Below are 72089 nucleotides of genomic sequence, written 5' to 3'. Positions count from 1 at the left end.
CCAAGAAGTAGCTCTTGCTTTCAAAAAGGTTGCTGACCCCTGCTCTATCACAAATAAATAAGAGTTGCAGAAATGATTGTAAAGTGAAGCCAGCCATGACGTCATGGACAGTGAAGCCAGCCATGACGTCATGGACAGTGAAGCCAGCCATGACGTCATATTCTTTACAAGTGTACCTACACTTTTGACCAGGACTAAACTACACAAGCAACAGCAAGGAGGGAATCATTTTAATTCCCAATCAACAGCGCAGCTACACATTTTCCATCAAGCAAACGAACGGGTGTTTTTATTTAAAAAGTCCAAACAGGTAAGAAGTTGACATAAAGAGCAGCACAGCGTCACAAAAGGAAGACACTTATTACTCGTAATATGTGACAAGATGGGAGAATATTTACAGTTTGCAGATCCCGCAGTTGGCTCGGCCCTTTATCGCTGCACAAACAAATGCGTCATGACGCTCGGGAACCAAAACAATCGTCACTTTATTGGTATTTTTGTTTTATATTTGAGCGTCTCCTGTTGTCGCCCTCGCCATTTTTTATACCGGAAGTGACGCCTAAAAAATGCGCCGTTTTCGCTTACCCGTTTTTTTTAAATGTATTTATTAATTTTTTAATTTTGTAAACCTTTATTTATAAACGTCAACATTTACAAACAATTAAGAAATAATAATCAAAGTAAGTATAAAAACAGTACAAAATAACGCCAGGGTTTTTTAAATTCAAAATAACTAACATTGATTGATTGATTGATTGATTGATTGATTGATTGATTGATTGATTGATTAATTGACACTTTTGTTAGTAGATTGCACAGTACAATACATATTCCCTACAATCGACCACTAAATGGTAACACCCCAATAAGTTTTTCAACTTGTTTAAGTCGGGGTCCACCTTCATCAATTCATGGTAGTAGGGTGTGTGTGTGTTGTGTGTGTTGTGTGTGTGTGTGTGTGTGTGTGTGTGTGTGTGTGTGTGTGTGTGTGTGTGTGTGTGTGTGTGTGTGTGTGGTGTGTGTGTGTGTATATATATATATATATATATAAATATGTATACATATATGTGTATATATATATGTATATATATATATATATATATGTATATATATATGTATACATATATATATATATATATATATATATATATGTATACATATCAATCAATCAATCAATGTTTGCTTATATAGCCCTAAATCACTAGTGTCTCAAAGGGCTGCACAAACCACATACATGTGTATGTATATATATATACTGTATATATATATATATATATATATATATATATATATATATATGTATATATATATATATATATTGCATTTTATTTGAGTTACTTTATAGTTTACAACACCTTGGCGCTGTTTTTGTAATTATTTTGATTATTATTATTTCTCAATTAATTGTAAATGTTGCAATTTAGGTTTATAAAATAGAAAATAGAAAAAATTCGAATTGGCATAATGGGGTTAAAATGATCAATCAAATCTTGGAGAATGATTAAAAGTAAAAAAGGAAAAAAAAAGCCCTCAAAAATTACTATTTTGGTTAAAAACATTTAAAGTGATTTAGGTAGCCCTTTATGTCTTTTTTTTTCTCCATGTTTTTTAGTATTATTACTCTCTGTATTTGCTTTTGTTTTCTTTCCTTGATGTTGAAAGTGCCCTGACTTTTGTGTGAATTATAAATGTATGTTTGTTGTACAATAAGAAAGTAGTTTTATTTATTTATATATTTTTTGTCATGAAAAGTGAGTTTTTTTGGTGGTTGGTGCACTAATTGTAAGTGAATCTTGTGTTTTTTATGTTGATTTAATAAAAAAAAAGAATTCAATAAAAATTATACTGCGGGCCGGTACCAATGGAGCCTCGGATGTTAGGTCAGTGGTCAGTGGTCAACAACCACCGACCACTGACCACTGACCACTACAGAGCAACTATTCATTGTTAGATGACCAGATCACATCAAATATTTGATTGATAAAAATTGCAAAAAAAGAATTGGAATCTTAAAAAAAACAAACACAGCACAGTCTATATTGTACTATATCTTAATTACTACTGCAAAAAGAGCATAAAGAACAATAAACAATGTTTGGGTACAGTAAACACCACAATAAAATCACAAATCGTAAAATGTATACATTTATGAAACTGTACGGCTATTTTTTAAAGCAAGTAATAATCTGCTGCCACGAATGAAGATATCTTCAGTTTGTGTGTGACTTGGTGAAATCCATCAAACAAAGCAATGATATCATTTAATTTAAAAAGAAATGCACAAAAATGTATTTATGGTGTATATATTTGCATATACATACATATATACTGTATGTTTATATGTACATACAGTATATATACACACATGTATATGTATGTATACTGTATGTTTATATGTACATACAGTATATATACACACATGTATATGTATGTATACTGTATGTTTATATGTACATACAGTATATATACACACATGTATATGTATGTATACTGTATGTTTATATGTACATACAGTATATATACACACATGTATATATACTGTATGTTTATATGTACATACAGTATATATACACACATGTATATGTATATATACTGTATGTTTATATGTACATACAGTATATATACACACATGTATATGTATGTATATGGGGGACGGCGTGGCGCAGTGGAAGAGTGGTCGTGCGCAACCCGAGGGTCCCTGGTTCAATCCCCACCTGGTACAAACCTCGTCACGTCCATTGTGTCCTTGAGCAAGACACTTCACCCTTGCTCTTGATGGGTGCTGGTTATCTGTGTGTGTGAATGTGTAAATGTGGAAGTAGTGTCAAAGCACTTTGAGTACCTTGAAGGTTGAAAAGCGCTATACAAGTACAACCCATTTATCATTTATTTATATATATGTATATATACATAGGCTTCACGGTGGCAGAGGGGTTAGTGCGTCTGCCTCACAATACGAAGTTCCTGCAGTCCTGGGTTCAAATCCAGGCTCGGATCTTCCTGTGTGGAGTTTGCATGTTCTCCCCGTGAATGCGTGGGTTCCCTCCGGGTACTCCGGCTTCTTCCCACTTCCAAAGACATGCACCTGTGGATAGGCCCCTCCCACCTCCAAAGACATGCACCTGGGGATAGGCCCCTCCCACCTCCAAAGACATGCACCTGGGGATAGGTTGATTGGCAACACTAAATTGGCCCTAGTGTGTGAATGTTGTCTGTCTGTGTTGGCCCTGCGATGAGGTGGCGACTTGTCCAGGGTGTACCCCGCCTTCCGCCCGATTGTAGCTGAGATAGGCACCAGCGCCCCCCGCGACCCCAAAAGGGAATAAGCGGTAGAAAATGGATGGATGGATATATATACATATAAATATACATATACACAGTATGTATATGCATATATACATACATATATATGTATGTATATATATATACATGTATACATACAAATGTATTTATATATATACATATATACCTGTATGTATATATATATATATATATATATATATATATATATATATATATATATATATAGTATATATATATATACGTACACATCTATGTATATACATATATATGTATATATGTATGTATGTATATACATATATATGTAAATATATATGTATAAACATATATATGTATATATAAATGTATATATACATATACGTATATGTATACATACACCTATATATAAATATACATTATATATACACATATGCACACATATATATACACACACACACACACACACATATATATATATATATATACATACACCCATGTATACATATATACACACATACGTATACATATATACACATTTACATATTTATACAAACATATATAAACATACTATTATATACATACTATATATATATATATATACATAATTGTATATATGTATGTATGTATGTATGTATACAGTATATATGTATGTATATATACATATACAAATACACATGTATGTATAGTTGTACATATATTTATACATACATACACTTATATATATATATATATATATATATATATATATATATATATATATATATATATATATATATATATAAATAAATATATATGTATATACAAACACACACATATATATATATGTGTATGTGTGTGTGTACATACATATACATATATGTACAGTGCAGGGAAGTCAGGGCTGCCCTGCTTAGGCTGCTGCCCCCGCGACCCGACCTCAGAAAAGTGGAAGAGATGGATGGATGGATGTATATCAAAGAAATATAAGCTACGTCTTCTTCCTGCTTTTTGCAGTATGAATATATTGCAGTTTGTATTGTTATTGTGTGAGAGTCACAGTCAAGATGTTTTTGCACAAGTGTAAAAAGAAGTGAAGCACCGTTGCGAAGAAGAAGGCTGTTGTAAGAAGAAGTGAAGTCAGTGAGTCTTGGAGGTTGTGTGGCAAAGAAAAGGCGAGAAAGTGGGCGTGGTCACTCGCAGCAAGGACAGCAGCAGCAGCAGAAGAGTTTCCTGCAGGGGTTGGCCTTCTTGTACCTGACGGCCTTCCTGACCTGATGCGAGGCCTGGCTCACGTAGTCCGAGGCGCGGGCCACGTTGGCCTCCACGTTGTCCAGCTGGCAGCCCTGCTCCTCCACCAGCAGCGCCATCTGCAGGAAAAGCTCGCGGACGCCCCGGATGCGTCCCTCCAGCTCCAGCAGCTCCCGGCGCCGGCTCTCGATCTCGCTGAGGGCGGAGCGGGCGCCGCGGCCCTCGCACAGCAGGTTGTCGGAGAAGAGGCTCCACTTCCCCGTCTCCAGCATCTCCTCGATCTGCTGGCGGCTCACCTCCTTGCCCACGATCTCCGCCTGCCTCTGGATGCGCGTCTGGCAGTTCTCCCGCAGCTCCATCTCGGCGCGGTTGTAGTCGGACATGGCGCCCTGGAAGGCGGAGGTCAGGGAGGCGTGCTGGCAGCGTGCCATGCGGGCCAGGGTGGAGGAGGGGCCGTGTTCCCGGGACAGATCTTCGCCGGCGGCCTTCAGCCTCTCCAGGCGGGCGTAGACGGCCTCGCCCCGGGACTTGATGGCGCGGCCCACAGCGTTGGAGTCGCGCTTGATGCTGCTGAACCTCCTCACCGACGTCAGGAACCTGCTGCCCTGTTTCCCCAGACGCTTCACGTCCATCTTGAGCAGCAGCATCTCCTTCCTCGCCGCCTGAGCCTCCCTGTGGATGGCCGCCATGGCCTCCTCGCCCTGGTAGTCTTCCAGCGTGTCCTTCGGGCTGTCCCTGAGGACCAGGTCCACGTCTGGAGGCTTGGAGGCCAGGCTGAGGAGCTCGCTCAGTCGGTCCTTCATCTCGGCTGCAAGACGCAAGGAAAGTGCTCCTGCTTGTTATGATTTGTCGTCATGTTTTTATTGAACTTTCTACTCATTTTCTGTAATCATTCATTTCATATTTAATCCTGTAATCCAACAGCTCAAGTATGTGTCACATTTCACAATTTAAAAAAAAACAACTTATTTCCAATTCATTAATTTATAATATTTGACATCCTCACTCCCCCGCGACCCAAAAATGGGACAAGTGATAGAAAATGGATGGATGGATGGACATTTTCACTCATTTATAACTGAATAATTATTCCTAAACATCTCAACTATACACGTGTCACATTTCACAACATATTTAAAAAAAAAAGTTATTTTAAATTAATTGTATTTATGTATTTTTTGTGGATTTATTTCACAACAGCTTTATATTTTTATTGAACTGTGTACTCATTTTCTGTAAAACTTAATTTCATATTTAATCCAATATTAATAAATAGGTCCTCAGTATCTTAAATAAAAATGTTTCACATATTACTTTTATTTATTCATTTTTAATTAATTAAAATGATCTTTTTACAGATTGATTTAAGGGCCAATTTATAATATTTGACCATTTTAAATTAAAAAAAAATTATAATTTAATCATTCATTAAATTTTTTATAAATAATTCCTGAATGTGTCACATTTTTATTTTTGGCCCAATTTATAATATTTGACCATTTTGTTATTCAAAAAATGTGATTCTTTTAATCATTCATCAAATTTTATAAATAATTCCACATTTTATGACGTATAATTAATTAATTAAAACAATTTTTTTAAGGATTTATTTCAGACACAATATATAATATTTGACATTTTCACTAATTTATAATTGAATAATTATTCCTCATCAGCTTAACTGTACACGTGTCACATTTAACAACATTTAAAAAACATTTTAATCAATTGTATTTAAGCATTTTTTGTGGATTTATTTCACAACAGCTTTATATTTGTATTGAACTTTGCACTCATTTCTGTAATAATTCATTTAATAATGAATCCATTATAAATAAATAGGTCCTCGATTGCTTGAATATTAATGTTTCACATTTCACAATGTAATACATTAAATTATTTATTTGTAATGAACTAAAGCATATTTTTGGCCCAATTTAGAATATTTGACCATTTTCTTATTTAAAAAAATGTAACACGTTAAATCATTCATCAAATTATAAAAATAATTCCACATTTTATGACGTATTTCTAATTCATTGTATTAAGATTATTTATTCAAGGATTTATTTCAGACCCGATATATAATATTTGACATTTTCACTCATTTATAATTGAATAAATATTCCTAAACATCTCAACTATACACGTGTCACATCCCACAACATTAAAAAAAAAAAAAAAGTAATTTTAAATTAATTGTATTCAAGCATTTTTTGTGGATTTATTTCATAACAGCTTTATATTTTTATTGAACTGTGTACTCATTTTCTGTAATAATTAATTTCATATTTAATCCAATATTAATAAATAGGTCCTTAGTATCTTAAATATAAATGTTTCACATTTCACAGTGTATTACTTTTGTTTATTCATTTTTAATTAATTAAAATTATCTATTCATGGATTGATTTTAGGGCCAATATTTGACCATTTTACATTTTTTTTTTAAATTTAATTTGATTTAATCATTCATCAAATTTTATAAATAATTCCTGAATGTGTCACATTTTCAATTTATATCTGACCATTTTGTGATTTAAAAAAATGTCATTCTTTTAATCATTCATCAAATTTTAAAAATAATTCCACACTTTATGACGTATAATTAATTAATTAAGACTATTTATTGAAGGATTTATTTCAGACCCAATATATAATTTTCGACATTTTCACTCACGTATAATTTAATAATTATTCATAATCATCTTAACAATACATGTGTCATATTTCACAACATTTAATTAATTTTATTTAAGATTTTTTCGTGGATTTCTTTCACAACAGCTTTATATTTTTATTGAACTTTGCACTCATTTCTGTAATAATTCATTTAATATTTAATCCAATATAAATAAATAGGTCCTCGATAGCTTGAATATTGTTTCACATTTTACAAGGTAATACTTTCAATTATTTATTTATAATTAATTAAAGCATATTTTTGGCCCAATTTCTAATATTTGACCATTTTATTATTTAAACAAATGTAATTATTTTAATCATTCATCAAATTGTATAAATAATTCCACATTTTATGACGTATTTTTAATTCATTGTATTAAGACTATTTATTCAAGGATTTATTTCAGACCCAATATATAATATTTGACATTTTCACTCATTCATAATTGAATAAATATTCATAAACAGCTCAACTATAAACGTGTCACATTTCACAACATTATTTTTTAAAACGTATTTCATTAAAGTGACAATGGATGAAAATATTGCACGTACGGTAAAAACAACGTGGTTTTATGATTTATGACAAGTCATATTTTCCACGTACGGTAAAAATGTCATATTTTCCAGCAGCTGACAAATGAGTAGGAGGTAAAAAGAAAAAAAGAAAAAAAGGAAACAGACTTAAGTTGACTTCCTCACTTATTGCACCACACTTCCTGGACACTTCATTAGGCACACCTATTATAGATTACGGATTATAACGACGTTATTAACACAAAATGTGTCACAAACAGCACAAACTCTCTTCTTACCTTCTCAGGCTGGAAATATGGCGGATGAAAGACAGCACACGAGCTGCTTCCTCTTTTCTGCTTCTCTCTTCTTAGTGAGCGTGTGAGTGGTGTGTGTGTGTGTGTGTGTGTGTGTGTGTGTATGTGTGAGTGTGTGTGTGTGTGTGATGAGCAACAGGTTGCAACAGAAGAAGATGCTGTGTGAAAAAGTGCAGAAAAAGAAGTAGTTGCGGAAGAGAGGAAAAAAGTATTCTATTTTTAGTAAGCGCTTGTCTTCTGAGCAACTTTTCTTTTGAAAGTATGTACACAAGTATGTAGTCTGCACACAAGAATGTACACCAACTGATAGACCATGCAAATAAATGTACACACCAAAACACAAACAATGTTTCAATCTAACCAGGAAGAGAGAGAAGTAAGGTTGGTGCAGTACTCATGTTGTCCAGCAGAGGTCAGCAGTACAACACACACACACATCAGTGACGTGCGGTGAGGTTCATGGCTGGTGAGGCACTGCCTTCATCACAGTCAGATTTATAAACATATGAACACTATAGAGTATCTTATTCACCATTTGACTGCCAGCAGTTAACAGCTTATGTTTAAAAACTCATAGCAGCATTCTTCCCTGCTTATTGGCACTCAGCATCAAGGCTTGGAATTGGGGGTTAAATCACCAAAAATGTCACTATGACAGGTGTGACACACTGTTGTCACTATGACAGGTGTGACACCGTGTTGTCACTATGACAGGTGTGACACCGTGTTGTCACTATGACAGGTGTGACACAGTGTTGTCACTATGACAGGTGTGACACAGTGTTGTCACTATGACAGGTGTGACACAGTGTTGTCACTATGACAGGTGTGACACCGTGTTGTCACTATGACAGGTGTGACACCGTGTTGTCACTATGACAGGTGTGACACCGTGTTGTCACTATGACAGGTGTGACACAGTGTTGTCACTATGACAGGTGTGACACAGTGTTGTCACTATGACAGGTGTGACACAGTGTTGTCACTATGACAGGTGTGACACAGTGTTGTCACTATGACAGCTGTGACACAGTGTTGTCACTATGACAGGTGTGACACAGTGTTGTCACTATGACAGGTGTGACACAGTGTTGTCACTATGACAGGTGTGACACAGTGTTGTCACTATGACAGGTGTGGCACAGTGTTGTCACTATGACAGGTGTGGCACAGTGTTGTCACTATGACAGGTGTGACACAGTGTTGTCACTATGACAGGTGTGGCACAGTGTTGTCACTATGACAGGTGTGGCACAGTGTTGTCACTATGACAGGTGTGACACAGTGTTGTCACTATGACAGGTGTGACACAGTGTTGTCACTATGACAGGTGTGACACAGTGTTGTCACTATGACAGGTGTGACAGTGTTGTCACTATGACAGGTGTGACACAGTGTTGTCACTATGACAGGTGTGACACAGTGTTGTCACTATGACAGGTGTAACACAGTGTTGTCACTATGACAGGTGTGACACAGTGTTGTCACTATGACATCGTTATGTAACCGTGCTCCAGCAACAGTGTTCATTCATTGTCTTTACTGTAGCATAAAAACTGCAGATGTCCTTAAAACGCCACAACACTCAGTCACCATATTTAAGAACCCAAAATAAAGACTGGACATAAATATAAATTCAATGGGATCAGAAACATTGGAGGAAACGGGATTAAAACCCGATGCTAACCGCCCATAGAAAATACATGGGTACGGCTAGTAGCTACTATTAGCAAACAAATTGACTTACCAACTCGGCTTAATATCTCAACATCGACACACTCTTTCCTCGCAACTCGGCCCTGATGGTCACTGAGATATACATATATATATATATATATATATATATATATATATATATATATGTATAAACAAAACATTCAGTGGGAAGGGGGGTGCGAGACATTAGCATAATAGCATATATCCTGACATATACAGACAGATAAACCAATATTTACTTCACACGTTCATCTCTTATTGCAATTCTCTCTTCACTCTCATTTTAGTGAAGCTAGCATGTTTGTCTCTTGTTTGTGAAGTTAGCACATTTGAAAACTTTTGAGCAATCTTTTAGTTAACGCATATTTCAACCATCATTTTTAATCTACTTTGTATCCTTTTTATGATGTTGTTGTTTTCATCTAATTGTTGATTTACGTCAGCTATGTTTTTTTGTACAGCACTTTGTCATTTTGTTAAAGGGGAACATTATCACAATTTCAAAAGGGTTAAAAACAATAAAAATCAGTTCCCAGTGGCTTGTTGTATTTTTTGAAGTTTTTTTCCAAATTTTACCGGTCTCGGAATATCCCTGAATAAAGCTTTAAAGTGCCTTATTTTGGCTCTCTGCCAAGACACTGGCCATTTCCCTGTGACGTCACACAGTGCTGCCAATGTAAACAAACAATGGGAATACCACAGCAAGATATAGCGACATTAGCTCGGATTCAAACTCGGATTTCAGCGACTTAAGCGATTCAACAGATTACGCATGTATTGAAACAGATGGTTGGAGTATGAAAGTATTGAAGAAGAAACTGAAGCTATTGAGCGAATAGCTATTGACGCTATTCATAGCCATAGCATGGCCGAATAGCTGCGTTAGCATCGCCGGTAAAATGTGCGGACCAAACGATCAGGACTTTCGCATCTTTTGACACTGGAGCAACTTAAATCCATCGATTGGTAAGTGTTTGTTTTGCATTAAATGTGGGTGGAAGGAAACGTAATATAGTTGCAAATGCATCTGCAGGTTATCCATACATCTCTGTGCCATGTCTGCTTTAGCACCGCCGGTAAATAGCATGTTAGCATCGATTAGCAGTCACGCCGCGACCAAATATTTCTGATTAGCACATAAGTCAACATCAACAAAACTCACCTTTGTGATTTTGTTGACTTTATCATTGCAAATGCATCTGCAGGTTATCCATACATCTCTGTAATGTCTGTCATCGCCGGTAAATAGCATGTTAGCATCAATTAGCGTAACATGTTAGCATCGATTAGCATAGCATGTTAGCATCGATTAGCTGGGAGTCAACATCAACAAAACTCACCTTTGTGATTTTGTTGACTATCGTTGCAAATGCATCTGCAGGTTATCCATACATCTCTGTGCCATGTCTGCTTTAGCACCGCCGGTAAATAGCATGTTAGCATCGATTAGCGTAGCATGTTAGCATTGATTAGCTGGCAGTCAACATCAACAAAACTCACCTTTGTGATTTCGTTGACTATCGTTACAAATGCATCTGCAGGTTATCCATACATCTCTGTGCCATGTCTGTCTTAGCACCGCCGCTCAAATGTGGAGACACTCTGGTACATTCAATGGGGGTCTGGCGGCAGACACTTTGGCATCTTGGGGCCAGTGGTGCAACTTGAATCCCTCCCTGTTAGTGTTGTTACACCCTCCGACAACACACCCACCAGGCATGATGTCCCCAAGGTTCCAAAAAATAGTCAAAAAAACAAGAAATTAACAGAGCTGAGACCCGGTGTTTGTAATGTGTTGAAAATGAAAATGGTGGGTGTGTTACCTCGGCGACGTCACATTCTGACGTCATTGCCCCCAGCGCAATTAACAGAAAGGCGTTTAATTCGCCAAAATTCACCCATTTAGAGTTGGGAAATCGGTTCAAAAAATAGATGGTCTTTTTTCTGCAGCATCAAGGTATATATTGATGCTTACATAGGTCTGCTGATAATGTTCCCCTTTAAGTAAAAAGCGCTTTATAAATAAAACGGACTTACTTACTTACTTAATGACCTTCTGTTGAACTATTCTCCACACAACCTTCATCTCCAAGTACATGTTCCTGTCTTAGAGGAGGCACGTTATTCTGCTCAATTCATGTCAATAAACTAAGAACAACAATGCTTCATTTTATCTGCAGAGGCTACTTAAAAACAGAGCTGATAAAATCACTTTGGGAAATGTTATCTGGAGTTTTAAGGCAGCACTTGTCATGTTGACTTACTTGAGGTAGCATGTTTACACGAGGTAGCATGTGAGCACACATCAGCAGGTTCCACTTAGCGCCACACATCAGCCACTTTTACAAGTCCGCGCCAAATCCTATTACGGCAATTTCAGTCATGGGTTCCCCGCCGTCTGCACTTTCCCAAGGAGCGCTCGCTCTGGCGGGCGCGTCCTCGCCGATTGAAGTCCACCCGGCTTCGGGGAGGGCAGAGCAACCGCCCGCGGGTACGCTGGAAAAACGCCCGATTTAGACGCTCGTTACCTTTTCACTTTGCAAGGTTGCACTTTGTGCCAAAACACCTGAACATTGAACAGACTTTTATTAAATAGCAACTAAGTACAGAGTTGATAGCTATTGCTCATTTTAACTCTTGTTCTTAGCCGGGCTTTTAAATAAATAACTGTGGAGGGGGGCGTGGCCTGCTGCTGAACAGGGTGTGCCAGGACCGGCCCTCAAAGACAACGACAGGTGCGTGGATGGCCCAGGTGGGCCTTGTTATCTAATCACCTGTTGCCTCTTATTAGCAGCAGCCGGGTTGAGACACATTGTTACAGCTGGAGAGGAAAAAGACAGGTTGCTGGGAAGCAAAACCCCTGCACAAATTTATGCAAATAAAACCGCATTGTAACCCTGATCTGGGCTCTCGTGGCAGTATTTGGGGGTCTGAGGAACCCACTGGAGGACAACTGCCACAACATCATTCTAGAAAAATCAGACAATCATTCAATACTCCTCCTCTGATACCTGCCACTGCTGTCCCCCCCCCCACCCCCCTCCCCCAATGAGAAAGCCAGCCCGGTGTGTCTGACACCTGGACATGTGAGACGACAGCTGGAGAGAGTCAATCCAGCCAAGTCAGCAGGCCCTGACCGAGTCAAGCCCTGGATCCTGAAGACCTGTGCTGCTCAGCTGACTGTCATGCTTCATTTCATCTTCAACCTGAGTCTGAAGCTAGAACGGATACCAGTGCTATGGAAACATCCTGCATAGTACCGGTGCCCAAGAAGCCCATCCCATCGGGCTTGAAGGACTTCACACCTGTTGCCCTGACGTCCCAGGTCATGAAAGTCCTCCAAAGACTTCTACTGCATCAGCTGAGACCCCTGGGGGCTCCTTACCTGCATATCAACCCCATGTAGGAGTGATGATTCTGTTATCTACCTGCTGCATCGTGCTCACTCTCACCTGGGCACTGGGAGGATCATCTTCTTGGATTGTTTCAACCTGTCTCCTTTCCTGTTCACCCTGTACACCTCAGACTTCCAGTACAGTTCCAAGTTCTACCACCTGCAGAAATACTCTGATGACTCTGCTGTGGTCGGGTCTGTCAGAGAGGGACAGGAATTGGAGGACGGGACACTGATCGCTGACTTTGTGGAGTGGTCTCAGGCCAACCATCTGGTCCTCAACGTGGAAGAGTATGACCCCAGTGGAGCCCATCAAGATCCAGGGGGGCCAGGAGGTGGGGCAATATAAGTACCTGGGACTTCATTTGAACAGCAGACTGGACTGGAAGGACAACTGCAATGCTGTTTACAAGAAGGGAATGAGCAGACTCTTTTTCCTGAGGAAGCTTAGGTCTTTGAATGTGTGTTGGACATCTTTTATCAGTCTGTTGTGGTCAGTGCCCTGCACCTCGCTGTGGTTTGTTGGGGCAGCAGCACCAGCACAAGGGACTCAAACCGGATTGATAAACTGATCCGGAAAGCCGGCCAAACTATTGGCTCGCAGTTGGAGGCGTTTGTATCAGTGAGGGACAGGAGGACACTGGACTAACTGCTGGCCATCATGGACAATCCTGCCCACCCACCCCTGCAGACAATTGAGGGACAGCAGAGTTCATACTCCAACAGCAGAGTTCATACTCCAACAGCAGAGTTCACACTCCAACAGCAGAGTTCATACTCCAACAGCAGAGTTCATACTCCAACAGCAGAGTTCACACTCCAACAGCAGAGTTCACACTCCAACAGCAGAGTTCATCCTCCAACAGCAGAGTTCATACTCCAACAGCAGAGTTCATACTCCAACAGCAGAGTTCATCCTCCAACAGCAGAGTTCATACTCCAACAGCAGAGTTCATACTCCAACAGCAGAGTTCATACTCCAACAGCAGAGTTCATCCTCCAACAGCAGAGTTCATACTCCAACAGCAGAGTTCATACTCCAACAGCAGAGTTCATACTCCAACAGCAGAGTTCATACTCCAACAGCAGAGTTCATACTCCAACAGCAGAGTTCATCCTCCAACAGCAGAGTTCATACTCCAACAGCAGAGTTCATACTCCAACAGCAGAGTTCACACTCCAACAGCAGAGTTCACACTCCAACAGCAGAGTTCATCCTCCAACAGCAGAGTTCACACTCCAACAGCAGAGTTCATCCTCCAACAGCAGAGTTCATACTCCAACAGCAGAGTTCATTTTAAAACAGCAGAGTTCATACTCCAACAGCAGAGTTCATCCTCCAACAGCAGAGTTCATACTCCAACAGCAGAGTTCATACTCCAACAGCAGAGTTCACACTCCAACAGCAGAGTTCACACTCCAACAGCAGAGTTCATCCTCCAACAGCAGAGTTCACACTCCAACAGCAGAGTTCATCCTCCAACAGCAGAGTTCATACTCCAACAGCAGAGTTCATCCTCCAACAGCAGAGTTCACACTCCAACAGCAGAGTTCATCCTCCAACAGCAGAGTTCATACTCCAACAGCAGAGTTCATACTCCAACAGCAGAGTTCATCCTCCAACAGCAGAGTTCATACTCCAACAGCAGAGTTCATCCTCCAACAGCAGAGTTCACACTCCAACAGCAGAGTTCATACTCCAACAGCAGAGTTCATTTTAAAACAGCAGAGTTCATACTCCAACAGCAGAGTTCATACTCCAACAGCAGAGTTCATACTCCAACAGCAGAGTTCATACTCCAACAGCAGAGTTCATACTCCAACAGGCTCCTTCAGCTTCCTTCCCACACTCGTCCGGAGTCGGGACCCAGGTTGGACCGCTCATCCGGAGTTGGGACAAAGGATGGACCGCTTGTCCGGACCCAGGATGGACCACTCATCCAGAGTTGGGACAAAGGATGGACTGCTCATCTGGAGTCGGGTCCCAGGATGGACCGCTCGTCCGGAGTCGGGACCCAGGATGGACCGCTCGTCCGGAGTTGGGACCCAGGATGGACCGCTCGTCCGGAGTCGGGACCCAGGATGGACCACTCGTCTGGAGTCGGGACCCAGGATGGACCGCTCGTCCGGACCCAGGATGGACCACTCATCTGGAGTTGGGACAAAGGATGGACTGCTCGTCCGGACCCAGGATGGACCACTCATCTGGAGTTGGGACAAAGGATGGACTGCTCGTCCGGAGTCGGGTCCCAGGATGGACCGCTCGTCCGGAGTCGGGACCCAGGATGGACCGCTCGTCCGGAGTCGGGACCCAGGATGGACCGCTCGTCCGGAGTCGAGACCCAGGATGGACCGCTCGTCCGGAGTCGAGACCCAGGATGGACCGCTCGTCCGGAGTCGGGACCCAGGATGGACCGCTCGTCCGGAGTCGAGACCCAGGATGGACCGCTCGTCCGGAGTCGGGACCCAGGATGGACCGCTCGTCCGGAGTCGGGACCCAGGATGGACCGCTCGTCCGGAGTTGGGACCCAGGATGGACCGCTCGTCCGGAGTCGGGACCCAGGATGGACCACTCGTCTGGAGTCGGGACCCAGGATGGACCGCTCGTCCGGACCCAGGATGGACCACTCATCTGGAGTTGGGACAAAGGATGGACTGCTCGTCCGGAGTCGGGTCCCAGGATGGACCGCTCGTCCGGAGTTGGGACCCAGGATGGACCGCTCGTCCGGACCCAGGATGGACCGCTCGTCCGGACCCAGGATGGACCACTCATCTGGAGTTGGGACAAAGGATGGACTGCTCGTCCGGAGTCGGGTCCCAGGATGGACCGCTCGTCCGGAGTTGGGACCCAGGATGGACCGCTCGTCCGGACCCAGGATGGACCACTCATCTGGAGTTGGGACAAAGGATGGACCGCTCGTCCGGACCCAGGATGGACCACTCATCTGGAGTTGGGACAAAGGATGGACCGCTCGTCCGGAGTCGGGTCCCAGGATGGACCGCTCGTCCGGAGTCGGGTCCCAAGATGGACCGCTCATCCGGAGTTGGGACAAAGGATGGACCGCTCGTCCGGACCCAGGATGGACCGCTCGTCCGGAGTCGGGTCCCAGGATGGACCGCTCGTCCGGAGTCGGGTCCCAGGATGGACCGCTCGTCCGGAGTCGGGTCCCAAGATGGACCGCTCATCCGGAGTTGGGACCCAGGATGGACCGCTCGTCCGGACCCAGTTCATACTCCAACAGCAGAGTTCATCCTCCAACAGCAGAGTTCATCCTCCAACAGCAGAGTTCACACTCCAACAGCAGAGTTCATACTCCAACAGCAGAGTTCATTTTAAAACAGCAGAGTTCATACTCCAACAGCAGAGTTCATACTCCAACAGCAGAGTTCATACTCCAACAGCAGAGTTCATACTCCAACAGGCTCCTTCAGCTTCCTTCCCACACTCGTCCGGAGTCGGGACCCAGGTTGGACCGCTCATCCGGAGTTGGGACAAAGGATGGACCGCTTGTCCGGACCCAGGATGGACCACTCATCCAGAGTTGGGACAAAGGATGGACTGCTCATCTGGAGTCGGGTCCCAGGATGGACCGCTCGTCCGGAGTCGAGACCCAGGATGGACCGCTCGTCCGGAGTCGAGACCCAGGATGGACCGCTCGTCCGGAGTCGGGACCCAGGATGGACCGCTCGTCCGGAGTCGAGACCCAGGATGGACCGCTCGTCCGGAGTCGAGACCCAGGATGGACCGCTCGTCCGGAGTCGGGACCCAGGATGGACCGCTCGTCCGGAGTCGAGACCCAGGATGGACCGCTCGTCCGGAGTCGGGACCCAGGATGGACCGCTCGTCCGGAGTCGGGACCCAGGATGGACCGCTCGTCCGGAGTTGGGACCCAGGATGGACCGCTCGTCCGGAGTCGGGACCCAGGATGGACCACTCGTCTGGAGTCGGGACCCAGGATGGACCGCTCGTCCGGACCCAGGATGGACCACTCATCTGGAGTTGGGACAAAGGATGGACTGCTCGTCCGGACCCAGGATGGACCACTCATCTGGAGTTGGGACAAAGGATGGACTGCTCGTCCGGAGTCGGGTCCCAGGATGGACCGCTCGTCCGGAGTCGGGACCCAGGATGGACCGCTCGTCCGGAGTCGGGACCCAGGATGGACCGCTCGTCCGGAGTCGAGACCCAGGATGGACCGCTCGTCCGGAGTCGAGACCCAGGATGGACCGCTCGTCCGGAGTCGGGACCCAGGATGGACCGCTCGTCCGGAGTCGAGACCCAGGATGGACCGCTCGTCCGGAGTCGGGACCCAGGATGGACCGCTCGTCCGGAGTCGGGACCCAGGATGGACCGCTCGTCCGGAGTCGGGACCCAGGATGGACCGCTCGTCCGGAGTTGGGACCCAGGATGGACCGCTCGTCCGGAGTCGGGACCCAGGATGGACCACTCGTCTGGAGTCGGGACCCAGGATGGACCGCTCGTCCGGACCCAGGATGGACCACTCATCTGGAGTTGGGACAAAGGATGGACTGCTCGTCCGGAGTCGGGTCCCAGGATGGACCGCTCGTCCGGAGTTGGGACCCAGGATGGACCGCTCGTCCGGACCCAGGATGGACCACTCATCTGGAGTTGGGACAAAGGATGGACTGCTCGTCCGGAGTCGGGTCCCAGGATGGACCGCTCGTCCGGAGTTGGGACCCAGGATGGACCGCTCGTCCGGACCCAGGATGGACCACTCATCTGGAGTTGGGACAAAGGATGGACCGCTCGTCCGGACCCAGGATGGACCACTCATCTGGAGTTGGGACAAAGGATGGACCGCTCGTCCGGAGTCGGGTCCCAGGATGGACCGCTCGTCCGGAGTCGGGTCCCAAGATGGACCGCTCATCCGGAGTTGGGACAAAGGATGGACCGCTCGTCCGGACCCAGGATGGACCGCTCGTCCGGAGTCGGGTCCCAGGATGGACCGCTCGTCCGGAGTCGGGTCCCAGGATGGACCGCTCGTCCGGAGTCGGGTCCCAAGATGGACCGCTCATCCGGAGTTGGGACCCAGGATGGACCGCTCGTCCGGACCCAGGCTGGACCACTCATCTGGAGTTGGGACAAAGGATGGACCGCTCGTCCGGACCCAGGATGGACCACTCATCTGGAGTTGGGACAAAGGATGGACCGCTCGTCCGGAGTCGGGTCCCAGGATGGACCGCTCGTCCGGACCCAGGATGGACCACTCATCTGGAGTTGGGACAAAGGATGGACCGCTCGTCCGGAGTCGGGTCCCAGGATGGACCGCTCGTCCGGACCCAGGATGGACCACTCATCTGGAGTTGGGACAAAGGATGGACCGCTCGTCCGGAGTCGGGTCCCAGGATGGACCGCTCGTCCGGAGTCGGGTCCCAAGATGGACCGCTCGTCTGGAGTCGGGTCTTAGGATGGACCGCTCGTCCGGAGTCGGGTCCCAAGATGGACCGCTCGTCCGGAGTCGGGACCTAATTTTCGGAAGTTAATTTTGTGCTGGACATTGAATGTAGGGTTGGGCGCAAGAAGTGTTCAACTTCAGCCTAAACCCTTCCAGTCTGCAACCTTTTCATTTTCAATCTAAGAATCTTTGTTTTGTTGACCATTGACCGAACAACAAAAACTAAACAATAAACTAAACAATAAACTAAACACTACTTCAACATTTCTTGACCGATTTGAAAAAAATCCACACCAACCATTTCAACTCATTCAGACCATTTAAGTTGTTTTTTTTTACTAGTTTCCTGAAATTGCCCATATTTTGGGAATTTCCGACTGAAACGAATTGTCCATTTTTCAAGTTATTCAAAGCATTCCACCTTCAACACATTCCACACATCCTGGACATTCACACCCGTTTTACAAGTTCAAAAAAATTCCCCAAACTGCCGGAACTCCCGGTTTTCCAAACCCAATTTCCACTCTTTTTTCTGGCGATTATTCCTTCTTCTTCTCCTCTTTCAGATTTTGGCCTCCTACCTTCCACATTTTTCACCCGATACAAAGCTTTCCAACTTCAAAACGTTCCGCGTATTCGGAAATCGTGAACTTCCTCTTGACAAATCCCCAAAATTCCCCGGGACATTTTCCCAGTCAAAGTGAATCGGCCATTTTTCAAACTTCCACCATTTTCACATTTTTCACTCGATTGAAAGGATCGCACCTTCAACATGTTCAACACATCCTGGACGTTCAAACACTTTGTTGATGTCTTCTGGGTAGTTAGTGCCATACCTGCTCCCAGCAGTTAGTGCCATACCTGCTCCCAGCAGTTAGTGCCATACCTGCTCCCAGCAGTTAGTAGGAAGTAGTTAGTGCCATACCTGCTCCCAGCAGTTAGTATGAATAAACACCATCTTGCACAACAGCAATAAAAAAAAGAACAGAACAAAAAGTCAGGAAAGAAGCAGGAATGATAAAAATGTTGATGATTCTGCATTCGACTTCCTTGTGGAAATAAAATGTAAAATAAAAATGATGAACTTACGCTTTAAAGACATTTCACCTCAAGACCAGGAGAAATCACAAGACTGTTGCTGACATGTCGTGTGGTGGCGTGATGGCGGCATTGGTCGCGGGCTGCATGTGACGGGCGCCATGACAACATGTCTCACTCCTTCACAACTTGGTCTGTCTGCATGTGACGGGCGGCATGACAACATGTCTCACTCCTTCACAAGTTGGTCTGTCTGCATGTGACGGGCGCCATGACAACATGTCTCACTCCTTCACAAGTTGGTCTGCATGTGACGGGCGGCATGACAACATGTCTCACTCCTTCACAAGTTGGTCCGTCTGCATGTGACGGGCGCCATGACAACATGTCTCACTCCTTCACAACTTGGTCTGTCTGCATGTGACGGGCGGCATGACAACATGTCTCACTCCTTCACAAGTTGGTCCGTCTGCATGTGACGGGCGCCATGACAACATGTCTCACTCCTTCACAACTTGGTCTGTCTGCATGTGACGGGCGGCATGACAACATGTCTCACTCCTTCACAAGTTGGTCCGTCTGCATGTGACGGGCGCCATGACAACATGTCTCACTCCTTCACAACTTGGTCTGTCTGCATGTGACGGGCGGCATGACAACATGTCTCACTCCTTCACAAGTTGGTCCGTCTGCATGTGACGGGCGCCATGACAACATGTCTCACTCCTTCACAAGTTGGTCTGCATGTGACGGGCGCCATGACAACATGTCTCACTCCTTCACAAGTTGGTCTGCATGTGACGGGCGCCATGACAACATGTCTCACTCCTTCACAAGTTGGTCTGCATGTGACGGGCGCCATGACAACATGTCTCACTCCTTCACAAGTTGGTCTGCATGTGACGGGCGCCATGACAACATGTCTCACTCCTTCACAAGTTGGTCTGCATGTGACGGGCGCCATGACAACATGTCTCACTCCTTCACAAGTTGGTCTGCATGTGATGGGCGCCATGACAACATGTCTCACTCCTTCACAACTTGGTCTGTCTGCATGTGACGGGCGCCATGACAACATGTCTCACTCCTTCACAAGTTGGTCTGTCTGCATGTGACGGGCGCCATGACAACATGTCTCACTCCTTCACAAGTTGGTCTGCCTCACCACAACCCAACTTTGTTTTTCTTTGCCCTGCTGATGTAATCTGAGCACACCGACCGACTTTAATCACATTACTTTTGTTTTTGCTGCGTCGCCGGTCAGTTGATTTCCATTTGGGGGTCATCTCGCTCCTGAGTGGACTCTCAGATCCAAGCTGGCGAATCAAATGCGGCTCGCGTAAGAAACAACTATTGAATTAAGACTTCTGCAATCCAATGAAAATAAACAAACATACTGAAGGAAGATCATCCCAGGACACGCTCACTCAATACCAGTTACTACTTTGACTAGTGTCTGACACGTGTAACTACCAAGCTTCTTCTACCAGTTACTACTTTGACTAGTGTCTGACACCTGTAACTACCAAGCTTCTCTTCTTCTACCAGTTACTACTTTGACTAGTGTCTGACACCTGTAACTACCAAGCTTCTCTTCTTCTACCAGTTACTACTTTGACTAGTGTCTCACACGTGTAACTACCAAGCTTCTTCTACCAGTTACTACTTTGACTAGTGTCTGACACGTGTAACTACCAAGCTTCTTCTACCAGTTACTACTTTGACTAGTGTCTGACACCTGTAACTACCAAGCTTCTCTTCTTCTACCAGTTACTACTTTGACTAGTGTCTCACACGTGTAACTACCAAGCTTCTTCTACCAGTTACTACTTTGACTAGTGTCTGACACCTGTAACTACCAAGCTTCTCTTCTTCTACCAGTTACTACTTTGACTAGTGTCTGACACCTGTAACTACCAAGCTTCTCTTCTTCTACCAGTTACTACTTTGACTAGTGTCTGACACGTGTAACTACCAAGCTTCTCTTCTTCTACCAGTTACTACTTTGACTAGTGTCTGACACGTGTAACTACCAAGCTTCTCTTCTTCTACCAGTTACTACTTTGACTAGTGTCTGACACCTGTAACTACCAAGCTTCTTCTACCAGTTACTACTTTGACTAGTGTCTGACACGTGTAACTACCAAGCTTCTTCTACCAGTTACTACTTTGACTAGTGTCTGACACCTGTAACTACCAAGCTTCTCTTCTTCTACCAGTTACTACTTTGACTAGTGTCTGACACCTGTAACTACCAAGCTTCTTCTACCAGTTACTACTTTGACTAGTGTCTGACACGTGTAACTACCAAACTTCTCTTCTTCTACCAGTTACTACTTTGACTAGTGTCTGACACGTGTAACTACCAAGCTTCTCTTCTTCTACCAGTTACTACTTTGACTAGTGTCTGACACGTGTAACTACCAAGCTTCTCTTCTTCTACCAGTTACTACTTTGACTAGTGTCTGACACGTGTAACTACCAAGCTTCTCTTCTTCTACCAGTTACTACTTTGACTAGTGTCTGACACGTGTAACTACCAAGCTTCTCTTCTTCTACCAGTTACTACTTTGACTAGTGTCTGACACGTGTAACTACCAAGCTTCTTCTACCAGTTACTACTTTGACTAGTGTCTGACACCTGTAACTACCAAGCTTCTTCTACCAGTTACTACTTTGACTAGTGTCTGACACGTGTAACTACCAAGCTTCTCTTCTTCTACCAGTTACTACTTTGACTAGAGTCTGACACGTGTAACTACCAAGCTTCTCCCACCAGTTATGAAGGATAACCACCAGCTTTCATAATAGGGAAAAACATCAATGCACAAGCAAATGCATGAAGGCAATATATCGACACATAATGCTTCATTAAAAAGCATTTGCAGTCGGTTATTAATAACCACAATCTTGAATGATAGAAATAGATAATAGTCCACAAGCAAACAAAACGTGCCAGGTAGGTCATGCGATCACTCCTCCCGCCAGTTATTAATCATAACTACAGCACGACAAAAACAAACGACAAGGCCGGAAATCTTCCAAAAAGACAAAGACGCCAGCTTCTGCACAAACACAGACCCAAGGCGGACGTGTCATTTAGTTGATGCGATCGCTCCTCCCGCCAGTTATTCGTCATAAAGCCACCTTTCATGTTGGAAAAAACGGAGCGATTCAAAATAAGCCTTCCCGTCTTCAATGCACAAGCCCGCAAGCAACGTCGACGTGTCATACACTTTGTGTTTCCAATTGCTCCTCCCACCAGTTATTCATGATAACCACCAGCTTTCATAATAGGAAAAAACAGGACGACAACATCAATGCAGAAGCAAATGCATGACGTAAACATACATAGAAATGCCTGAAACAATTTTAAAAAGTCAAAGCTAACATAAAATCACCTCATGCACAAAGACAGGCCCAACGCAGACACATCGTTGACAAAATACAAAAGCAGTGAAGTTGTCATGTTGTGTAAAAGCTAAATAAAAAGAGAATACAACAAATCCTTTTCAACTTCTATTCAATTGAATAGACTGCAAAGACAAGATATTTAACCTTCACACTGAGAAACGTTTTTATTTTTTGCAAATATTGGCTCATTTGGAATTTGATGTCTGCAACGTTTCAAAAAAGCTGGCACAAGTGGCAAAAAAGATTGAGAAAGTTGAGGAATGCTCATCAAACACTTATTTTGGAACATCCCACAGGTGAGCAGGCTAATTGGGAACAGGTGGGTGCCATGATTGGCTATAAAAGCAGCTTCCATGAAATGCTCACTCATTCACAAACAAGGACGGGGCGAGGGTCACCACTTTGTCAACAAATGCCTGAGCAAATTGTTTAAGAACCAGCTAATGCAAGGAATTTAGGGATTTCACCATCTACGCTCCTTAATATCATCAAAAGGTTCAGAGAATCTGGAGAAATCACCGCACGTAAGCAGCAAGGCTGAAAACCAACATTGGATGCCCGTGACCTTCGGTCCTTCAGGCGGTACTGCATCAAAAAGTGACTTCAGTGTGCAAAGGATATCACCACATGGGCTCAGGAACACTTCATAAAACCACTATCAGTAACTATAGTTGGTTGCTACATCTGTGAGTGCAAGTTAAAACTCTATGCAAAGCCAAAGCCATTTATCAACAACACCCAGAAACGCCGCTGGCTTCGCTGGGCCCGAGCTCATCTAAGATGGACTGATGCAAAGTGGAAAAGTGTTCTGTGGTCTGACGAGTCCACATTTCAAATTGTTTTTGGAAACTGTGGAAAATAACCATCCTGATTGTCCCAGAAGCAAAGTGTAAAAGTCAACATGTGTGATGGTATGGAGGTGTATTAGTAACTGACACATGTGTGATGGTATGGGGGTGTATTAGTAACTGACACATGTGTGATGGTATGGGGGTGTATTAGTAACTGACACATGTGTGATGGTATGGGGGTGTATTAGTAACTGACACATGTGTGATGGTATGGGGGTGTATTAGTAACTGACACATATGTGATGGTATGGGGGTGTATTAGTGACTGACACATGTGTGATGGTATGGGGGTGTATTAGTAACTGACACATGTGTGATGGTATGGGGGTGTATTAGTAACTGACACATGTGTGATGGTATGGGGGTGTATTAGTAACTGACACATGTGTGATGGTATGGGGGTGTATTAGTAACTGACACATGTGTGATGGTATGGGGGTGTATTAGTAACTGACACATGTGTGATGGTATGGGGGTGTATTAGTAACTGACACATGTGTGATGGTATGGGGGTGTATTAGTAACTGACACATGTGTGATGGTATGGGGGTGTATTAGTAACTGACACATGTGTGATGGTATGGGGGTGTATTAGTAACTGACACATATGTGATGGTATGGGGGTGTATTAGTAACTGACACATGTGTGATGGTATGGGGGTGTATTAGTAACTGACACATGTGTGATGGTATGGGGGTGTATTAGTAACTGACACATGTGTGATGGTATGGGGGTGTATTAGTAACTGACACATGTGTGATGGTATGGGGGTGTATTAGTAACTGACACATGTGTGATGGTATGGGGGTGTATTAGTAACTGACACATGTGTGATGGTATGGGGGTGTATTAGTAACTGACACATGTGTGATGGTATGGGGGTGTATTAGTAACTGACACATGTGTGATGGTATGGGGGTGTATTAGTAACTGACACATGTGTGATGGTATGGGGGTGTATTAGTAACTGACACATGTGTGATGGTATGGGGGTGTATTAGTAACTGACACATGTGTGATGGTATGGGGGTGTATTAGTAACTGACACATGTGTGATGGTATGGGGGTGTATTAGTAACTGACACATGTGTGATGGTATGGGGGTGTATTAGTAACTGACACATGTGTGATGGTATGGGGGTGTATTAGTAACTGACACATGTGTGATGGTATGGGGGTGTATTAGTAACTGACACATGTGTGATGGTATGGGGGTGTATTAGTAACTGACACATGTGTGATGGTATGGGGGTGTATTAGTAACTGACACATGTGTGATGGTATGGGGGTGTATTAGTAACTGACACATGTGTGATGGTATGGGGGTGTATTAGTAACTGACACATATGTGATGGTATGGGGGTGTATTAGTAACTGACACATGTGTGATGGTATGGGGGTGTATTAGTAACTGACACATGTGTGATGGTATGGGGGTGTATTAGTAACTGACACATATGTGATGGTATGGGGGTGTATTAGTAACTGACACATGTGTGATGGTATGGGGGTGTATTAGTAACTGACACATGTGTGATGGTATGGGGGTGTATTAGTAACTGACACATGTGTGATGGTATGGGGGTGTATTAGTAACTGACACATATGTGATGGTATGGGGGTGTATTAGTAACTGACACATGTGTGATGGTATGGGGGTGTATTAGTAACTGACACATGTGTGATGGTATGGGGGTGTATTAGTAACTGACACATGTGTGATGGTATGGGGGTGTATTAGTAACTGACACATGTGTGATGGTATGGGGGTGTATTAGTAACTGACACATGTGTGATGGTATGGGGGTGTATTAGTAACTGACACATGTGTGATGGTATGGGGGTGTATTAGTAACTGACACATGTGTGATGGTATGGGGGTGTATTAGTAACTGACACATGTGTGATGGTATGGGGGTGTATTAGTAACTGACACATGTGTGATGGTATGGGGGTGTATTAGTAACTGACACATGTGTGATGGTATGGGGGTGTATTAGTAACTTACACATGTGTGATGGTATGGGGGTGTATTAGTGCCCAAGGCATGGGTAACTTACACATCTGTGAAGGCACCATTAATGCTGAAAGGTACATACAGCTTTTGGAGCAACATATGTTGTTATCATGGACGCCCCTGCTTATTTCAGCAAGACAATGCCAAGCCAGGTGTTACAACAGCGTGGCTTCATAGTAAAAGAGTGCGGGTACTAGACTGGCCTGCCTGTAGTCCAGACATTGAAAATGTGTGACGGCTAAAATATGAGGCAGGAGACTGTTGAACAACTTAAGCTGTACATCAAGCAAGAATGGGAAATAATTCCACTTCAAAAATGTGTCTCCTCAGTTCCCAAACCTGCACTGAGTGTTGTTAAAAGGAAAGGCCATGTAACACACTGGTAAAAATCCCACTGTGGCAACTTTTTTGCAATGTGTTAAAATCAGGCTACAATGAAAGATTTAGAATGACCTTCCCAAAGTCCTGACTTAAATCAATCAATCAATCAATCAATGATTATTTATATAGCCCTAAATCACTAGTATCTCAAAGGGCTGCACAAACCACAACACAAACCACCACGACATCCTCGGTAGGCCCACATAAGGGCAAGGAAAAACTCACACCCAGTGGGACGTCGGTGACAATGATGACTGAGAAACCTTGGAGAGGACCACATATGTGGACTGAAAGCAATGGATGTGGAGCAGGTCCAACATGATACTGTGAAAGTTCAATCCATAGTGGATCCAACACGACCGTGAGAGTCCCGTCCAAAGTGGATCCAACAGGAAACCATCCCAAGGGGAGGCGGATCAGCAGAGCAGAGATGTCCCAGCCGATACACAGTGTGTGGACAATGCTGAAGAAACAAGTCCATGTTAGAAAGGCAACACATTTAGCTGAACTTCAGCAATTTTGTGGTGACAAATGTCCACAGAAGCTTGTGGATGACTAGCAGAAGTGCCTTTGAAACTTGCCAAGGGACATGCAAGCAAATATGAACATTGCTGTACGTATATTTTTGATTGCTCACATTTTCAGTAGAGACATAATAAATTCATAAAAGAAGCAAACTTCATGAATGTTTTTTGTGAGCAGCAAGTATGTGCTCCAATCACTACATCACAAACAAATAAGAAATGATTGTAAAGTCAAGACAGCCAAGACATGATGTTCTTTACAAGTGTACGTAAACTTTGGACCACATATGAGCTCCCTGCAAAAGTGAGCAGACTGACAGAAGATGAGATAAAAGTCAAAGACGCCTCGTGTTGTTTGTTTTCTTAATGGACGATGAAATCCGATGAAGCGCATTTCTTCTCATGACATATTTCATTTTCAAAAAAGGACACCAAAAAAAAAGGATGTCTCAGCTTCCACAGCAGCTGAGACAGATGAGCTTCATGTGACCCCCACCCAGCCTCCACCTCCTGCAGGAGGGTGGGGTCCTCCTCAAAAGACTAGTCCGTGTCCAAGACACACCACTTGACCGGCGGCCACACTGCCTGGAGGTAGCTTCCCCGCCGCCAACCTTTAGAGTTGGATAACTTCTTTTTTTGGGGGGGAGGGGGTTGTGGAGGAGTAGGAGGGCGTCCGGGGGGATGGGGGCCGCACAGTCAGCACGGCGGGCGAGCAGTCAGGAGGAGGCGGACGCTGCAGCGGCGGATGCTACGCAACACCACAATGAGAAGGTACTTTTCATTGTTGTCTTTGAACGCACCACGCAGCCACACTGCGGATGTGATGATGATGTCATGTGATCATGTGTCAAGCATGCACCCCCACTGTGAGGCTGGAGCTAATAGCTTACTGACAAATACACCACATGGTGGCGCTGTCACTGAGCCCCAAAGTCAGATTGTTTGACACTCGCCCCAACTTTAGGCTACACATCCATTTTTGTAGCAAAACTATTTGCAAATGGCTATCTCAATCTGTGTGTCTGTATCTCAATCTGTGTATCTGTAATCTAAATCACATGTTTGTGTATTATGTGTGTGTCTGTATCTAATTCTGTGTGTCTGTAATCTAAATCACATGTTTGTGTATTATGTGTGTGTCTGTATCTCAATCTGCGTGTCTGTAATGTAAATCACATGTTTGTGTATTATGTGTGTGTCTGTATCTAATTCTGTGTGTCTGTAATCTAAATCACATGTTTGTGTATTATGTGTGTGTCTGTATCTAATTCTGTGTATCTGTAATCTAAATCACATGTTTGTGTATTATGTGTGTGTCTGTATCTAATTCTGTGTGTCTGTAATCTAAATCACATGTTTGTGTATTACTTGTGTGTCTGTATCTCAATCTGTGTGTCTGTAATCTAAATCACATGTTTGTGTATTATGTGTGTGTCTGTATCTCAATCTGTGTGTCTGTAATCTAAATCACGTCTGTGTATTATTTGTGTGCCTGTATCTCAATCTGTCTCAAAACCACGTTTGTGTATTGTGTGTCTATACCGCATTCTGTGTGTCCATAATCTAAATCACGTTCGTGTATTAATTGTGTGTCTGTATCTCAATCTGTGTGTCTGTAATCCAAATCACACCTTTTTGTATTATTTGTGTCTGTAATCCAAATCGTGTCTTTGTGAATTGTGTGTCTGTAACTCAATTTGTGCGTCCGTAATCCATAATCACCTATTTGTGTATTTGTATCTCAATATGTGTGTCCGTAATCCAAATCACGTCTTTGTGTATTATTTGTTGTGTCTGTATATCAATCTTTGTGTCCTTAATCCAAATCACAAGTTTGTGTATTATTTGTGTGTCTGTATCGCAATCTGTGCGTCCATAATCCAAACCACGTGTTTGTGTTATATTTGTGTGTCTGCATCTCGAACTGTGTCTGTAATCAAAAATCACCCGTATGTGTCTCCGTATCTCAATCTGTGCGTCTGTAATCCAAATTACGTGTTTGTGTTATATTTGTGTGTCTGTATCTCGATCTGTGCGTCCGTAATCAAAATCATGTGGTTGTGTATTATTTGTGTCAAAACACACAAATCAAAATACAACCCCTTTTTTTTTTGGTTTTACTCACACACACACGCACACACACACACACACACACACACGCAAATTGAAATACAGACACACAAACTACAAAAGCCGAAAGCAGTGAAGTTGTCATGTTGTGTAAATGCTAAATAAAAAGAGAATACAACAAATCCGTTTCAACTTCTATTCAATTGAATAGACTGCAAAGACAAGATATTTAACCTTCACAGAGAAACTTTGATTTTTTTTTGTGCAAATAATCATTAATCATTAAAAAGTTGTCAAAGGGGCATTTTTACCAGTGTGTTACATGGCCTTTCCTTTGAACAACACTCAGTGCAGGTTTGGGAACTGAGGAGACACATTTTTGAAGTGGAATTCTTTCCCATTCTTGCTTGATGTACAGCTTAAGTTGTTCAACAGTCTCCTGCCTCATATTTTAGCTGTCACACATTTTCAATGTCTGGACTACAGGCAGGCCAGTCTAGTACCCGCACTATTTTACTATGAAGCCACACTGTTGTAACACCTGGCTCGGCATCGTCTTGCTGACATAAACAGGGGCGTCCATGACAACAACATATGTTGCTCCAAAAGCTGTATGTACCTTTCAGCATTAATGGTGCCTTCACAGATGTGTAAGTTACCCATGCCTTGGGCACTAATACACCCCCATACCATCACACATGTGTAAGTTACTAATACACCCCCATACCATCACACATGTGTCAGTTACTAATACACCCCCATACCATCACACATGTGTCAGTTACTAATACACCCTCATACCATCACACATGTGTCAGTTACTAATACACCCCCATACCATCACACATGTGTCAGTTACTAATACACCCCCATACCATCACACACGTGTCAGTTACTAATACACCCCCATACCATCACACATGTGTCAGTTACCCATGCCTTGGGCACTAATACACCCCCATACCATCACACACGTGTCAGTTACTAATACACCCCCATACCATCACACATGTGTCAGTTACCCATGCCTTGGGCACTAATACACCCCCATACCATCACAGATGTGTAAGTTACCCATGCCTTGGGCACTAATACACCCCCATACCATCACACATGTGTAAGTTAGCCATGCCTTGGGCACTAATACACCCCCATACCATCACACATGCTGCCTACAACACTTTCACCCTACAACAATCACTAATACACCCCCATACCATCACACATGCTGACTTTTGCATCAGTCCATCTTAGATGAGCTCGGGCCCAGTGAAGCTGGCCGGGTTTCCGGGTGTTGTTAATAAATGGCTTTGGCTTTGCATAGTAGAGTTTTAACTTGCACTTACAGGTGTAGTGATCAACTGTAGTTACTCACAGTGGTTTTATGAAATGTTCCTGAGCCCATGTGGTGATATCCTTTACACGCTGATGTCACTTTTTGATGCAGTAACGCCTGAGGGATCGAAGGTCACGGGCATTCAATGTTGGTTTTCAGCCTTGCCGCTTACAGTGATTTTTCCAGATTCTCTGAACCTTTTGATGATATTAGATGGTGAAATCCCTAAATTCCTTGCAACAGCTGCTTGAGAAATGTTGTTCTTAAACTATTTGCTCAGGCATTTGTTGACAAAGTGGTGACCCTCACCCCGTCCTTGTTTGTGAATGAGTGAGCATTTCATGGAAGCTGCTTTTATAGCCAATCATGGCACCCACCTGTTCCCAATTAGCCTGCTCACCTGTGGGATGTTCCAAATAAGTGTTTGATGAGCATTACTCTTTTTTGCCACTTTTGCCGGCTTTTTTTGAAACATGTTGCAGGCATCAAATTCCAAATGAGCTAATATTTGCAAAAAATAAAGTTTACCAGTTGGAAAGTTGAGTGTCTTGTCTTTGCAGTCGATTCAATTGATTAGAAGTTGAAAAGAATTTGCAGATCTTTGTATTCTCTTTGTATTTAAAAAAAACATTTACACAACGTGACAACTTTGCTGCTTTTGGGCTTTTGTAAAACACGCATACTTTTATTTCCTTTGTTTTCTTAAATGTTTCCTTCCTGTTTTCAACTTTTTTTTATTCTAGACTTTTTGTATCTGCACTTCACCGACATAATGACAACATTTTGGGACCCGCCCTGTCCGAGACGGACACACAAAGTTGTATCACTGTCTCTTAAATCACATTACAGACGCACAGACTGAGATGACCATTTTCAAGTAGTTCTTCTACAATAATACTTCATGTTCAGGGCGTTTCCTCCAATCACCGCAACATTTGGTACTCACCTTTAGGGTCTGCTAAGTGTCTCAAATTTGAACAAGATTGGTTAAAAAAGATAACTGGAACAAGCGAAACATCTCCAGTAATTTAAGTGCTCAATGACGGTTCTAAAACGTCACAGCATCATCTATAAATGCAAAACTACAACAAGAGTTAAACGATGCGGCTCTCAAGTCCACCTTAACCTAAGCGCCAACCTCATTGTACTCAACAGGACAGCAACAATGCAAAAATATCAGCAATCATTTTCTTTATGAATACATCATCCTTGCAAAGGGCGCATGCACGTCTGTGCGAGTGTAATACAATCCAGTCAACTTCCAGCAAAGTGCCGGCTGTCCGGGAGACTGCCTGTGCTTTTAGCTCAGTAGTAGTACGCTGGTCACTCTCAAAAGTAAAACAAGTTCACCCAGTCACTGCTGTAGTGATGGTTTGGTTGTGGTCAGGAAGGATGTTGCTGTGGATTGGCAGCCTTGTTTCCATCAGTCACAAACACAGCTTACCCCCACCAAAGTGTGAACGCAGAACGAATGAACAATGGGTTTCAGTGTGAAACGCTTTATGAATCAAATCCATTAATACTATTATTTCAATCAATCAATGATTATTTATATAGCCCTAAATCACTAGTGTCTCAAAGGGCTTCACAAACCACAGCGACATCCTCGGTAGAGCCCACATTTATGCTGGAAACTGAAAAAGTGCTTGGGTAAAACCACAAACTCGACATGTAAAACATAACTATTCTTGTATTGAGCTTTTCTACCTTTAAGGTACTCAAAGACACTATTTCCACATTCACCCACTGATGGAGGGAGCTGCCATGCAAGGCCCTAACCACCACCCAGTGTCTTGCTTAAGGACACAATGGATGTGGCGAGGTTGGTAGAAGGTGGGGTTTGAACCAGAAACCCTCCGGTTGCTGGCACGGCCACTCTCCCAACCGCGCCATGCCGTTGCCGGCCCCCAACATCAAGTTTTAAAATCCAGTTAGATGTTTCATATTTTGAAAAAAATACTTGATTTGGGATGAGAATCAGCACCTCCAAGTCCAAGTCCATGGTTCTCGCCCGGAAAAGGGTGGAGTGCCATCCACTGGGGAGGAGACCTTGCCCCAACTGGAGAAGTTCAAGTACCTAGGAGTCTTGCTCATGAGTTAGGGAAAAGTGGATCGTGAAATCGACAGGCGGATCAGTGCGGCGTCTTCAGTAATGCAGACGCTGTATCGATCCGTTGTGGTGAAGAAGGAGCTGAGCCGGAAGGCAAAGCTCTCAATTTACCGGTCGACGTACGTTCCCATCCTCACCTATGGTCATGAGCTTTGGGTCATGACCGAAAGGATAAGATTACGGGTACAAGCGGCCCAAATGAGTTTCCTCCACCAAGTGGCGGTTCTCTCCCTTAGAGATAGGGTGAGAAGCTCTGCCATCCGGGAGGAACTCAAAGTAAAGCCGCTGTTCCTCCACATGGAGAGGAGCCAGATGAGGTGGTTCGAGCATCTGGTCAGGATGCCACCCGAACGCCTCCCTAGGGAGGTGTTTGGGTCACGTCCGACCGGTAGGAGGCCACAGGGAAGACTCAGGACACGTTGAGAGGACTATGTCTCCCGGCTAGCCTGGGAACGCCTCGGGATCTCCCAGGAAGAGCTGGACGGAGTGGCTGGGGAGAGGGAAGTCTGGGCTTCCCTGCTTAGGCTGCTGCTCCCACGACCCCACCTCGGATTAGCAGAAGAAGATGGATGGATACTTGATTTAGTAACAATACAAGGTATTTTTTATTGTCTTAAATTTTCTAATCACATTTTGGATTTTTATTGCAGCTTATCACCGATGGTAAATCAGACGGTCCTTCAGTGGAAGTCCACTGTCTCTGTGAGGATGATGTCACTTCACAAGGTACTACACCTGTCCACTACTGGTAACGCACCTGTAATAACATCACTAAATCATGTTATCTAATGCAAGTTTCTATCGGCCGTTCTTTTTCAAGCAGAGGAAGATCCGGAAAAGCCCCCTGAAGAGATGGAGACACAGCTAAAAAATATCACAATGAAGGAAACGAGCAAAGCAGCTGACCAGGAAGTGTCCTTAGTGGACAGTCAAATGGTAGAAAAACACGATGACCTCAATGAGAGCTTTAAGAAATTGCTCAATAAATTTGGTTTAAAGTTCAAATTGAAGCAAGGCTCGAGTGACGACGACGAGATGGGCCATGTACCTGAGGCTGACACGGAGGAAGTTCCGGTCGAGAGTGTTGTTGATAGCGCGATAACTGAGCAGACTATGACACTAGAAAGTGAATCAATGTGTCCAACACAAGGAGAAACAAGAGAGAAGGTCCAGCAGGACACCCAGACACAAAAACCTGACATACATGAAGAATGGACACACATAGAGACCACGTCTGAACATGATCCAGCATCTAGCTCCGAAGAGGACGTGACTATGTCGCCCGTTAAAAGGTTTTTCACAACAGGAATCTTTGCCGTAAAATGGAAAAAGAGACAGTTGGAGGAAGACGAAATCATTACAAGAGAGCTGGTTCAACAGGACGCAGAAGGAACTGCACCAGACCGGCAAGATGAAACTAATGAGATGAATCCATGCACTGATCCTGCCAAAGATGGCCAAGAAGAAATTCCATCAAGACATCCAGTCACCGAATCTAAAATGTCTCAAGAGACAGAGAATATTCAAGCCAGTTCTCGGAAAAGGCTCCTGCTAAAATCCAATTTGATTAAACTACCCAGAAAACCAATTGACGTGGAACTGCCAGGAGGATGTCAACTAGAACCCACCGGTGAGTCAGACCAGCTTGGGTCCACAAGGAATTTGACCATTGATCCGCAAAAGGATAATACAGCAGAGGTGACTGTAGAGGAGGATAAGACCGCATGGGCCACATTTATTAAAGTCTTATCGCCAAAGAAGCGTTTAAACAGGTCCTTCTTGGAGGAGAAGGACACAGAAATTATGATATCAAGGGAAGAGGAGATACTAAAACGCAGCATGGAAGACAGCAAGAAGCGCAGAGATTCCGTTGTTTCCTGGGATTCTATTCTTTGTGGTTCTGGAAGTAGGAGAAGTAATGGACCTTCAGACTCTGATCATGAAACACCACATGCTGATCATATTTATAGATTAAAAAATGGTGTGGAAGAAACAGAAATTAGTAAAGACAATAGTGAGATTCTAGCCTCTTCCTCCAAACAATCTGGAAGCCCCGTGGAGGTTGATGGAGAATCTCCATGGAACACCTTTAAAAGCCTGCTAAGCCCAAAAAGGAAGGCCAAGCGTGAAGGGGTAAGTGAAAGTGACATGATTCATGAAGACTCCTCGTTTTCATCAAAGATTTTCCCAGGCCGGAAAAAGAGAAAGTCTGTCACAAAGAAAGACCAGGTAGCATCTCCCCGCGAACCTGATCAAAACCTAAGTCCAGATGAATCAGAAATACCTGCCATTGTTCCACTGTCTGAATTTGATGCTGTTGAAATGAATGTTGAAGCAAAAGAGACAAATGTAGAAAGGAAAGTATCAAATGAACCTGACCAAAAAATCCTTGAACAGGTCACAGAAGTAAATCAACCGTTAGATGACCTACAGAGTGTAGACACCACAGTCCAACAATACTTAGACAACGAGGCACGTACAAATGAAGACCTTGCGGAGTTCATTAGCAACCAACTCAGTGATATTACAGAGGAAAGCGAAATGACTCAGACCATGGCCACACCAGAATCTGCTACCCAAGATCTGATGTCTGAGGCCATTACTGCACCTCTGTCTGCTGATTCTACCCTCGCCAATGACAGCGAGATGATCTCTGCAAACTCCCATATATCAGAGCCTTTAAAAACATCAGGCAACACTACACCAGTCCCTGCTGAACCAGAAGTCAAAGAAACAGAGAGACTTATGCAGCAGTTTGTTGAAACTATCTTCACAATGCCAGAGATAGAGCCATTGATTAATAGCTCTGCCTCTGATCAAATACTTGAAACATTTGCCCAAGAGGAGCTGAAACCCCTGGAAGGCAACAAATCTGATGTTGCCACCACCAATGAAAAAGATGAAACTCCAGAAATGGCAAATATATCTAAAGTCATAGAAGCTTGCTCAATTGAAAGTCCACCTCAGATTCCAAATAAAGTGCTTGACACCGTGGAAATGACAATAAATGACGTGAAAGAAGCTGACCTGTCCCAGCCGGCAAACACTACAAACAAACTCTACAGTTTTGATAAGGTCCACGATTATGTGGCCTGTCCGATTGACGTCAAAGGATTGCTGGAGCTGTTGTCTAATAGTAAAGAAAAGATCACGGGGGCGGCTGAAAGCAAATTTGGAGCAGCTGACCGGGATGTGCAAACTTTACTTGACACTATTGACAAACTACCAGTTAAGGATCATCCTCATGTGTTGGAAGGGGACTGGCAAAAAAAAAGAAAACAGAACGAAAAAAGTGTTCAGCAAGTTGAAAAGAAAGTTATGCTGGAAGATTTTCCAGCAGATGAAGTCAAAGGAAAATCAGATGACCTTCCAGGAGCATTCACAGAGGAACCAAAGCCACCAAAAGACATTTTACCTAAAGTTGTCTTGGATTCTGCTGCCAAAAGTGAAGTTTTAGAGAAATGTATTGTTGAACCAGTAGGAGATTATATAATTCCAGTTACGATTAAATTGGAAAAGGCAACTGTGCCTCTGCCTGAGGTTTGTGCTGAGCCAGAAAACAAAGACGATGCAGAGGAATCAGTATATGCATCTAAAAAAGAAATTAGTCATGAGATAAAGATAACAGAAGATTTGGAAGCAAAAGAGTTGGAATTAGATGACACAAGCATCCAAGCAATTAAATCAAAAGAAACATCAAAAACAATATTTCCAAAAGAAAAAGTGAGAGAAAACCTCAACAAAGAAGAAGACATCTTTGCAGAAGTAACAAAGACGGAATATCCCAAATCCAAGGTACCTCCAATTGCTGTTGAACCAGAAAATGAAGGCCAGAAATTAGTGGGTGCAGTCAGAACGGTAATTGAAACTGAAAAAGCCGCTACAAAAAAAGAACAAAGAACAACAGAAGGCATTACTGATAAAAGAACTGTTCCAGTTGAGGCGACTGTGCCAGTGACAGAAATGATTGTCAAACAAGAAGACCAGGAAGCAGTGGATGCATCCAAAAATGAAATTTGTCAAGAAATAGAGGTACCAGAAGATGGGGAAGTAACAAAGTTGGAATCAGATGACACAAACACCCAAGCAAGTAAATCAGAAGTAGAATCTAAAAACATATTTTCAGACGAAAAAGCAAGAGGACACTTTAATGAGGACATCAGGTCGCTAGCTGAAAACAACGAGGCGCAGGAAGACAAAAACACCAAAGTAACAGCTGCACTTGAATTTGAATTCAACCAGGAACAAAAGGTATTGAAAGCAGCACAGAAAAGCCAATTGGAATCTGGTGAAGTTGACGACCAAGCCATTCACCACAAAGTGTTATCAGAAGAAATTATTGCAGAAGAATGTTTAGCTGAACAACTCAAAATGGAAACTGTTCCTCTGCCTGAAACTAAAGCTGTTCAAGAAGAAAAAGGTCATAAGGCACAGGATGATGAATTCCAAAGTGAACTCATCAAAGACGTGGAACAAGTTCAAGTGAATGAAGATGATGTCCAATTAGTTAAAGCTGAAGAAATATCAGAATGTAGGCTTACAGAAAAACCTGTGAAATGTCAAGTCCAAGACAGAAGTGTGTCTCTGACTGAGGTCAATGTTGAGACTATAAAGCAAGACATGAAGAATGTGGATGCAGCCACAGCTAAACAACAGGAATCACTAGAATTAGTACAAAGCACAGATGAAATTATGAAAAAGATAGAAGCTGAATCATTATCAACACAGAGAGAATCATATAAAGTCAATGTCCACTTATTTGATACTAAAGAAGAAGCCATCTTTTCAGAAGAAACAAAGACGGAATATCCCAAAGACAAATCTGAGGTGCCTCCAACCGTCGATGTTGAACCAGAAAACGAAGGGCAGAAATCAGAGGGAGTAGCCAAAACTGAAATTGCACAAGAAAAAGTTGATACAAACAAGGAACAAGAAGCAACAGAAGGCATTACTGAAGAAGGAACTGATCCAGTGGAGGAGACCGAGCCAGTGACAGAAATGAATGTCGAACAAGAAGACCAGGAAGCAGTGGATGTATCTAAAAATGAAATTTGTCAAGAAATAGAGGTACCTAAAGATGGGGAAGCAACAAAGTTGGAATCAGATGACACAAACATTCAAGCAAGTACATCAGAAGCAGCTTCCAAAAACATATTTTCAGAAGAAAAAGCAAGAGAAGACTTTAATGAGGACATCAGGTCGCTAGCTGAAAACGAGGAGCGAGGAGACAAAAACACCAAAGTAACAGCTGCACCTGAATTTGAATTTACCCTGGAACAAAATGTATGGGAAGCAGTACAGAAAAGCCAATTGGAATCTGGTGAAGTTGACGACCAAGCCATTCACCACAAAGTATTATCAGAAGAAATTATTGCAGAAGAATGTTTGGTTGAACAACTCAAAATGGAAACTGTTCCTCTGCCTGAAACTAAAGCTGTTCCAGAAGAAAAAGGTCATAAGGCACAGGATGATGAATTCCAAAGTGAACTCATCAAAGACGTGGAACAAATTGAAGTGAATGAAGATGATGTCCAATTAATTAAAGCTGAAGAAATATCAGAATGTAGGTTTACAGAAAAACCTGTGACATGTCAAGTCCAACACAGAACTTTGTCTCTGACTGAGGCCAATGTTGAGACTATAAAGCAAGACATGAAGAATGTGGATGCAGCCCCAGCTAAACCACAGGAAACAATAGAATTAGTACAAAGCACAGATGAAATTGTGAAAAAGATAGAAGCTGAAACATTATCAACACAGAGAGAATCATATAAAGTCAATGTCCACTTATTTGATACTAAAGAAGAAGCCATCTTTGCAGAAGAAACAAAGACGGAATATCCCAAAGACATATCTGAGGTGCTTCCAACTGTCGATGTTGAACCAGAAAATGAAGGCCAGAAATCAGAGGGAGTAGCCAAAACTGAAATTACACAAGAAAAAGTTGATACAAATAAGGAACAAGAAGCAACAGAAAGCATTTCTGAAGAAGGAACTGTTGCAGTGGAAGAGACAGAGCCAGTGAAAGAAATGATTGTCCAACAAGAAGACCAGGAAGCAGTGGATGTATCTAAAAATGAATTTTCTCAAGAGATAGAGGTACCTAAAGATGGGGAAGCCACAAAGTTGGAATCAGATGACAAAAACAGTCAAGCAAGTACCTCAGAAGTAGAATCTAAAAACATATATTCAGACGAAAAAGCAAGAGGACACTTTAATGAGGACATCAGGTCGCTAGCTGAAAACAACGAGGCGCAAGAAGACAAAAACACCAAAGTAACAGCTGCACTTGAATTTGAATTTAACCAGGAACAAAAGGTATTGAAAGCAGCACAGAAAAGCCGATTGGAATCTGGTGAAGTTGACGACCAAGCCATTCACCACAAAGTGTTATCAGAAGAAATTATTGCAGAAGAATGTTTAGTTGAACAACTCAAAATGGAAACTGTTCCTCTGCCTGAAACTAAAGCTGTTCCAGAAGAAAAAGGTCATAAGGCACAGGATGATGAATTCCAAAGTGAACTCATCAAAGACGTGGAACAAATTGAAGTGAATGAAGATGATGTCCAATTAGTTCAAGCTGAAGAAATATCAGAATGTAGGCTTACAGAAAATCCTGTAAAATGTCAAGTCCAAGACAGAAGTGTGTCTCTGACTGAGGTCAATGTTGAGACTATAAAGCAAGACATGAAGAATGTGGATGCAGCCCCAGCTAAACCACAGGAAACAATAGAATTAGTACAAAGCACAGATGAAATTGTGATAAAGATAGAAGCAGAAGCATTATCAACAGAGAGAAATTCAGAGATTCATACCCACTTATTTCATACTAGAGAAGAAGCCATCTTTGCAGAAAAAACGAAGATGGAAGGACCAAAAGAAAAAGACAAGGTGCCTCCGACTGTCAATGTTGAACCAGATAGTGAATCAGTGGACGTAGCCAAAACTGAACTTAAACAAGAACAAACTGTCGGAAAAGAAGACATTGCAGGAGGAATCACTGAAGAAGAAACTGTTTCAGTTGAAGGGATTATTCCACTAACAGAAATGAATGCCACACCACAGGACCAAGATCAGGAAGCAGTATATGCATTATCAATTGAATTTATTTCAGAAGGCTTTGAATCCGAGGAAAATGAAGAATTTTACACACCAGAAATCACAGAGGAGTTAGACACATTTGCAGCTGAACATGTATCTATAGACAAAGTAGAAATAAATTGTGCTCAGATACTTGAACAGGTCATTTATAAAGAAAATGCAGCATCTTGTGGAGATCTTGAGGTGGGCCTAAGCGATATGGGATCTACACTTACAGAAGAAAAAGGTGATCTTAGAGATGTAGAGATGAGAACTGATGCTCACCTAAAAGAGGTCTCATCTTCACTCGCAGCTTTGGTTGAAAAAACATCTTTTATAGACGAACCCTTCATAAGCTCATTGACAAACCAGCCAGAGGAAACAGCTGTGACTGAAACCCAGCTAAGGAAAGACAACATTACAGAGACTGCACAGAGGAGCAATGAGGTCACGGCTTTGCACGTGATCGAGGACGACCACAGAATGCAAGTGCAAGTAGTGGACGTTGGCGTCACATCAGGCAAGAGAATCGTCGATTCAACGGTAGAGGTCGCAGTAAAAGAAGACAAACCAGTCATGGCTGTGTGTCACAGAAATATTGATAGAGTTGAAAATGTTTCCGCATCTTTTGAAGTTACGGAAGTATCTAATGAGAAAAAGGCGGTAACGCTGCAAAGGGTTGTTCAACACATGAAGAGGACCCAAACCAGAACATTGCCAGAATCTGTTAATGACAACTTGAGGGAAAACGTTTTTAAAAAAGAGCCAGATGAGGGGCCTGCTTGTCAAAGTGAGAATCTGACACAAGAGTCTCATCAAAAAGATGTCCAACAAAGTGTAGATCTCTTAATGTTTCAAGAGGGAAAAAACAAAGATGTTGTGGGAAAAAGTGAAGTATTAGTCCTTGTGAATGACTATGATATGAACACTTCTGGAACAGAAACTATCCGAAGACAAACAATACCACCCACTGACCCCGCAGTACCACAACCTATTTTATTGAAAGAGCAGAACAAAGCACAAACTTCCATACCAAGTACAGTAGAGACAAAGGAGGAAGAACAACAAGTTGTGGCTCAAGATGGGGACGCCCAGGCATTGGAAGTAGATGAAAAAACAATGCTAAATGAGGAAACTTTATCCCAAACACACAGAGCTCATAGGCAGAAAGACACAGAGCCAACCAAAGAAGGTTCTGATACACTGGTAGTGGAAGAGTCCTTATGCCAAATAGACCTAGTTGTTAGTTGTGAAGAGACAGAAGTGACTAAAGGTTTTCAAGCCCCAGTGGAGGAAGAACCATTTTCCCAAATAAATAAAGTTCATAGCCAAAAAGTGACACCAATAACTGAGAAAGTGGTTCAGGCCAAAGTTGCAGAAGAGCCTTCATGCCAAATAGATACCATTTGTGATGATAAAGATATAGAAGCAACTGATGAAAGTGCTAAGGCATATGTAGCGGAAGAACCCCTGCCCCAGATAAATCTAGTTGATGGCCAGAAAGAGACTGAAGTAACCAATGATGATGTTCAGTCACTGAAAGCAAAAGAGTATTTAACTAAAATCAATACAGTTGATAGCCAGAAAGAGGTAAACAAGGATGTTAAACAGGCCCTAGTAGATATAGATGATAACCCCCAACAGACAAAGATAACTGAGATTAGTGTTGTGGCACTAGAAACAAAAGAGCCTATAATTGTAATGGATACAAAAGAGCCAGCAGAAGGATCATTATTTCAAACAGAAAGTCTTCAGGCCCGTGTGGCAGAAGACTGCTTGTCAGAAAGTCAAACGGTTACCGAGGTAACTGAGGTTGGCAGTCCAACTTCAGGAACTCAGCAGAAAACAAACGCGGGCCCCACACAAACAAAACTACCTACGGAAGACGTTCAGACAGTAATTGCAGAGAAGTCCTTCACCCAAATAGATACGAAATGGACAGAGTTTACTGAGGAAGTTGTTAAGGCCCAAGAACTGGAGGAGCACTTATTCCTAAGACACAAGGATACTGGGCAAACTGAAGAACATGTTCAGGTATCAGAAGCCAAAAAGACCATATCACACACAAATTCTGTAAATATTCTCCAGCAGGCAGTTATTAAAGGGGAAGGTATTCAGACCTCAAGAACCCAAGAGTCCTTATCCACAAAACACCCAGAAGACACACACAGACAGACCTCACTAACTGAAGAACATCTTCAGGTACAAGAAGCAGAACAGATTGAATCACAAAGAGATGCTGCCAATATTCATCAACAGGCAGAGAAACTCGTGGAACCAATTCATCCCCAAGAAGTAGAAGAGTCCTTATCCCAGACAGAGCTAGCTGAGAACCAGAACTTGTCAGTGAAAGCAGAGGAACATGATCACGCAACAGATCCAGAGGAGTCCATTTACCAAGAGACGATTGAGAGCAACCAACACACAGAGCGAGATGTAACAGAGGAACATATTCAAGAACTAAAAGCAGAAGAGTCCTTATCGAAAACAGTCGTAGCAGACACCCAAAAACACATAACAATAACTGAAAAACATGTTCAAGAACTAGAAGCCGATGAGACCATAACGCAAACAGATTCTATATACATCCATCAACAGGCAGAACAACCTGAGGAACTTATTCAGGTCAAAGAAACTGAAAAGTCATTGTCCTGGAGAGAGCCTGTGGACAGCCAGAAACTGTCAGCAAGAACAGAGGAACATAATCAAACAACAGAAATGGAAGAGTTCATTTACCAAAGAACAGCTGAGACTCACCAACCGACAGAGATAACAGAGGGGCATTTTCAGGCACAGGACCCAGAAGGGCCCCCATCCGAAACCAATACAGTCGAAAGCCACAAAAATACAGTGCTAACAAAAGAACATGTTAAACTAAAAACAAACAAATACTTAACCGGAATGGATCCAGTTCAAATCCAAAAAGAGTCAGAACTAGCGAAAGCACATACTGAGGAACGAGAAGCAGAAAAACCTTTAAACCAAACATATGCATTAAAGAGAAAGAAAAAGGTAGAGGTACTTCAAGAACATGTTCTGAAACTAGAAGAGCCTATATCTGAAACAAATCTAATAGACAGCCAAAAACAGACAGCACAACAGCAGGAACATGTTCAGGAACCAAAAGCACAAACAGAACAAGTTGAGCAAGAGAAACAGACCAAGCTACCCAATGAACATGTTCAGGAACCAGAACCAGATGAGCCTTTATCCCAAAAAGATGCAGTTAAGAGGGAAAAACAAATAGAGGTGCATAAAGAACATATCCTGAAGCTAGAAGAGACTGTAGTCAAAACAAATCCAGTTGACAGCAACAAACAAAAAGAGCAACCACAGGAGCCTGTTCAGGAGCAAGAACCTCAAACAGATCTAGTTGAGAAGGAAAAACAGACCAAGCTACCTAAAAAACATGTTCAGGATCCAGAACTTGACAAGCCAATATCTGAAACAGAGCCAATTGAAAGCAACCGACAAACAGATGTTACTGAAGAACATTTTAAGGAACGAGGAACAGAGCAGCATTTATCCCAAACAAATACAGCAGAGAGCCATAAACAGACAGAGCGAACCGAAGAACATATTCAGGAACCAGAACAGTATGAGCCCTTGTCAAAAACAGATCCATTTGAGAGCCACAAAAATAAAGTGAAACATGTTGAAGACAAGTCCATATCCAATGAAAGTTCAGTTGCAAATCAGAAAACGACAGAATTGCCTAAAGAAAATGTTGAGAAACTAGAAGCAGAGAGATTCTTATCCAAAACCGATACAGTTAACTACCGGAAACCGACAGAGCAGGGACTTGATCAGGAACAAAAAGCAAAGGAATCCTTATCCCAAACAGATCAAATTGAGAGCCACAGGTGGATAAACTTACCTGAAGAACCTGTTCAGGAACCAGAAACAGATGAGCCCTTTCCCCAACCGGATACAGTTAAGACAGAGAAACAGATGGGGATACCTAAACATCATATTTTGGAACTGGAAGAGCCTGTATCCAAAACCGATTTAGTCGACAGTCACAAACAGACAAAGCAACAGCCAGAGCTTCTTCAGGAACCACAACATCAAACACATCTACTTGACAAGGAAACACAGACCGAGCTAGCTGAGGAATTTGTTCAGCAACCAGAACCAAAAGGGCCCCTATCCGAACTAAATACAGTTGGAAGCAAAAATAAAGCGCTAACAAACAAAAATATTCAAATAGAAGCAAACCAGTACTTACCTAAAACAGATCGAGATCAAATCCAGAAAGAAACCAAAGTAACCAAAAAACATGCCCAGGAAAAACAATCAGAGGAGCCTTTATTTAAAACAAATATAGCAGAAAGCCAGAAACAGGCAAAGGCAACCAAAAAACATGTTCCAAAACCAGAACCAAACGAGCCTTTATCTAAAACAGATCAATTTGAGAGCCACACAATGAAAGACCTAACAGAGGAAGTTGTTGAGAAACCCGAAGCAGACAAGACCATAGCCAAAGAAAGTCCAATTGCGAGGCAGAAACAGACAGAACTACCTGAAGTACATGTTGAGAAACCAGAAACAGAAGAGTACCCATCTGAAACAGACGCAGTTGATAAACAGAAACTGACAGATCTACCGCAGGGACTTGTCCAAATACAGGAAGTGGAGGACAACTTGTCCCAAACAGATCCAATTGAGAGTCACAGAATGACAGAATTACCCGAGGAATGTGTTCAGGAACCAAAAGCAGAAGGGCTACCCAAAACAGATAGCGTTGAGAGCCACAAAAACAAACCGCTGAGAGAAGACTATATCCAACCGGGAGCAAAGGAGTACTTATCTGAAACAGATTCAGTTCAAATTCCGAAAGCGACAGAACTAACCGAAAAAGTTCAGCAAAAAGAAGCAGAGGAGCCAGTATCTTCAACAAATACAGCACAGAACCGGGGACAGGCAGAGCTAAATGAAGGACAGAAAGAGCTGTTATGCCAAAGGGACAAAGTTGAGATCCAAAATCAGACTGAACTAACCAAAGAACAAGTTCAGGAAGCAGAACTAGACAAGCCACAATCTGAAACAGATCCATATGAGAGTTCAAACAAAAAAGTGCTAACAGAAAAACATGTTGAGGCACCAGAAACAGGCGAGTCCATATCCAAAGAAAGTCCTGTTTTGAGCCAGAAAAAGACAGAAGTACTAAATGAACATGTTGAAAAACCAGAAACGAAGGCGCAGTTATTTAAAACCGATGCAGTTGACATACGGAAACAGACAGATCTAATGCAGGGATTTGTGGAAGAACCAAAACCTCAATGTAAACCATTAGGGAGCTACAAACTAATAGATCTACCCAAAGAACATGTCCAGGAACCAGAAGCAGGTCAGCATTTACACCACACAGATGCAGTTAAGGAAAAACAGACAAACCTATCTGAAGAATACATTCCGGAACTAAAAGAGTCTGTATCAGAAACAGATCCAGCTAATCACCACAAACAAACAGAACAGCACAAACTTATTCTGATAGCAGAAACCCCAACAGATCTAAGTGAGAGAGGGACACAGACCGAGCTACTTGAGGAACATGTTAAGGAACCAAAAGCCCAAACAGATCTAAGCGAGAGAGAGAAACATACCGATCTACCTGAGGAACATGTTCAGGAACCAGAAGCCGAAACAGATTTAGGTGCGAGCGAGGAACAGACCGAGCTACCTGAAGACCATGTTCAGGCCCTCGAAAGCGAACGGACTGTGTTGCAAAATAACCCATCACAGATCGAGAAACAGACACAAGGTCACCCCCAAGAACAGGAAACCGATCCAGTTGTCATCAACAAAGAGAAAGAGAAAGAGAAAGTTCATGTTAAGATGAGCAAGACCGCAGAATTGGATTCAACAGAAACCAAAAATCCTCCAACCCTGATGAATTCTGCTGCCAAACCAACAGAATCTTTAGAAGTGGTAGAAGAAACCCCATCCACACACAGCCAAATACCAGAGGCCTCTATCAAAGAAGCAGAGGAGAACAAGCAGGACGTATGGATGAACGCTGAGGAAGGCATCAACATTCAGGAGAAAGCTGAAGCCTCCTCGTTCTCTGACCAGCCTCTCCAAGATCCAGAAGCAGCGTGCTCAGTGTCCGAGAACCTGTGCGAGAACCTGTCCGAGAACCTGTCCAATCCCAACCCCGACAACCAAGACAGTGTCGGGGAAGATTTTGCTGTGGCCCTGGAAAATACCGAAAGCGTTGCTGCCATCGAGCGGGATTAAGTTTATATCAACCGTCTTAAAAGGTACGTTTTTACCATTTAGCTTCCAACATGTCAAATACAATCTTTTTAATGACCGAATAGTGTTTTTTGTCTCCAATCCAGCGTTGGAGTCTGCTGCCGCACAGGAGGACGCAACAGGAAGGAACTCCAGGAAAAAGGCATTTGCCTGCGTCTCTTTCTTTCTGATCGCCTTCAGCCAAATTTATTTTTGTTAGTATCACTGCTCAAAACACTTTCTATGACCAAGAGCTCACACAAGTGACGTTTGATCAGCACTCTCAAATAGATTTCTAATCGCATTGTGACATTTGGTCTAGTTCATCAATGTTTACACACCCTATTTTTCGGATTATAAATCGCTCCGGAGTATACGTCGCACCTGCCGAAATACATAATAAAGAAGGAAAAAAACATATATAAGTCGCACTGGAGTATAAGTCGCATTTTTTGGGGACATTTATTTGATAAAAGCCAACAGCAAGAATAGACATTTGAAAGGCAATTTAAAGTAAATAAAGAATAGTGAAGAAGAGGCTGAATAAGTGTAGGTTATATGAGGCATAAATAAGCAACTGCTATGTTAACCTAACATATTATGGTAAGAGTCATTCAAATAACTATAACATATAGAACATGCTATACCTTTACCAAACTATCTCTCACTCCTAATCCATAAATCTTCTTCCTGGATGTGGCTTCTAAACAACTCTTCCTCGCCGCTTCCTTTTGTCCTTTTCTGCTGCATATTTCACTACGTCCATCTTGTCATCTGCACTACATGATCTCCTTTTCAACGCCATTTTTCTTCTCACTTTTTATAAGTTATCGCCAACCATGAAATGATCCATTTTAATAGCTACGGCAGTAGCATATAGCAGTTAGCATTCCATGACCCACAATGCACTTCTGCCATGACCCTCCCCCGCCCAATTCTTATTGGTTGACGTGTGTGTGACGATTGCTGACATTTTCTTGGTCTCTTCCGCGAATGAGATAAATAACATGATTTGATATTTTACAAATTCACACATAAGTCACAAACTATGAAAAAAACTGCGACTTATAGTCCGAAAAATACGGTACTGTAGTTCATTGCACCATTTAATACTATTTTTGATTGCCTGTTTAAAATGACATACTTTTGTTGAAATGTTTGTGGGTACAAACAATGGTTCCTAGATTTCACAATGTGTGACACACGTTTGCAATAAGACACTTCCATTTCCTTTATTTACTATATCTTCTTATTCATATGGGATCCATGCAATAGTTCCGCTGCCCATGACATTGCACATTGTAAACATGCATGAACAATATGAGCATGACTATTGATGATCGATATTACACGCAGCACAATCTAGGATTCAAAATAGCTTAAAACAACTTTTACATATTTGTTAGCACTTTCTGCATATCTGTTTGGATCAGCTACATTTTTTCACATACTTTTACCCCAAAATGCTGATGTCAAATGTTGTGGCCTTAACTGAAGAAATAAAAAAAAACTGCAGTTATCAGCGGTTGTGTTGTTTCATCTTCTACTGTAGGGTTGTTGTCCATTAAAATGTAAAAAAAGGTTTTACGACTGGCTGATCGGCGACCAAAAAGTCCGGAGTCGACAAGAATTGTTTCTGGAAAGTCTGCTTGTGAGCCGGTCTACCTCACAACTGCTGGTCCCTGAATGCAGCACGACACTCTGGACGACGACTTCTGCCATCTTTTGAGGGTTCAGATCATTTTGACAAGTTCAAACAAAACCTACAAAAAAATAATAGCAACAATTTTAGTAGTGCAGTCAGCTTTTTGTTTTGCACCCACATCATTACTAAGTATTACTACATTTTCATTACATATATTCAAATATATGTGCACATTAAGTACATAAAATATACAGTACAGGCCAAAAGTTTGGACACACGTTTTCTTTATTCTCATGACATTGTAGATAGTCACATCAAAACTATGAATCAACACGTGTGGAGTTATGTACTTCACAAAAAAAGGTAAAATAACTGAAGACATGTTTTATATTCTAGTTTCTTCAAAAGAGTTAACCTTTGCTCTGATTACTGCTCTGCACACTCTTGGCATTCTCTCCATGAGCTTCAAGCACACCAGTGAAGTGAAGACCATTTCAGGTGACTACCTCTTGAAGCTCATGGAGAGAATGCCAAGAGTGTGCAAAGCAGTCATCAGAGCAAAAGGTGGCTATCTTGAAGAAACTAGAATATAAACATGTTTTCAGTTATTTCACCTTATTTTTGTGAAGTACATAACTCCACATGTTCATTCATAGTTTGGATGTGAAAGTCTACAATGTAAATAGTCATGAACATAAAGAAAAGGCATTGAATGAGAAGGTGTGTCCAAACTTTTGGCCTCTACTATATATAAATATATTATATTATACAGAAATATACATATACACACACACACACACACACACAATATATCCCTACGTTTAAAAGGTAGTCGTTAAGGTTGAGTACCAATTTTTTGCACTTTTATGATTGATAGTAAATATTCATTGTTAAAAATAAAGTGTTATTTTGAATGTAACATTTAAAAATGATTTTAATATTATAACAGTGATGTCCAGTTGGTATATCGTGTTTTCTTACTGCATTTTGACTCTTATTTGCAAGGCCATGGCACTTTTCGACATCATATGGCAGCACTTTATAGGCTATCTATGGTATGTTAAACTTTTTCCAGGAAACTGAATGTTATGTTGCACCCTACAAAGTGTTTGTATTGTAAGTATTGTACTTATTATACAGGCATTCATCTTAGTTGTAGTTTTGCAGGGGTCGAAATCGCTAATGCTAACAGTAGCTGGTCTACAGTGAAACCAATGTAAGTTCGCGTCAAGTTAGCCCATTTTGGAAGAGTGGAGCCTTACTTTACGTTGTCGCATTTTCTACGAAATATGGCACCGTTTGATTCTCTGGTGGATTTAAACCCGGTAATACCGACATAATTCGGTACCCACCCCTTGCAGTCACTGATACAAACAAATAAAATCCCTAATAGTGTTGGGTCTAACTTTTAGACGCACGATAAATATGTCTGTCAAAGTTAACGTATGCAAATAAACAAATGGTTGATTATGACCACGTACTATATTCCCCTGGTTTGTGTTACCTCTGCTTAATAATTAGATAGAATGTGCTTCCATAGCTGTATGTTTAACAAACGAGGTATTGTTTGGATGGCAGATTTGTCACTTTAACTGTAGTTACTAGCGCGCAGAAAATTTTACTCTAGTTTGATCAAACTTGGATGGATTTATTTTAGGAGCAAAACGCTAAATAAAGGGTCAAATCTGCATTGGCACGTGTGCTACTATTTCCCCTCCCAATACTCGCACGTCCTATTTTTAGTGCGACTAAAATGTTCACACTGTTTTTTTGTTGATATTGGACTGATATAAATATGCAAACCAAAAAAGCCGTGAAATTGTCACGTTGTGTAAATGGTAAATAAAAAGAGAATGATTTGCAAATCCTTTCAACTTATATTCAAATGAATAGACTGCAAAGACAAGATATTTCATGTGCACACTGACAAACTGTTCTTTTTTTGCCAATTTTAGCTCATTTGTATTTGATGCCTGCGCCATTTTTGAAAAAAGCTGGCACAAGTGGCAAAAAAGACTGAGAAGGTTGAGGAATGCTCATCAAACACTTATTCGGAACATCCTACGGGTGAAGGCTAATTAGGAACAGGTGGGTGCCATGATTGGCTATAAAAGCAGCTTCCATGAAATGCTCACTCATTCACAAACAAGGACGGGGCGAGAGTCACCACTTTGTCAACAAATGCCTGAGCAAATTGTTTAAGAACAACATTTCTCATCCAGCTATTGCAAGGAATTTAGGGATTTCACAGTCTACGCTCCGTAATATCATCAAAAGGTTCAGAGAATCTGGAGAAATCACTGCACGTAAGCAATAATACGGACCATGGATCCCTCAGGCGGTACTGCAGCAAAAAATGACATCAGTATGTAAAGGATATCACCACATGGGCTCAGCAAAGGTTCAGAAAACCAATGTCAGTAACTAAAGTTGGTCGCTACATCTGTAAGTGCAAGTTAAAACTCGACTATGCAAAGCCAAAGCCATTTATCAACAACACCCAGAAACACCGCCGGCTTTGCTGGGCCCGAGCTCATCTAAGATGGACTAATGCAGAGTGGAAAAGTGTTCTGTGGTCTGACGAGTCCAAATTTCAAATTGTTTTTGGAAACTGTTGTCGTCGTGTCCTCCGGAAAAGAGAGCAAAAGGACCATCCGTAGTGTAAAAGGCAGCATGTGTGATGGTATGGGGGTGTATTAGTGCCCAAGGCATGGATAAATTACACATCTGGAAAGGCACCATTAATGCTGAACGGTACATACAGCTTTTGGAGCAACATATGTTGTTGTCATGGACGCCCCTGCTTATTTCAGCAAGACAATGCCACGCCAGGTGTTACAACAGCATGGCTTTGTAGTAAAAGAGTGCGGGTACTAGACTGGCCTGCCTGTAGTCCAGACATTGAAAATGTGTGGTGCAATATGAAGGCTAAAATATGAGGCAGGAGACTGTTGAACAACTTAAGCTGTACATCAAGCAAGAATGGGAAAGAATTCCACTTCAAAAATGTGTCTGCTCAGTTCCCAAACCTGCACTGAGTGTTGTTGAAAGGAACACACTGGTAAAAATGTCCCCGACAACTTTTTTGCAATATGTTGCTGCCATTAAATTCTAAGTTCATGATCATTTGCAAAAAAAAAAGGAGTTTCTCAGTGTGAACATGAGCAATCTTGTTTTTGCAGTCTATTCAATTGAATATAAGTTGAAAAGGATTTGCAAATCATTGTATTCTCTTTTTATTTACCATCTACACGACGTGACAACTTCACTGCTTTGGCTTTTGTAGGATCGGGACACCTGTAAATATACAGTTTTCATGTGATGGAGAGTGCTCACTTCAATGGTGATGAGGATGACGATCATCCACTCCAGCCTCAGGCTGTGCTTGTTGCTCAAGTGGCTTCTCATCAGGCCCGTCAGCTGATCACAATTCTCCAGCTTCTCGTTCACAACCTACAGAGTCACAGAGAACAACTTAACGGCGACTGTCATTCTTGTCGTGGCGTGTGCGGCGTGCTTGCAGTACGTTGACCCTGCGGTTGATGCTGAGGAACTTGCAGGTCTTGTCGAAGAGTTTCTCCAGGTTCTCCCGGTCCCAGTAGAAGTCGGGCGTGAGGAGGAGGTCGGATCTCAGGTTTATACAGTGTCTGTGACAGGACAGTGTTGTAGGTGACACAGTGTACTATTTTAATTACTTCAGGGGTGACCAAAGTGCGGCCAGGGGGGGACACATAAAACAAAAAAAAAACAATTGTAAAAATGTGAGAAAAAAAGAGCAAAAAAAGACAAAATGTAAGGAGAAATAGTTAAGCTAGTGGCCTCGTGATTAGAGCAGGGGTCACCAACACCAGGTGGCCCGTGAGGACCAGATGAGTCGCCCGCTGGCCTGTTCTAAAGATAGCTCAAATAGGATAGGTCTTTATTGTCACTGCACAAGTACAACGAAACTTTGTTTTCAGCACAAACCTGTTCAAGAGGAGACAAACAAACAGTGTACAGGGTTACAGAACCAGAACGCTGATGGGTCGCCGTAAGGCGCCCAGGAAAAGATGGGAAAAAGGTAAAAGCTGGGGAAGGATGAGTAAAAAAATACAATCTAGACTGGGCTTTTAAGGGGGCCCAGTCTGGAGTGGGAAAAAACCTCCATAGCAAAGCACATATAGATATTACAACATACATCTCCAGATATCTAGCAACAGAGAGAAGGTAGTTCAAGGTCATGGTGGCGGGCCGCAGCTCTCAGGCGTTGACCATCCTTCCATCACTCCTATGGGATTTACGTCGAGGGTGTTGGGTTGGGGGGATGGGGTGTGTATGTGTGGCGTATATTTTTGTGGATGTGTGTGTGTGTAAGCCTGCAGTGTGTCTCTATTCCGCGGCCTGATGTATTATGCAGTCGCTGGTCCAAAGTCAACAACAACAGGTGTGTGTCCATGAGAGACAAGAAGGGAGTTTGTTGTGTCTTCGCTGCACTGTCCTTCGGGAGAGTCTCCAAGCCAGGGAAACAATCCAAGTTAGAATGATTTGTATGCCAGTGAAAATAAAATTTGCTTTTCACTCTAAATTGTCTATGACTGGTCCTCAAAAACTGCGGGGCAGACAGTCCGATGTGATCCACAGTTCTTCCCGCATCCTCCAATCATTTGTGGCAGCTTTGGGGTACTTTGAAGACTGCCAGCAAAAACTTCCAATTTGTGGACAAACCAGAGCAAGGCTTACTCCAATCAGCAGATGTCCTGTGGTCATAATTACCAGTAGGTGGATATCTTCACCTCCTGGACAGAAAAGGGTCGCCAGGCACGTGGCACTCATCCTTCTCCCAAGAGTCCGTGGTGTGTCCAGCAACAACCGCTTGGTCACGACAGCAGGTTTCCCCAAACACAAGATCTTGTCAATTTTGTTGAGGCCAGTTAAATAGTTCCAATGTTTAGATTTGGAGAGCAGTGCAAAAAGAGGCAACAAAAAAGTGAAGACAAGACAAAGAAGCACCCAAGAAGTAGCTCTTGCTTTCAAAAAGGTTGGTGACCCCTGGGTTAGAGTGTCCGCCCTGAGATGGGTAGGTCGTGAGTTCAAATCCCGGCCGAGTCATACCGATTTTTATCGAAAAAACACTCGTAAAAATGTACGAAAAAATGAGTAGAAAAAGACAAAATATAATGAAAAAAAGCCAAGCTTGTGGCCTAGTGGTTAGAGTGTCTGCCCTGAGATGGGTAGGTTGTGAGTCCAAACCCCGGCCGAGTCATACCAAAGACTATAAAAAAATGGGAGTCATTACCTCCCTGCTTGGCACTCAGCATCGAGGGTTGGAATTGGGGGTTAAATCACCACAAATGCTTCCCGGGCGCGGCCACCGCTGCTGCTCACTGCTCCCCTCACCTCCCAGGGGGTGATCAAGGGTGATGGGTCAAATGCAGAGAATAATTTTGCCACGCCTCGTGTGGTACTTTCACTTTACTTTATAATGTTGTCGCTAATAACTAAGGGTGTGAATCCTTCATTCCATTTCCAATTCTGAAACACAAATATAAAAATATAAAATCTAAATTAGGCCTGTTTTTTTATTTTGATTACATATGGCAGATTTTATATGGTTGATTTCCATTAAAATATTGCCACAAAACTGGATTTTGCGCTGTTTTCCTTTTATGGATTTAAACTTTTTTCCATATAAACCCAAAGTAGGACAACAATGTTATGAGACTTAAGACTCCTGCTGAACAAAGATGTTAGCATTATGCTAAAAACATGCTAAACGCGAAGGAAAAGCTAAATGCTGCTTCCGGTTCAATTTGTCTTTACTCATTTTGGATGAAAATATATCACATTTTTGTGGTTAACTGGAAAAAAATGAATCCCAAAAAGGAAAACAGCACAAAATCCAATTTTATGGCAATATTTTAACTAAAATCAACCCTTTGTTGGTTTTTAAATCTGCCAAATATAATAAAATTGCAAAACGGCCCTAATTTTGTTTTATAATTTGCGTTTCAGAATAAGAAATAGAATGAAGGGAAGGTACACTGACCGCAATCCAACCATTTGATCCAATTCTGGCTCCTGCGTTATGATTGCATTCAGAATCAATTCTCTATTCGACACGATTCTTGATTCAAACTGATTCTCGCAGTGCAATATTTGGTATGATAATTAAAGTATAGTTCAAACATTATCCAAACAAGTTACAAGGTTAGACAAACTCTTACTGGTTTCATGGAAATGGCTGGAAAACATTTTCGTAAAAGTTGATTCTTAAAACAAAACAAAAAAAGGAATCTTTACCGTATTTTTCAGGTTATAAGTCGCTCCACAGTATAAGTCGCACCTGCCGAAAATGCATAATAAAGAAGTAAAAAAACATATATACGTCGCCCTGGAGTATAAGTCGCATTTTTGAGTAAATGTATTTGATAAAATCCAACAGCAAGAATAGACACTTGAAAGGCAATTTAAAATAAATAAAGAATAGTGAAGAAGAGGCTGAATAAGTGTAGGTTATATGAGGCATAAATAAGCAACTGCTATGTTAACCTAACATATTATGGTAAGAGTCATTCAAATAACTAGAACATATAGAACATGCTATACCTTTACCAAACTATCTCTCACTCCTAATCCATAAATCTTCTTCCTGGATGTGGCTTCTAAACAACTCTTCCTCGCCGCTTCCTCTTGTCCTTTTCTGCTGCATATTTCACTACATCCATCTTGTCATCTGCACTACATGATCTCCTTTTCAACGCCATTTTTCTTCTCACTTTTTATAAGTTACCACCAACCATGAAATGATCCATTTTAATAGCCTAAGGCAGTAGAATATAACATAGAGCAGTTAAAATTCCATGACCCACAATGCACTTCTGCCATGACCCTCCCCCGCCCAATTCTTATTGGTTGACGTGTGTGTGACGATTGCTGACATTTTCTTGGTCTCTTCCGCAAATGAGATAAATAATATTATTTGATATTTTACGGTAATGTGTTAATAATTTCACGCATAAGTCGCTCCGGAGTATAAGTTGCACCCCCGGCCAAACTATGAAAAAAACTGCGACTTATAGTCCGAAAAATAGGGTACTACATTTTTAAAATACATATTTGAACATTATGGATTGATTTAGAATCAGGATGAATAAGAATTGCAATTTTGTTGTGTACCCCAACTAATGAATATTAATACAATTTGCCACCTCTAACACAAAGCTAGCACTAAGTTCTACATTAAGACACAACCAAATTGAAGCTGCGTTTAGCGTTTCCACTAAAAATACAGATTTGGGTGGAAAAAGAGATGTAATGTGTGTCATGTGTAAACAACATAAAGTTCCTCCGTGATTAATCTTACTTCCTGAGAGTTGAAGGGAGACACTTTTTAAAATTCCTTCTCCGTCCTCGCGGTGCACCAAGCAGCCAATTAGCTGTCAATGATTCAATCAATAGCCAATCACCTGTTAGTGGATTAGTGGACAGACTTTGTGCTAACTGTGTGTACCTCAGGGTGAACAGCTCGCCTATCTTCTGCATGACTTGGGCCGAGGACAACTTTATACTCTGGCCTGATTTCAGCATCTGAGGAGGAGGGGGAAAGTGCAACAATTACTGTCATGACTTGACAGGCGGCGTTAGAGTACGTGCTTGAGAATGTGTACCTCAGGAATTGATTGAATCGACTCTATAAAGTTATCTAGTGACACCTCCCATATGGCCAGCTTGACTGTAGGACACAAAGTCCACAAAGTGTCAGAGGAGACCACAAACATGCATGTCAACACTTAACACTTTATTACATTAAAAAATGCTTGGCAAAGATCAAAACACAATTATTGTACAAACCCCGTTTCCACATGAGTAGGTAAATGGTGTTAGATGTAAATATAAACAGAATACAATGATTTGCAAATCCTTTTCAAGCCATATTCAGTTGAATATGCTACAAAGACAACATATTTCATGTTCAAACTCAAACATTTTTTTTTTTGCACATAATCATTAACTTAAGAATTTGATGCCAGCAACACGTGACAAAGAAGTTGGGAAAGGTGGCAATAAATACTGATAAAGTTGAGGAATGCTCATCAAACACTTATTTGGAACATCCCACAGGTGTGCAGGCTAATTGGGAACAGGTGGGTGCCATGATTGGCTATAAAAACAGCTTCCCAGTCTTTCACAAGAAAGGATGGGGCGAGGTACACCCCTTTGTCCACAACTGCGTAAGCAAATAGTCAAACAGTTTAAGAACAACCTTTCTCAAAGTGACATTGCAAGAAATTTAGGGATTTCAACATCTACGCTCCATAATATCATCAAAAGGTTCAGAGAATCTGGAGAAATCACTCCACGTAAGCGGCATGGCCGGAAACCAACATTGAATGACCGTGACCTTCCATCCCTCAGACGGCACTGTATCAAAAACCGACATCAATCTCTAAAGGATATCACCACATGGGCTCAGGAACACTTCAGAAAACCACTGTCACTAAATACAGTTGGTTGCTACATCTGTAAGTGCAAGTTAAAGTTCTACTATGCAAAGCGAAAGCCATTTATCAACAACATCCAGAAACACTGCTGGCTTCTCTGGGTCCGAAAACATCTAAGATGGACTGATGCAAAGTGTAAAAGTGTCCTGTGGTCTGACGAGTTCACATTTCAAATTGTTTTTGGAAATATTCGACATTGTGTCATCCGGACCAAAGGGGAAGCGAACCATCCAGACTGTTATCGACGCAAAGTTGAAAAGCCAGCATGTGTGATGGTATGGGGGTGCATTAGTGCCCAAGGCATGGGTAACTTACACATCTGTGAAGGCACCCATACATACAGGTTTTGGAACAACATATCCAAGCAACATTATCATGGACGCCCCTGCTTATTTCAGCAAGACAATGCCAAGCCACGTGTTACAATGGCGTGGATTCATAGTAAAAGAGTGCGGGTACTACACTGCCCCGCCTGTAGTCCAGACCTGTCTCCCATGGAAAATGTGCGGTGCATTATGAAGCGTAAAATAGGACAGCGGAGACCCCGGACTGTTGAAGGACTGAAGCTCTACATAAAACAAGAATGGGAAAGAATTCCACTTTCAAAGCTTCAACAATTAGTTTCCTCAGTTCCCAAACGTTTATTGAGTGTTGTTAAAAGAAAAGGTGATGTAACACAGTGGTGAACATGCCCTTTCCCAACTACTTTGGCACGTGTAGCAGCCATGAAATTCTAAGTTAATTATTATTTGCAAAAAAAACTAAAATTTATGAGTTTGAACATGAAATATGTTGTCTTTGTAGCATATTCAACTGAATATGGCTTGAAAAGGATTTGCAAATCATTGTATTCTGTTTCTATTTACATCTCACACAATTCCCCAACTCATATGGAAACGAGGTTTGTACATTACGATGCCTTTGACCCCGCCCCCTCTCCAACATCTCCTGACTTAAATGTGCCGGCAAAGATTCTCACATTTAAAACAAAAATGATAATTGTGGACGACTACAATGTGTCCAATTGTTCACGTCGAAGTGTAAAAAGGTGTTCAAGAAAACAATCTTGTTCCGATATTTTAAACGACGTTTGAACTATGAGGAACAAAATGTGGTAAAATAGATGTAAGATACATATTTGTCTCAAGTTTCGTTACACACACAAAATTTGAACATGATCCAAAGTGTGTTCTATACACAAACAACCCAAAGTGGGGATTTTTCTTGTCGATTGTTTGTAAAATAATCCTAATTCATGACAGGAGCCCTCGTCTGTTTCTTAAGAACATACCGCAAAAAAGGCTTGTCAAAGATCTTCTATGTTTTTAGAGAGGTAGCACAAAAACACTAGTCAAAGATCCTCTGACAGGAGAGATCTGTTGTTTTTAGGGGACTAATACAAACAACACTTGTCAAAGATCCTCTGTCTGACAGGAGTCCTCTAATGTTTTTAGAGAGTTAGTAAAAAAAAAAAACACAAGTCAAAGATCCTCCAACAGTAGTGCTCTGCTGTTTCTAATGCCAGACTTCAAAAACACAAGTCAAAGATCCTGTATATGACAGAGATGCTCTGCCGTTTAATTAGGAACAACAGTAATGCAAAAGCACGGATCAAAGATCCTCTATACAACAGTAGCGCTCTGTTGTTTTAAAAGACCTATTGCTGGGAATAAAATGTAAATGCTGGTCAAAGATTGTCTATTTATGACAGGAGTGCTCTGCTGTACAAATGTTAGTGGTTCCCACATTTTGAAGGGAAAAGGAGGGTGGGCCAGGTGAGCACCCCTGCAGTGCAGACGTACCTAATGAAGCGGCCATGTTGGATGTCGCTCCTCACCTGACAAATACAACGCGTTGGAGAATGCAAACTTCTCCAGGACCACTTGCTGTGCGTCCATGTTGTCGCTCAAAAGGAAGTTGCCTCTCTCCAACTTGCTGTTTCCTCTGAGCAGGAAGTCATGAGCAGTTAAAACAAGGATTTATACAACATGTATACATTTATATAGTATTCATGGGGGTATACAGTGGGTACCAATAGTGTACATCTACATAGTATTCATGGGGGTATACAGTAGGTACCAATAGTATACATTTATATAGTATTCATGGGTGTATACAGTAGGTACCAATAGTATACATTTATATAGTATTCATGGGGGTATACAGTAGGTACCAATAGTATACATTTATATAGTATTCATGGGTGTATACAGTAGGTACCAATAGTATACATTTATATAGTATTCATGGGGGTATACAGTAGGTACCAATAGTATACATCTATATAGTATTCATGGGGGTATACAGTAGGTACCAATAGTATACATGTATATAGTATTCATGGGGGTATACAGTAGGTACCAATAGTATACATCTATATAGTATTCATGGGGGTATACAGTGGGTACCAATAGTATACATCTATATAGTATTCATGGGGGTATACAGTAGGTACCAATAGTATACATTTATATAGTATTCATGGGGGTATACAGTAGGTACCAATAGTATACATTTATATAGTATTCATGGGTGTATACAGTAGGTACCAATAGTATACATTTATATAGTATTCATGGGGGTATACAGTAGGTACCAATAGTATACATCTATATAGTATTCATGGGGGTATACAGTAGGTACCAATAGTATACATCTATATAGTATTCATGGGGGTATACAGTAGGTACCAATAGTATACATGTATATAGTATTCATGGGTGTATACAGTAGGTACCAATAGTATACATCTATATAGTATTCATGGGGGTATACAGTAGGTACCAATAGTATACATTTATATAGTATTCATGGGTGTATACAGTAGGTACCAATAGTATACATCTATATAGTATTCATGGGTGTGTACAGTAGGTACCAATAGTATACATCTATATAGTATTCATGGGTGTATACAGTAGGTACCAATAGTATACATCTATATAGTATTCATGGGGGTATACAGTAGGTACCAATAGTATACATGTATATAGTATTCATGGGTGTATACAGTAGGTACCAATAGTATACATTTATATAGTATTCATGGGTGTATACAGTAGGTACCAATAGTATACATTTATATAGTATTCATGGGTGTATACAGTAGGTACCAATAGTATACATCTATATAGTATTCATGGGGGTATACAGTAGGTACCAATAGTATACATTTATATAGTATTCATGGGTGTATACAGTAGGTACCAATAGTATACATCTATATAGTATTCATGGGTGTATACAGTAGGTACCAATAGTATACATCTATATAGTATTCATGGGGGTATACAGTAGGTACCAATAGTATACATGTATATAGTATTCATGGGTGTATACAGTAGGTACCAATAGTATACATTTATATAGTATTCATGGGTGTGTACAGTAGGTACCAATAGTATACATTTATATAGTATTCATGGGTGTATACAGTAGGTACCAATAGTATACATCTATATAGTATTCATGGGGGTATACAGTAGGTACCAATAGTATACATCTATATAGTATTCATGGGGGTATACAGTAGGTACCAATAGTATACATGTATATAGTATTCATGGGGGTATACAGTAGGTACCAATAGTATACATCTATATAGTATTCATGGGGGTATACAGTAGGTACCAATAGTATACATGTATATAGTATTCATGGGTGTATACAGTAGGTACCAATAGTATACATCTATATAGTATTCATGGGTGTATACAGTAGGTACCAATAGTATACATCTATATAGTATTCATGGGTGTATACAGTAGGTACCAATAGTATACATCTATATAGTATTCATGGGTGTATACAGTAGGTACCAATAGTATACATCTATATAGTATTCATGGGTGTATACAGTAGGTACCAATAGTATACATCTATATAGTATTCATGGGTGTGTATACAGTAGGTACCAATAGTATACATTTATATAGTATTCATGGGGGTGTACAGTAGGTACCAATAGTATACATTTATATAGTATTCATGGGTGTATACAGTAGGTACCAATAGTATACATCTATATAGTATTCATGGGGGTATACAGTAAGTACCAATAGTATACATCTATATAGTATTCATGGGTGTATACAGTAGGTACCAATAGTATACATCTATATAGTATTCATGGGTGTATACAGTAGGTACCAATAGTATACATTTATATAGTATTCATGGGTGTATACAGTAGGTACCAATAGTATACATTTATATAGTATTCATGGGTGTGTATACAGTAGGTACCAATAGTATACATTTATATAGTATTCATGGGTGTATACAGTAGGTACCAATAGTATACATGTATATAGTATTCATGGGTGTATACAGTAGGTACCAATAGTATACATCTATATAGTATTCATGGGTGTATACAGTAAGTACCAATAGTATACATTTATATAGTATTCATGGGTGTATACAGTAGGTACCGATAGTATACATTTATATAGTATTCATGGGTGTATACAGTAGGTACCAATAGTATACATCTATATAGTATTCATGGGGGTATACAGTAGGTACCAATAGTATACATCTATATAGTATTCATGGGGGTATACAGTAGGTACCAATAGTATACATGTATATAGTATTCATGGGGGTATACAGTAGGTACCAATAGTATACATCTATATAGTATTCATGGGGGTATACAGTAGGTACCAATAGTATACATGTATATAGTATTCATGGGTGTATACAGTAGGTACCAATAGTATACATCTATATAGTATTCATGGGTGTATACAGTAGGTACCAATAGTATACATCTATATAGTATTCATGGGTGTATACAGTAGGTACCAATAGTATACATCTATATAGTATTCATGGGTGTATACAGTAGGTACCAATAGTATACATCTATATAGTATTCATGGGTGTATACAGTAGGTACCAATAGTATACATCTATATAGTATTCATGGGTGTATACAGTAGGTACCAATAGTATACATCTATATAGTATTCATGGGTGTATACAGTAGGTACCAATAGTATACATCTATATAGTATTCATGGGTGTATACAGTAGGTACCAATAGTATACATCTATATAGTATTCATGGGTGTATACAGTAGGTACCAATAGTATACATCTATATAGTATTCATGGGTGTGTATACAGTAGGTACCAATAGTATACATTTATATAGTATTCATGGGGGTGTACAGTAGGTACCAATAGTATACATTTATATAGTATTCATGGGTGTATACAGTAGGTACCAATAGTATACATCTATATAGTATTCATGGGGGTATACAGTAGGTACCAATAGTATACATCTATATAGTATTCATGGGTGTATACAGTAGGTACCAATAGTATACATGTATATAGTATTCATGGGTGTATACAGTAGGTACCAATAGTATACATCTATATAGTATTCATGGGTGTATACAGTAAGTACCAATAGTATACATTTATATAGTATTCATGGGTGTATACAGTAGGTACCGATAGTATACATTTATATAGTATTCATGGGTGTATACAGTAGGTACCAATAGTATACATCTATATAGTATTCATGGGTGTGTATACAGTAGGTACCAATAGTATACATTTATATAGTATTCATGGGTGTATACAGTAGGTACCAATAGTATACATTTATATAGTATTCATGGGGGTATAAAGTAGGTACCAATAGTATACATTTATCTATATATATATATATTTATATAGCATTCACAGGTGTATACAGGATGTATATAATATGTATATGGTTTTGGTTGCATCTAGTAATAAAGTATTTGTAGATGTATTGTATACAGTAGGCATGAATAGTATATATTTATATAGTATACATGGATGTATAAAGTATGTATGAATAGTATATATGTATATAGTAATTGATTTACACAATATATTATATTTTGATATAGTATGTGTAGATTGATGTAGTACATATAGATTGATGTACAATGTATTGAATGATGTCATATGTATTGAATGATGTCATATGTATTGAATGATGTCATATGTATTGATTGATGTAGTACGTGTAGGTTGATGAGTATATGTAGATTGATGTAGTATGTACAAATTGATTTATGTACATTTGATCTACGTACATTTTGATGTTTGTAAATTTTGTACAGTATAGATTGCTCTAGTATGTCGTACAGATGGATGTAGTAAGTATAGCTCGAGTTAGTAAGTACAGTATATATTGATATTGATGTAGCATGTTGTGTAGATTGATGTAATACATATAGATTGACCACATCTACAGTCCCCTCCAAGGTTTCTCATTGTCCTCCCATTGGGTTGAGTTTTTCCTTGCCCTGATCCGGGATCTGAGCCCAGGATGTCGCTGTGGCTTGTGCAGCCCTTTGAGACACCCGTGATTTAGGGCTATATAAGTCAACATTGATTGATATGTGGTTATAGTTTCCGAAGCATCAAACAGGTTTGTATGTGGTTGTAGTGTGTATATATATATATATATATATATATAAAATAAAAAAGATAAAAATCTCCTGATGATTGAGGGAACCTCTCATGAAACAGTTCTGTAGAGATGAAGTAGTCTTGTGATTTTTCCCACACCTATATATATATATATATGGTTATAGTGTATATATATTTATATGTGGCTATAGTGTACATATATTTATATGTGGTTATAGTGTACATGTATTTATATGTGGTTTATATATATATTAATATGTGTTTATAGTGTATATATATTTACTGTATTTTACGGATTATAAGTCGCAGTTTTTTTTTCATAGTTTGGCCGGGGGTGCGACTTATACTCAGGAGCGACTTATGTGTGAAATTATTAACACATTACCGTAAAATATCAAATAATATTAATTATCTCATTCACGTAAGAGACTAGACGTATAAGATTTGATGGGATTTATGGATTAGAAGTGAGAGATAGTTTGGTAAAGGTATAGCATGTTCTATATGTTCTAGTTATTTGAATGACTCTTACCATAATATGTTAGGTTAACATAGCAGTTGCTTATTTATGCCTCATATAACCTACACTTATTCAGCCTCTTCTTCACTATTCTTTATTTATTTTAAATTGCCTTTAAAAATGTCTATTCTTGCTGTTGGCTTTTATCAAATACATTTCCCCCAAAACTATATATATATTTATATGTGGTTATAGTGTATATATATATATATTTTTTTTCTCATTCTGTTTTGCACACTCTTGGAGTCAACATGTGCATACTTAGTCATGTACATGGTGTTATGTACATAGTGTATATGACTGATGTATGTACAGTATATATTAATGTAGTATGTTGTGTAGACTGATGTAGTATGCTGTGTAGATAGAAGTAGTATGTACAGTATAAATCGATGTAAAACGTAAGAGAGTGGACTTACGCTGAAAAACTGTAGTTAATTTCTTCATTTTCCCAGTGGACCAAAGCAACTTCATAGGATTGACTTTCATGACGCTCCAATATCCTCAACACCTTCTTCATCTGGAGAGACAAACACGTTGTATTGACATCACAACACGAGGACTTCAAATGGGGAGCAACATGTCCATGCAGATATAGTACACTGTATTTATCCACTGCAAAGTTTACATGATGGCTTTAGCTTGGGAAAATAAATAAAAAAATGAGACAATTTCCGCTAGAAACCAAAAAATAAAAAGCGTTCCATTTTTACTTGACAGTGTTTTTAATTAATATTTCCGAAAACCGTCAAATGTTTTCATCATTTATGAGCTTAAGATGATAAATGATTGTAGCCACTCTGTGTTAGCAAAAAAAAAACAACTTCAAGCTAAAGACAGCATAAATCCGATCCAGAGGGTTAAAAAAAAAAGGTTAATATTTTTAATTTCACTCCATCAAACCTTTTCTAACATTCTAAATAAAACAAGTATGTATGATTCCTGCTGAAATTATGATGGATCGATATTTGTATCCATCAATACTCAAGGCTCCAATAAAGGTATTTTGACAGAAGTGAAAAAGTTGTATCATCAGGATTACTTCAAACAGAATCTCCCCATTTTCATGTATTATTACATAGATTATTAATTTTGAATTACCATTTTCTCCTCCACGTTCCAGAAAACCACGGATCCTTCACTGGAAAATTGGAATAAATACACAATATGCTGTTTACCGTATTTACTGTATTAGCAAACAGGAAGTGTCATGAAGTGTTTCCCATGCGGTCCGCCACAAATCAACTTGGGTGGCCACAAAAACATTTAAGACACTAAAAAAGCAGCATGTCTGCCAGAGAATAAGAAGACAAAGCAGGAGGGACAAAGGTCGTCAATTTAGTCAGAACTGCATATCAGCCCCTCCGGGATTTTGCAGGCTTCTTTTTTCATTGTTGGAGCCTAAAATGACCGATTTTTTAGAGAGTTGCCATGTTTTTAGGCATATTTTTCAATAAAATTACATTTTTTTATTGAATTAAATGAATTATTAATATTTGAAGTGTTCAATGTAATCTTAACTTCAAAAAAGCACAGGGTTTCGACCAAAATTGGACAAACAATTAATTGATCTTTTACTCGTTTTATACCGCGCAGACTTAAATGTAGACACAGGTCTACATAGTACAATCTATAATGTAAATAAAGAACAGGCATTGAAATGAGAAGGTGTATGGACAAAAGTATTTGGCCACCCATCAGAGTGATGACAATCAGGTCTCCTAATCACTTAGCCCGATGTATCAAATCAAGCACTTAGGCATGGAGACTGTTTCTACAAACATTTGTGAAAGAATGGGCGCTCTCAGTGATTTCCAGCGTGGAACTGTCAAAGGATGCCAGCCGTGCGACAAATCCAGTCGTGAAATTTCCTGGCTCCTAAATATTCCAAACGTCCACTGTGGGCTTTGGAAGAGTTTGGGAACAACAGCAACTCAGCCGCCAAGTGCTAGCCTGCGTAGACTGACAGAGTTGGGTCAGCACACAGTGCAAAGACTTTCTGCACAGTCGGTTGCTACAGAGCTCCAGACTTCACGTGACCTTCCAATTAGCCCACGTCCAGTACGCAGAGAGTTTCATGGAATGGGTTTCCATGGCCGAGCATCTGCATCTAAGCCATACATCACCAAGTCCAATGCAAAGTGTGGGATGTGGTGGTGTGAAGCACGGCGCCATTGGCCATTGGACTCTAGAGCAGTGGAGAGGCCTTCTCTGAAGTGATGAAGCACACTTTTCCATCTGGCAAACTGATGGACGAGTCTGGATTTGGAGGTTGCCATTTCGGACTGAGTGTGAAATTTGGTGGAGGAGGAATTATAGTGTGGGGTTGTTTTCCAGAAGTCGGGCTTGGCCCCTTAGTTCCAGTTAAATGACCTTTGAATGCTCAAGGATACCAAATCATTTTGGACAATTCCTTGCTTCCAACCTCGTGGGAACAGTTTGGAGCGGCCCCCTTCCTCTTCCAACGTGACTGTGCAGCAGTGCACAAAGCAAGGTCCATAAAGACATGGATGACGGAGTCTGGTGTAGGATGAACTTGACTGGCCTGCACAGAGTCCTGACCTGAACCCGATTGAACACCTTTGGGATGAATTAGAACGGAGACTGAGAGCCAGGCCTTCGCCACCAGTATCAGTGTGTGACCTCACCAATGTGCGTAATGAAGAGTTGGCAAAAATGTCCACAGACACACTCTCCAACCTTGTGGACAGCCTTCACAGAAAAGTTGAAGCTGTAATAGCTGCAAAAGGCGGAGCCACATCATATTGAACCAAATGGTTTAGGATTGGGATGGCACTTCAACTTCATATGTGAGTCAAGGCAGGTGGCCCAATACTTTTGGCAATTGTCAGAACAATTAATAAATAAATAATATAAATAGGCTCCAACAGTGTGTGTGTGTGTATATATATATATATATATATATATATATATATATATATATATATATACACACATATATATGTATATATACATGTGTTTGTGTATATCTATATGTATATATGTGTGTGTCTGTGTGTATATATGTATATAGATAGTAGATTGCGGTCCAGTGGGAAACACTAAATGACAAATGTTATTAGAAGAGTTGGTGTGAATAAGACAAAAGTATTTGGACAGAGGTGTGAGTCCACCTGAAGAAGAAGATGAGTGCTTGGTCTTCGGGTCTGGAGGCCTGGTCAGTGCTGATCACCAACACATTGGAGGCATCTGACAAGGCAAGAACAAGTCAATAGTGTTCCAAGTTCATTATTTATGTCAGAGTAGGATTTGGATTCATATCTGGCAAGCTCAGTCGTGGAGAGTGGAGCAGAGAATTTTGACCGTGATTGCAGTACCATTTCTGGCCACATTACTACATCTGGCACCTTTAAAGTCAATACGGCAACTTTTTTTTGCTCCTGTATTCCCCTTTTTTTCCCATGCGGACTGGACACTGGCTGAGAGTTGGTCGGCGGCAGAGAGCGGCTCTCTTGGTTGCTTTGTTGGGTCTGCTCCTGTCTCTGGCCATGCTCCCCCCACCCCAGCAGACGATGGCGTGGAACACCACAGAAGTCACCACAGTCTATTTTTTTGTTGTTGTTTTACTTTTGTGTGTAGAAATTGCTGGTTGCATCAGATCTGCTCTTTTATTGTCCTTTGATGTTTCCCTCTTACACTTGTTTGTGTGCTATGGCTATGAGGTTTTTTCCCCCCTGGCCTCAGTCTGGACCCCCTCTCTAGGGAATCAGGCTTAGACTGATTTTTTTTTCTCACCTTTTTTTGTAAGGGGCGCCGAAAATTGGCAGACCCGTCAGTGATCCTGTTCTGTCTCCCTGTAATGTTTGTCTGCTCTTGAATGGGATTGTGCTAAAAACAAATCTTAATTCCCCTTGAGGGATTATAGAAGTATTTCTGATATCTTGCAACCTCAGTCAGGGAGAGTAAGAGACGGATACAGAAATTTGACCCGTGATTGCAGTACTATTTCTGGCCACATTCCTACATATGACACCTTTAAAGTCAATATTGCAAATTTTTTGCTCATCAAAACTTTTCTTTTGCTCTTTTAATCCTCTTTTTGTTTTTTTTTTAATAATACTTTTAGAATGTGCCGTAGGCATACTTGCCAACCTTGAGCCCTCCGAATTCGGGAGATGGTTTTGAGGTGGGCGGGGTTTGGTGGTAGCAGGGGTGTATATTGTAGCGTCCAAGAAGAGTTAGTGCTGCAAGGTATTCTGGGTATTTGTGAAGTGAAGTATATTTATACAGCGCTTTTCTCTAGTGACTCAAAGCACTTTACATAGTGAAAGCCAATATCTAAGTTACATTTAAAGCAGTGTGGGTGGCACCGGGAGCAGGTGGGTAAAGTGTCTTGCCCAAGGACACAACGGCAGTGACTAGGTTGGCGGAAGCGGGAATCGAACCTGCAACCCTCAAGTTGCTGTCATGGCCACTCTACCAACCGAGCTATACCGCCCCTGCGGATGTTCTCCCAAAATGTGTTTGTCATTTTTGTTTGGTGTGGGTTCACAGTGTGGCGCACAATTGTAACAGTGTTAAAGTTGTTTATACGGCCACCCTCAGTGTGACCTGTATGGCTGTAAGACCAAGTATGCATTGCATTCACTTACGTGTGCATAAAATCTGCATATGTTATGTCAGTGGTTCTCAAATGGGGGTACGCGTATCCCTGGGGGTACTTGAAGGTATGCCAAAGGGTATGTGACATTTTTTAAACATATTCTAAAAAATAACAACAATTCAAAAATCTTTCAAAAATCCATCCATCTTCTTCCGCTTATCCGAGGTCGGGTCGCGGGGGCAGCAGCCTAAGCAGGGAAGCCCAGACTTCCCTCTCCCCAACCACTTCGTCCAGCTCTTCCCGGGGGATCCCGAGGCGTTCCCAGGCCAGCCGGGAGACATAGTCTTCCCAACGTGTCCTGGGTCTTCCCCGTGGCCTCCTACCGGTTGGACGTGCCCTAAACACCTCCCTAGGGAGGCGTTCGGGTGGCATCCTGACCAGATGCCCGAACCACCTCATCTGGCTCCTCTCCATGTGGAGGAGCAGCGGCTTTACTTTGAGTTCCTCCCGGATGGCAGAGCTTCTCACCCTATCTCTAAGGGAGAGACCCGCCACCCGGCGGAGGAAACTCATTTGGGCCGCTTGTACCCGTGATCTTATCCTTTCGGTCATGACCCAAAGCTCATGACCATAGGTGAGGATGGGAACGTAGATCGACCGGTAAATTGAGAGCTTTGCCTTCCGGCTCAGCTCCTTCTTCACCACAACGGATCGGTACAACGTCCGCATTACTGAAGACGCCGCACCGATCCGCCTGTCGATCTCACCATCCACTCTTCCCTCACTCGTGAACAAGACTCCTAGGTACTTGAACTCCTCCACTTGGGGCAGGGTCTCCTCCCCAACCCGGAGATGGCACTCCACCCTTTTCCTTTTCATAAATATATGCATTAAATAATACTTCAACAAAATATGAATGTAAGTTCATAAAGTGTGAAAAGAAATACAACAATGCAATATTCAATGTTGACAGCTAGATTTTTTGTGGACATGATCCATAAATATTGATGTTAAAGATTTCTTTTTCTGTGAAGAAATGTTTAGAAGGAAGTTGATGAATCCAGATGGATCTCTATTACAATCCCCAAAGAGGGCACTTTAAGTTGATGATTAGAAATCTTTATTTATCATTGAATCAATTGTTTATTTTTCAACACGTTTTTAGTTATTTTTATATCTTTTTTTCCAAATAGTTGAAGAAAGACCACTACAAATGAGCAATATTTTGCACTGTTATACAATTTAATAAATCAGAAAGTGATGACATAGTGCTGTATTTTACTTCTTTATCTCTTTTTTTTCAACCAAAAATGCTTTGCTGTGATTAGGGGGTACTTGAATTACAAAAATGTTGAGACGGGGTACATCACTGAAAAAAGGTTAAGAACCACTGTGTGATGTGACCGGGCCGACACGCTGTTTGTATGGAGGAGAAGCGGACGGCAAAGGCAGTGCCTTTAAGGCACGCCACCAATGCTGCTGTCTGGGCGGAAATCGGGAGAAATTCTGGAGAATGGCTGCCCTGGGAGATTTTTGGGAGAGGCTCTGATATTCAGGAGTTTCCCGGGAAAATCGGGAGGGTTGGCAAGTATGGCTGCAGGAGGTTAAAAAATGAACTGCGGCTAGACACCCCTGATTGATGTGGTCTTACCACGAGGAAAGTCCACGTGCTGAAAGCCGTGCTCCGCCAGGTCGAGGCTGAGCGAGGGCAGGTTGTACTGATCGGCCGTCGCGAAGGCGATGCAGCGCATCATGACCTGTGAAGCAATGAAGACAACACGTCATGAAGAACATGTCAACATTGGGGGGAGGACCGGGCTGCCTCACCGAGTCTTCACTCTGAGGGGGCTGATTGGCTCTGGACGGTTGTTTTGTCCTCGGTCCTTTAGGAACTTGTTTCGCTCGCTTCAAACTGGGTGTCAAGACAGGCTTAAGGAGATCTGACGAATAAAAACGCTTCTGTTCACTTCTGCATTCTAAATCTGTTAAAATGGTCCTGCCTGGACTTCGGAGTCCTACTAAAGCAGAAGAAACTGCACGAATTGGAGAACCCTGAGGTGCGTTTAGGGTCTGCCTGTAGTGCGCACACTTTGGAGAACCTTGAGGTGCGTTTAGGGTCTGTCTGTGGTGGTCGGAGTTCGAGTGAGTCCTGGCTTTAAATTCATATTTATAGGCTTGACTGGAATGAGAGAAACAAGCAGCGACTGATATCCTGCCCACTAACTGCTGAGCGCTCAGTTTAGCACAAATAGACCGCAAAAGCATTTTGTCCCCCAGCCGACTGCTCACACACTAGATAGAACTCAAACGCGTCATGAGGCGTTCACGTACCAGCTTCGTATAGCTCTCTCCTCAAATACTGTATCGGCAAGCAGCACACTAACATCAAATAGGAATGGCACTCACCACTCTTTGAGAAGGCAGTTAAACTGCTAAACGAACTAGTTCAACCGTCTGACACTGAAAAAAAAAGACATTTGCGCGTTAAATGTTTTGAAACAAACGAACTTCAGGCGTCGGCCGCCATCTTGTCAAGCCTAAGGGGGCGTGTTGGCCAATAAAGTTGTATTCAAGAGGCTATTTCCTGTTTGTGCTGACGTCACCGGAAATGGAAAAACGCCAAGTTTTTTTTATTTTTTATAAACGACTTTAACCTAGAAATGTTTGTCAACATTATTATGCTCCAGGCAAACATTTTAGTACATAAATGTCGATTCCTAATTGGCTTAATGGTTTACAATTATCAATCAAATCGTGGAGACTGATTAAGAGTGCAAAAGCCCTCAAATTGATATCCCGGGTAAAAACATTTAAAGTATGTTTGGTAGCCGCTTTTTTTTTTGGTAATTTTTTAATTATTATTATTTATTGTATTTAATACTGTATCTGTATTTGCTTTTGTTTTCTTTCTTTGATGTTAAACGTGCCTTGACTTTTGTGTGAATAATAAGTGTATGTTTGTTGTTCAATAACAAAAAACAAACAAACAAAAAAAGTTTTTAGATGTTGACTTCCGGTTCTTGTACAGAAATCTGACCAAAAACGGATTTCTGACACGAGAACCGGAAGTCCATTTTCATTGTTTTTGTATTTGCTGACCGGTTGTTTTATGTTTTGTTTAATACAATAGAAATTAAACCTTGTTTTAAATTTAGTTATTGTTTATCGATTTTTAAAAAAAAAATTCCAACTTGTTTTTTTTGTATTTCAAAATAAAATGATCATTATTCTTCTTTGTTAATAAAAAAACAAAAAAAAGGTTGTATTCAAGAGGCTTGCTTCCTGTTTGTGGAAGCAAGCCTGACCGTCTTCACTCAGGGAAAAAGTACATAACAATCCACGCCATCACTTTTATAACAACAATTTCAGCATAACATTTTTTTTTAATAAAATGTAAACACATTTAAATAAATTTATAAAATACAATCCTTGGGCTGGCCTGGCAGTCTTCACTCAGGGAAAAAGTACAAAACAATCCCTGTGTTTTCTTACTTCCGGTGATACTGGCATTCACTTTTATTAACAACAATTTTAGCATTAGAAATATTTATATACAATTTGATTACATTTAAACAAATGTATGAAATACAATCCTTGAGTTGGCTTGACAGTCTTCATTCAGGGAAAAAGTATAAAACATCCATCCATTTCCTACCGCTTATTCCCTTCGGGTTGGCAGGGGGGTGCTGGAGCCTATCTCAGCTACAATCGGGCGGAAGGCGGGGTACACCCTGGACAAGTCGCTATCTCATCGCAGGGCAATCCTTGTTTTCTTGCTTCCGGTGTTACTGGCATTCACTTTTATTAACAACAATGTCTGCATTATTTTATTAAATAAAATGTAAATACATTCAAATAAATTTATAAAATACAATCCTTGAGTTGTCCGACAGTCTTCACTCAAGAAAAAAAGTACAAAACAATCCTTGCATTTTCTTACTTCCGGTGTTACTGGCATTCACTTTTATTAACAACAGTTTCTGCATTAAACAAATATAACATTTAAATACATTTAAATACAATTATTAAATACAATCCTTGAGTTGGCCTGACAGTCTTTAGTCAGGAAAAAAAGTAAAATAAACAATCCGTGTTTTTTCTTACTTCCGGTGATACTGGCGTTCACTTTTATTAACAATTTTTTTTAAATTATTTTTTAACTCTGCCAGCCATGATGAGTAGCTGGCTGCGTGGAGGGTTCAGTGAGTCACAGAATGCGTCAGTTCCACTCACACCTGCATGGTCGCGGCGGAGCTCAAGTCAGATGAGAAAGCAACGAATCAGTTCATGAAGTGATTCGGTTCACTAAGTTCACTCAAAAGATTCGTTCGTTCAAACGAATCGTTCGCGAACGACACAGCACTCATTTCTGTTGCCATCCTCCACAAAGCAGCAAGGAAGCAATGCCCTAAGTTGTCTTTAATAAGTTAACAACGAGTCAGACATGTTAAAAACGTGTAATAGTTCTGATATGTTGAATATAATTGTCACATTGTATACAACGTGTTCAAGTCATCCAGGCGGACGGGAGTCTCCCTCTGCTGGACATTTTGGGACATTACAGTTACATTTTATATGTCATCTTGGACAAATATGTAGAGAGGCAATAAGTGTGTGTGTCTCTTTCTTCTTTTCACTTTTTCAACATCTTGTCTATGAAGAACTGTCAAAAGTAAATGGTCAAGATTACAACGAGCTTCTCTTCACTGACTTTGGCTTGGTGTTGAGTTGGCCTTTTTACACGTCTCACTAAAGGTCGCCTATTGACAAACTTACATTTATGAATATAAAACTTAGCCAAAAGAATAATGAGGATGCAAAAGTAAGATTCCTTTTCGAGT

General features: G+C 41.3%; 4 protein-coding genes across 7 annotated transcripts in view; 1 reads left to right on the top strand and 3 right to left on the bottom strand.

The window, feature by feature from the left end:
* Nucleotides 1–938, bottom strand: part of shprh (SNF2 histone linker PHD RING helicase) — a 53723-nt gene extending 52785 nt beyond the window's left edge. The window contains exon 1 of the mRNA XM_061896345.1: nt 399–938. The gene's annotated coding sequence lies outside the window, so the exon portion shown is untranslated. The remainder of the gene's footprint in view (nt 1–398) is intronic.
* A 3308-nt stretch (nt 939–4246) lies between these two features.
* stx11a (syntaxin 11a) lies at nt 4247–8335 on the bottom strand. Of its 2 annotated transcripts, none has more exons than XM_061893766.1 (2): nt 8007–8335; nt 4247–5314 (listed from the first exon to the last, which is right to left on the bottom strand). In XM_061893766.1, the coding sequence occupies exon 2, from the start codon at nt 5307–5309 to the stop codon at nt 4449–4451; it is 861 nt and encodes a 286-aa protein (XP_061749750.1). In that variant the 5' UTR covers nt 5310–5314; nt 8007–8335; the 3' UTR covers nt 4247–4448. The 2 variants fall into 2 exon arrangements, with proteins under 2 accessions (XP_061749750.1, XP_061749751.1); XM_061893767.1 differs by lacking the exon at nt 8007–8335 and adding an exon at nt 7747–7968.
* A 24771-nt stretch (nt 8336–33106) lies between these two features.
* Nucleotides 33107–47130, top strand: akap12a (A kinase (PRKA) anchor protein 12a). Its single transcript, XM_061896340.1, has 2 exons — nt 33107–45636; nt 45718–47130. Exon 1 carries the CDS (start codon nt 33146–33148, stop codon nt 45611–45613), a length of 12468 nt encoding a protein of 4155 aa, XP_061752324.1. The 5' UTR covers nt 33107–33145; the 3' UTR covers nt 45614–45636; nt 45718–47130.
* rmnd1 (required for meiotic nuclear division 1 homolog) lies at nt 46817–69810 on the bottom strand. 3 transcript variants are annotated; one of them, XM_061896344.1, is made up of 12 exons: nt 69655–69803; nt 69076–69188; nt 68900–69005; nt 65819–65894; nt 63786–63825; nt 63104–63204; nt 57573–57679; nt 54902–54966; nt 54745–54821; nt 50782–50902; nt 50592–50708; nt 46817–47373 (listed from the first exon to the last, which is right to left on the bottom strand). In XM_061896344.1, exons 3-12 carry the CDS (start codon nt 69000–69002, stop codon nt 47344–47346), a joined length of 837 nt encoding a protein of 278 aa, XP_061752328.1. In that variant the 5' UTR covers nt 69003–69005; nt 69076–69188; nt 69655–69803; the 3' UTR covers nt 46817–47343. The 3 variants fall into 3 exon arrangements, with proteins under 3 accessions (XP_061752328.1, XP_061752326.1, XP_061752327.1); XM_061896342.1 differs by having other exon boundaries at nt 69076–69809; XM_061896343.1 differs by lacking the exons at nt 54745–54821; nt 54902–54966; nt 57573–57679 and having other exon boundaries at nt 69076–69810.
* Nucleotides 69811–72089: the final 2279 nt, after the last annotated feature.

The sequence above is a fragment of the Nerophis ophidion genome, linkage group LG03, assembly GCF_033978795.1.
Source record: "Nerophis ophidion isolate RoL-2023_Sa linkage group LG03, RoL_Noph_v1.0, whole genome shotgun sequence".
Taxonomy (NCBI): Eukaryota; Metazoa; Chordata; class Actinopteri; order Syngnathiformes; family Syngnathidae; genus Nerophis; species Nerophis ophidion.
The sequence above is the reverse complement of the archived record's forward strand: the minus strand, read 5'-3'. Positions and strand labels throughout refer to the sequence as shown.

What these genes read in the sequence shown, in the direction of transcription:
- stx11a (XM_061893766.1), bottom strand. Translation starts at nt 5,309, where the DNA reads ATGAAGGACCGACTGAGCGAGCTCCTCAGCCTGGCCTCCAAGCCTCCA.
- akap12a (XM_061896340.1), top strand. Translation starts at nt 33,146, where the DNA reads ATGGAGACACAGCTAAAAAATATCACAATGAAGGAAACGAGCAAAGCA.
- rmnd1 (XM_061896342.1), bottom strand. Translation starts at nt 69,513, where the DNA reads ATGCTTTTGCGGTCTATTTGTGCTAAACTGAGCGCTCAGCAGTTAGTG. An exon ending in CAACGCGTTGTATTTGTCAG is followed by an intron (nt 54,967 to 57,572) that starts GTGAGGAGCGAC and finishes TGTGTCCTACAG; the next exon opens with TCAAGCTGGCCATATGGGAG. An exon ending in GGCGAGCTGTTCACCCTGAG is followed by an intron (nt 50,903 to 54,744) that starts GTACACACAGTT and finishes GTCCTGTCACAG; the next exon opens with ACACTGTATAAACCTGAGAT.